Raw genomic sequence first — 72,089 nt, forward strand, 5'->3', positions numbered from 1 at the left:
ATGAAATCATATTATTTAATTAGTATTGATCAAGAATTAATTTGGAATTAATTCTGTGATGAAAAGACACTAATTAAATATATGGGGATTGATTGTGTAAATCATTCATTCTTATATATGTGGGCTTATGATCCATAGTTCTTCATGTTGGGCTAAACCCATGGAGTAACCCATTGATACTCCATGGCGGTTTTAACCCATGGAGCATGAAGAATATGGAAAGACATGAGTTACATGGTGTAACCCTAATAGCCACAATATATAAAGACCCCATAGCTCAAGAAAATTGTGCCTAAAGATTCATATGTGAGGGCTAGCCGATTTTGAGCACAAGGACTTTTCTCTCAAGTTATTCCAAGTTGTCGTTGGTGTTGTGTGAACCATTTGAGGTGTGACACTTGGGGCACTAGGCTCTTAAGCTCCATGGTATCAAGCTACAACAAAGAGGTATGTTATCCTAACTAGTATCTTGTATTGTTTATGCTAAATTGCATGCTAGTTATAGGTTAATGCCTTGGAATCCATTTGCATGTATAATTAGTGAAAACATAGATCCAAGATATTTAGGGTTGTATGTGCACCATAGGATGTTGTAGTATACCAAAACTCATCGGTGGTATCAGAGCCAAGGCTTGTTTTCAATTATACTTGATGCAAATGGCTGAAAATCCATTAAGGGACTCAACGAGTCCATGTACAAACTCATCCAACTCGTCGAGTTTGTTCATGCACTCGGCGAGTTGGACCCCCTGACAGCATATATTCGATTTTTAAGGCTGGAATTTGACTAGAATCATTACCGCAAGCTGTTGTTGAACCTATAAACTTGTTTTTGATGTGGTAATATTCATTCTAATCCAATTCAATAGATAATTGTCAATAGATTCATGTTTTGTATTAGTTTAATGTTTAGGCTAATTACATGAAAATTGTTTGATTTGAATTATCTTGTTCTTATGAGTTCTTTAGGTTAATAGAAAAATTATGTGATAATTTGTTTTCAATCCAAGTTGATCTAAATGTTCTTCATAATATGTGTTTTTGTAACTTGTCCTCAAGTTATATGAAAAGTCACATTTATGGTTTTTTTTAAAACTTATAAAATTTCCATAAGTTATAAAAAATGAAGAGTCTCATTTTTAAATGTTTTAAAGTCTTCCGTAACTTGTCCTCAAGTTATGGAACTTGAAGAGTTTTTCCATTAAAACTACTTTAAACTCATAAGTTATGGAAACCAAAAGTTTTTGAATTGTTCAAAACTTGTCCTCAAGTTTTGGAATTTGTAAAGTCCCCCCCCCCATAAATACTTTAATCCAAGTAAACCCTTAGAATTTAAAAAGTTAAAATTCAACCCTTATACTATTATAATATTAATAGTTAATAGTTATATATATATATATATATGTATAAGAACAAAGTCAGTCTTACCGTTAGTAGGCCTCATTCATGAAGGCAGTCTATAAGGGGGAGGGGGGGTATAAGGTTACTGCCTATAAGATGGCAGTCTAATGGGTGTCCACCCTCACCCACCGCTTCCTTGACTAGTGGAGGTTCGTTAGCCGAATGGGTAGGAAAAGACTTTAATTCTCCCTTCATTAAAAGTATAATGATAAATACCAAGTAACTAAACACTTATAAATTCCCAATATTAGTTACTTCGGAAAATGTGAATTTGGTGCTAACCTATGAAATTGCACTTTGTACCTTTCCAAGTCGTTAGTGGAGTGTATGTGGTTAACCGGCACTCTAACCTTGACTAGTAAGTGTGGAAAAGGGTAACTTAATGTTTATCATAGATCGGTGGTGCGCGTGTGGTTAACCGGCACATCGATTAGGTGATACAGTTACGGGTACCAAGTTAATTTGCATGGTTATTCACACCTTGTTTGTGATCCTTGGCATCCCAGTCACAAACTTGAGAGGGCACAATCGACATTTAAACATGCCATTGAATAGTTCAATGAATCTCAAAAGATCTAGGAGTTTCAAACCAATTAAAACCTAATTCCTATTTCGTTTCTCATGGTGGAAATTGGTGAATCGTCATTCGCCTACCTTCAAATATTTTATAGCTTGGATTACGGCATCCCTCTTCCAAGTTATAAATTATTGTGTTGGGTCCTAGCCTTAATATTTTGTATTGGGTGTTATATTAAGGACTTAAATCAACTGACTTGAATCTCTCCCATTGTCTAGTTCAGACAACTATGATTCTTCCCAAATCTCTTGGATCAAGCTTTCCTAATGAAGATGATGTCCCGCGATTGGATCATGGAAATCATACTTCTCTTCCTCCACCTCCTCAAATTATTCTCCCTAACCCACAAGTTCTTGAAAAGTTCAAGGTCACTCAAGCCCTATTGGCAAGCAAAGTCTATGTGTGCTCACATCTTGGAGATGAAGTCACATATTGACAAGCCGGGAGAGTTGGGTGTCAAAGTCTTGAGGAAGTTGGTTGTTGACTAGGTTCTTCAATCACTTTCTAAGTTACATAGTGTGTTCCTTTAGGACTACTACATGTCAGACCATGGCATGACCCTTAATGATCTTACCTATTTGCTTGATGCTGCTGAATCAGCAATGATTTGGAGCACTGGTAAAGCAAATTTGATTGGAAGATCGACTTCCCAAACTTCCATGGACATTGACAATGGTAACATTGGAAATCCAGAAAAGCTTTCTCTTCCCAATGGAAAGGGATCGGCCATAGTCAACTCGGTTGACCAAATGGTAAAGAGAAAGGCCAAGTCTGAGATAGTCCCGTGTACCATTCCCAAAGAGTCCATATGTTTCTATTGCCAAAGGAAGGGGCATTGGTTGCGAAGCTGCCCTATTTACCTGAAGGTTCATAAGGATGGTAAAATCAAAAAGTTTGACTCTACTTCAGGTAAGGTCCGCTATCTTACTCTAATAAGTTCCTTTTTGAGATTCTTATTACATGATGTGACTAGGTCAGATTTTGATGTTTTGTAGAATCAAAGAAAGGAAGCTTAATGGAAGAGTATGCTGATTCTGACCGCGAAGATGGATTTCGATCGCATGGTTCGGTGATCAGAATTTTGAGCTGCTGCTTAAGAGTTGTGATAGATTGCTTAGGAATAGATAACAACATAGATTTCATATGCATTTGCATTGTAAGGATAAGTTTTTCTGCAAGTTTTAAAATAAAATATAAAGTTTTAATTTTGATTATTTTAAATATCCTTACAATGGCATTTGTGAAAAATTATTGTTTATATGATTCCATTGATAGCAGTATTGGAAAATGGATTTGATTCTTTCGTTTGTGGTAGTGTCATAATTTACCAAATAAGGAAAGATTCTCATCAGCCACGTTTCAGTTCGATAGAAACTTGGAATCATGCAACTTGTATTGTATGATGAATGATGATTTTCATCTTTGGAAAATTAAGACTAATTCCTTGATCACATGTATATGTGAGTCAAGTGAAGGACTAAGGGATCGAGTACACATTCTTGTGAACTGGTCAAGGGCCACCACAGAGAACGATAAGACTATTCGTCATGATTTACTAAAGTTTAGTGAATATGGTTATACTTACAAGTTTAAGTGTAATTATGAAACATTGGAAAAGTTTCAATGTAAGGCAGAACGAACAAGAAGAATCAAATTAGGCAGAAAGATAAAAGTTTCTCCAATCTGAAAAGATGGGAGAGTACTTGAGTATCTTGTTTTATGATTATCTTAGTGGCTATGAAACCATATCACAATTGATTCTCTAAGGAAATCTTAGTGCATTTGTTTGACTAAGAAGAGGAATCGTGAATTGTTGAAATGGTTAAAATCAAAAGGATGAATCATACTTCGTTCAAAAACAAGTCTTAGAGTTATACTCCAAGATTGTAACTTGAGTGACATAATCCTTAGAAGGTTTATAAAACTTGTTAAATGTAGAGTAAAATGTTTTCTTACTCTTGTACATTTGAAAATGGTAAGTTGTGATGTTTTGGATAAAACAAATACCAACTAAGACCAACTAAGACCAATTGAGTAAAGTGTTTATCTTGATAAGAACCCGCACTAACTCTTGAATATTTGTTTTGTCAAGGAATGGTTCTTGACAAGAGAATCTTATATGTCAAGAGGTCAGTGGGAGTTTTAAAGATCTTGAAAAGTTTCAAGAACTAATCAAGGGTATTGTTTATAACTAGCACACGACTTGAGGTTTATAGCCTATCGTGTTTACATATTCTTGTTTCTGTGCCCATTCCAGTTAAAGTTGACTATGCATGCGAGTTCTATGAGTTCTCAGTTGTTTGCATAACTACTTGGAAGCAATGGTAGGCCTTGTGCTGCCAAGTGGCAAGAAGTTAAGACTGCACAAGTTCAGTCCATATGAGTTTGGATTTGTCACTAACCTTGTCTTATGATTATGGTTTTGACAGATTCACATGGATAGGAACACATACACCATAAAATCTAAGTGTCATAAGGTTTCTCTCCGATTCATGAAAATGATGGTGAGGAAACGCTTTCACTAAGTAGATTTTAAGTAGATAGCAATTGTGATATTTGCATTCTCAAAGTCATTAGTGGAGCGTGTGTGGTTAACCGGCACACTAACATGGACTTGGGAGAAATGGCAAAGGTCTAAACAATTGAGACTATGATTACGACATCCTTTTTCATAGTTCTAAAAATTGTTTAGACACACATGTGAGCTATCTAAGGAAAGGTGTATGATTTTGATAAAGTCTTATCAAAGCATTTCGTATCAGAAATATGGACTTTGGTAAGAAAGTCAATAAAGTATTGATTTCTAGAAGTCCAGCTGATTTCTGGATGCATGTCAAAGCTAGTGGGAGCATAAGTGTTATGCTAATAATTATCATGTTAGTGGGAGCATGATTATTATGTTAAATGTTAATTGTAGAAAACAAAAGTCTCAATTCGTGACTTGAAAGTTGTTTTGCTATAATTAAGGGAGAGGAGATTATACTTCATTTCAATTCTAAAAGCTTAGATTGACATTGTAATCGTCTTTAGTCAAGGATATATAGATGAATTTTACGTTGGAATGGTTCAACATAAGGAAATTCTATGTATATTGCGTTCTCAAAATTCGATTATGATTACGGCATCCCTCTTCATAGTCGAATTATGAAAACATGGCAATTAACAAATATATATATATATATATATATATATATATATATATATATATATATATATATATTGTAGCAAAAGACTGGTCTAGGATCATGTCTTTATGTGAGACATCATGAATCGTGTCCCATATGCTTCGGATATAGGATCGATTACATGTGCTATAATATTTATCCTTTCTAAATTTTTCCTAATGCCTATGGCATTAAGAGGGAAAAAGTACTAGAACTGGATATGACTAAAATGATTAAGCAATTGTCGAGGACAATCTGAGGTTTACCAAAGATTGGTTGCTCATGGATAGTTGGAAGTATGGTGTAAATTTTTGGAAAGGACCATATTGACATATTCTGAAAGGAGGCAACTCTTATTCAGAAGTGATAGTCAGAATGGGAATATGGAAATGTTTCCATAGGTGGAAGTTGTTCATTAAATCTGTGTAAGATTACAAAACTTAATGCAAGAAGGATGTTCAAAGGAATGTACTTTGAATTTGAGACTTCGTTTCCATGGAATTGATCTCCATTGGAATACTGTGTAATGTCTGTTGACAAGTCTTTGTGACTTTGTGCACAGTTATTACGAGAGGATCAATTCATATAAGTTTAGAATCTAACAGAGTTCGGTAAATGACAGGAATTTGGAATTCTTACATTTACGATAAGGATTTGGATTGTGAAATGAGAATCATTGGAATTATGTTCAATTGATCTATTCCACAAAGTAAGGATCATAGACAAAGATAGTGTGCATACTTGGAGTATAACATAACTGTTGTTTGGACAAACATAGTGTGCCTGCTTGGAGCATGGCATGACTATTATTTTGATTCAAGTACTAAGTTGATTATTTGAAACATTATGCAATGAATAATGTGTAATCAATATGGTGATAAATAAAAGGTGTTTTATTTATATTCATAAGTTCTGAGACCATATTGGATTTGATTATTCTTGTGTTTCACTTTGCATGTTTTGACTTCCCGGATAACTAGGTTATTCAAACTATCCACAGTCGATCATACTTTGGAAGTAGGTATTGAGCCAAGACTGTCATGAAGGGTCTGTAGTTTGTCTGGGACAAAGTAGCTACAGTGTTCATGAGTGCTCCTGGAATGAGATTCGAGTATTGGATTCAACCCACGCTCATTTGAATAACTTCATGGATTTTATCACGAGTGAATCATGAGAAAATAATATCATATAAGTCTTCAAACCTAGAGATATGAGTTGTTGACTATGAGTTGGTTATACATTGATTATGCGAAAACGCATTGGTAACTCGATGTTATAAAACGTGCCTTTGTGTATGATTCAACAAGTAGTAGAACAAGCATATGAGTCGAAGTTTATCCATTCCTTTTACCCTTGGAGGGATAAAAGCGATATCTGTGGGCCCCTCGATGATTTGGTGATGACAAACGTAAGTGCTCGGCCGGGCCTAGACTGATTTGATTTGTTCAATTAGTCAGTCGTCATAAATTGGAAATCGGGAAACAACAGATGGACAGAGAGAATGATTATAATCCATGTCTCAGTCCATATGATATCTAGAATGGAGGAATATATGATCCCTTATCTAATGGACGCGTCATTGATTTGTTCAGAGTACGACAACGACTTTTAAGAGCTACGATTGCTAGTCGGGTTGCAGAGTCATACGCAATAATAGTTTTAGACTTATCCAAGTGGGAGACTGTTGGATTAGTGTCTAAGTCCATAACTATAATTGGTATGTACTTGACCCGATTTGGCATGGTCCATTTGGGTTGCATGGCATCAGAACGATTTGGATAGACTTTTGTGAGAAAAGGATATATATGATTTATTAATATATTATAAGTTCTAATATATTAATATGAAATCATATTATTTAATTAGTATTGATCAAGAATTAATTTGGAATTAATTATGTGATCAAAAGACACTAATTAAATATATGGGGATTGATTGTGTAAATCATTCATTCTTATATATGTGGGCTTATGATCCATAGTTCTTCATGTTGGGCTAAACCCATGGAGTAACCCATGGATACTCCATGGAGGTTTTAACCCATGGAGCATGAAGAATATGGAAATACAATAGTTACATGGTGTAACCCTAATAGCCACAATATATAAAGACCCCATTGCTCAAAAAAATTGTGCCTAAGGATTCATATGTGAGGGCTAGCCGATTTTGAGCACAAGGACTTTTATCTCAAGTTATTCCAAGTTGTTGTTGGTGTTGTGTGAACCATTTGAGGTGTCACACATGGGGCACTAGGCTCTTAAGCTCCATGGAATCAAGCTACAACAAAGAGGTATATTATCCTAACTAGTATCTTGTATTGTTTATGCTAAATTGCATGCTAGTTATAGGTTAATGCCTTGGAATCCATTTGCATGTATAATTAGTGAAAACATAGATCCAAGGTATTTAGGGTTGTATGTGCACCATAGGATGTTGTAGTATACAAAAACCCATCACTTTGTTGATCCCACAGTACGCTACGGATGAGGGTATGAGGCGGACGAGATATCATTCGATGCTGAGGGATGATATCCGAGAGTTTGTGAGCTTTATAGGGTGCAAAACCCTGAAGGAGATGGTGGAAAAGGTCCATGAGCGGGAAATGGAGTTGGACTTCTGCACCAAGCGGAAGCCTGAGCAAGCACAGACAGAAGTGGGTCAGGATAAAAAGCCTAAGACCTCAGATCCTTCCAGCAGGGGCCAGCAGGGCTGTGGCCGGTGTGCCAAGTGCGGTAAACTGCACAGTGGGGCTTGTCGAACGGCAGGCTCGGGATGCTATGTATGTGGCTAGTCGGGCCACGTGATCAAGGATTGCCCCAAGAAGGGCTTGATTTGTTTTCACTGCAACTAGACCGGCCATAAGCGGGCCGATTGTCTGAGGTTGCAGGGAGGGGGAGGAGCGGTGGCGGTGCCTGCGCCCGCCACACTGAGGATCACAGATGGCCGCTCTGCTAAGGCGGGTGCTCCAGCGGTGAAGAGCCGTGCATTTCATATGACTACCGAGGAGGCTCGGGCAGAGCGAGACGTCGTGGCTGGTATGTGTTTATCCTTCTCTAATCTATATTTATTTGTAGTGCATATGTGTACATTATCCTTATGTATAGGGACCTTTTTGGTCAATGGTATGTTAGGTGAAGTTTTGTTCGATTCGGGAGCTACACGATCGTTTGTGTCTCTCGAGCTTAGCAAAAAGTTTCGGGATGCGCCGGGAACATTGGATTCCCCGCTCGAGGTGGAGATTGCAGATGACCGTACCCTGAGTGCTGCGAGGGTGTATCGGGACTGTGTCCTGAATGTGCTCGGAGAGAGGTTTCGTATTGATCTAGTCCCGATACCCTTGTGAGGGCTGAAGGTGATTGTCGGGATGGATTGGTTGGGGTCCAATGGGGCCATGATTGATTGCGAGCGCCAGCTGGTGAGGGTTCGAACCCCAAGTGGGGGAGAACTGGTTATTCATTGAGAGAGGGTCTCGCAAGGGCCAACCCTCTGTTCAGCTGCGAGGGCTAGTAGATTGCTTCATTAGGGTTGTTCGGGATTCTTGGCTTATATCTCTGATACGAGGGTTGAGACCACTACAGATATGGGCAGTGTACCGGTTGTGCAGGAGTTTCGGGATGTCTTTCCCGAGGAATTACCTAGAGTGCCTCCAGAGAGGCAGGTGGAGTTTCGTATTGATTTGGTGCTGGGTGCCACCCCAATAGCCAAGGCACTTTACCGGTTAGCTCCTCCCGAGATGCATGAGCTATCTACGCAGCTTCAGGAGTTGCTAGACTGAGGGTTTATTCGTCTGAGCAGTTCCCCGTGGGGAGCACCGATCCTATTCGTGAAAAAGAAGGATGGATCTCACAGAATGTGCATTGATTACCGAGAGCTGAACAAATTAATGGTGAAGAAACGTTATCATTTACCGAGAATCATTCATTTGTTCAATCAGTTGCAGGGTGCGTCTTGGTTTTCCAAGATTGATCTTCGGTCGTGATACCATCTGATGAGGATTCGGGATGAGGATATACCAAAGACAACTTTCAGGACGTGGTATGGGCACTATGAGCTTGTGGTGATGCTAATTGGGCTCACCAATCCCCCAACAACATTTATGGATCTTATGACCAGAGTGTGTAGACCGATGCTGGATCGGTCGGTGATCGTTTTTATTAATGATATCCTGGTATATTATAAGACCAAGGAGCAGCATGAGCAGAATCTGAGGGAGGAACTGGAGACTCTGAGGGTGGAGAAACTTTATGCAAAGTTGTGACAACCCGAAAATTTTTATCTTGTAAGCCCAGCCAATCACCCAAAAGTCAGACTTAATTTCATTGCCTTCTAGCCTTGTTAAGGGTCATTCTAATGAGTTCTAAGACTAGTACACTTAAGGATTGAGTGTTAGGAAGTGTTAGCTCGAGATCAGAAGGCTGCACCCGAACCAGAGAACCCCACACTTGAGGTTCACGACCGCAAACCTAATTCACGGCCGTGAACTATCTTCTGGCCATGAGCTTTTCCCCTATATATATAAGATCACTTCACTTTTCTTCATTTCTTTCCCCCTTGGCCGCAAACTCTCTCAAAATCTCTCAAGTATCATCCACCAAGAACTCTTATATCTCCCTTAAAAGGTTAGTAACACATCTATACTTGTTTATGCTTAGAACCTCCTTTGATTTCACCCTAGATTCATCACCATCTTCATGAGTTTGAGGTGTTCACGGCCGTGAACCCTTCATAGGGCCGTGAACCCTTCAAGAACTCATCATGTTTGGGCCATGAACCCTTCATACGACCGTAAACCCTTTAAGAACTCATCATGTTTGGGATGTAAACTCCAATGGGCCTTAAACCCTTCATCATATTGGGCCGTAAACCCCAATGGGCCGTGAACCCATCATCCTTTTGGGCTGTGAACACTTTCCTTTGGCCGTAAACTCCATATGATCAATCATATGTGATTTATACACTTCATTTCAAGTGTTTCCTAGTCCCTAAGGTTGTTTCCTTGCATGTTAGTTGTGTTGAACATTAATTACATGCCTATATATGCCATTATATGTCATTTAGGACTCGTTTGTGTCTCGGGAATTCATTCGTGGAACTTCTCATCCTTACGTGAATCTTCATTTGAATCACCCACATAAGGTGAGTTCATACCCCTATAATTAATCTTTTAAATGTTTTAAATGTTTTTAAGGGAAAATACAAGTTGAACACAATGATCATTGTGTAAATGTTATTTGTGATAACCATCACGTTAAAGGATTTCTTATGCTTTTATAAGTGATCAAATCATTTCAAACACTCTTTTAAGTTATGTTACTTTATTGTTTATAAAACTCCATATTTAAAGTGAAAACGTAACTCAGTAGAATAATGAGTCTTTTCTACAATTCAGAGTCAGTTCAAAACAAACATACTAGTAAACTATAATAGGTGTAGTTTAGGGGTTCAGAACATACTATAAAGAGAAACAGGGAGGAACATACTATAAAGAGAAATAGGGAGGAACATACTATACATATACAAGAATACTATAACAACAATGTGAAACCACTACTTCACGGCTTAGCACTATACTTGTTAGGTCGCGTTTTGTAACGAGAGTCTCCTGGAGGGAGAGCATGAGTTTGTGTATAGATCTATACGGTATTGACACCCCACACCTTGATGCTAGCTACATTGGGACTTGCAAATCTACGGGTGACAAATGTCACATCAATTTCGGCTTCATTAGGTCGTCGTGTTAAACACGTGTCATATCAGTATGGTTACAACCAACTCACATTTTAACCTTAATTAACAAACTGGTTTTAAGGTAGTTAGTGCTTCAGTAGTCACGTTTTACAACATTACTAAATACTTTCATCATTACAAAGGACAAACAGGACAATCGAGTCTTAGTACATTCAGTTAGAAGAGGGCCTATGATGCTAACTTTATCATTCCTCGGTAGATACATCAGGGATATATATAAATCGGGTCCGACAGACAGTAGGATGTGTGCTTTCCGCTTCATTTCCTGTTCCTTGTTTGGTTTTGGGCTTAGAGCTGATGCACCCAGTCTACTATCTATTCGATCTTAGCTATATATATATATATATATATATATATATATATATATATGTATATATATATATATATATATATATATATATATATATATATATATATATATATATATATATATATATTCCGTATACACCTAGTAATCATATGGAGTACCAGGTATGGGTCAGGTCAAAGGATACAAATTCAATACACAGTTTTCTAGTACAAAAACATACTTTTCAGATAGAACACTAAGTAGGCTAAACTAAAAACTTATCAGTAAAAGGGTTTAATCCATTTTATTAAACCAGTATAACTTAAAGGCCCTTCGATGGTTAATTCTATAATACCTTAGTTTAAACATCAGGGTTATATATAAATAATATCCGATAGGCAGTTGGATGTGTGCTTTCCGCCTTACTTCCTGTTCCTTGTTTGGTTGTGGGCTTCGGGTAGATTCACACAATTTACTACCCGTTCGATATTAGATTATATACAACTGGTATAAACTAAGTGATTATAGAAGGAAATATTGTGGTTACTATTTTTACTAAAGGAAATATGGGTTTTTCTTAAAGAATGTTTTCATCAAATATAAAGGAACTATTACAGTTAACTCCGTGAGTACCAAATGAATACACTAGTGTTATATACAATGAAGATCTAACAAACAATGGGATGTGTGACTTTTGCGTCATTCCTTGTTCCTTGTTTGGTTGTGGAATTAGGGCAGATTCACACAATCGATTGTTTGTTTGATCTGGATTCTATATAACTTGTATCCATTTAGTACTCATAGAAGGGATTGTAGAGTCATTTTTACTTATCTTTCATCATATCAGAAGATATTGGATCTTCTGGAGGAACATGCGAACTTTTCTAAAATGATCTTACAACTTACTTTACATCACTAAAATACTTATGAACTCACCAGCTTAAATGTTGATCTACTCTTTCAAAATAACTTGTATTCTCAGGAAACTAGTAGACAGGTACGCGCGCTGAGATTCAAAAGATGAAGTATAGTAGCTTCATGTCTTGTTTTGTTATTTGCTTTTGGATTTAATCTTTTATGAATCACTACTTTGAAAACTCTTTAATATAAATGCAATGGTTGTGTGTTACTTTGATTACTATGATACATGTTTTGTGATACTAAACATGACATCCTCCGCCTCCAAACGTTTCCGCCATTCCGGTTTGGGGGTGTGACAGATTGGTATCAGAGCATTGTTTATAGTGAACTAAGTATATCAACCTATAAAAGATATACAACTATAAATGCAATGGGGCCGAAGTGCTCTGGATAATAATATATTTTAAAAATATAACAATACCTTATAAAAGTATACATACATGCTTATACATAAATACCTACTAGAACAAGTATCATAAGAACAGAACAGAAGTATTTAAAGGTTGAACACTGCGGTCAAACCTGGACAGTTATGTAATCATATATGGGATCAATATAGCCTGATCAACTATATTCATTTGAGATGTGACCGACATGTGTTTAGGAGTGATGTGGTGTTCCAATAGTCTTAAAACCTACCTAACTCTATTCAAGGGATTTATAGATCAGAGCATAAAGTTAGAATAGTATGGGAGTATTTTATGATATTATAAGACAACAACAAGTTTAAAACATACCAAGTACATTATATTAAAATACTATAGGAGTATTTTAGGCACTATATAAATAACTTATGTGATAATTTAAAGACCCTTATGGTAGGTCTATGATTCTGGAGTGTATACTTCCAAGGTTTTATATAATTGTGATTTTATAGACTTAGAATTTGTGATCTACGCTTCACTACCTGTTCCTTGTTTGGTTGTGGTTTTGGAGTAGGATCACTTATTCGAAGGTCTATTTAATCTTAAATTATATACAACTTGTATACATTGCACAATTATAGGAGGACCCAGTAAGGATAAACCCATAATGTTTCACTTAATCTCATAGATTCTTTAGAAACTTCCATTCTCGCATGACAAACCCAGATAGATGTAACCACTTCCTCATAGCGGTCAGCAGAAGAGTCAAGGAGGAATAAGAGCAGGTTCATGAGAAGTTTTCAGAGAAGGATAAGCCGATGAAACAAAACTTCTTATGCATCACAATAATAAATAATAACCTTGATTGCCTTAGTGAGCTAGTGGATACACTGCTCACATTATGTGGTAGGATTATTTCTTTTTCATGCAACTAGTATCAGTTATTCTATTTCCAGAGGTTCATTCGAGGATAGCCACTTTTGATTCATAAAGTTTATTTTTGTAGAGACTCTCTTTATGAATTGTTTTTCTAGAACCCTATGAAAGTCAGAACCAGATACATTCAGAACTAGGATAACTGAGTCTTTCAGCATTCGGCTCATACCCACTGCAATAGACTTATTTCCATCTCATCTTTGTATTCTTTTAGCAAGATGCCTCCTCGTAGATCAAACAGGCGCACTACTCCGATAACTCCAGTTCAAACTCCACTACCTCCTCCACAATTCCATCCTGCTGCTCTCCACGCAGCGATATCAGCCGCAGTAGGAGTTGGTTTAACTCACATCAGCGAAAGTGGTACCTACAGATCTAGTAGCGGTACTCACTTAACCAACCCCAGAGTTACCCACAGACACCCACGAGAGTGTTCGTATAAAGACTTCATGAACTGCAAACCCAAATCCTTTAATGGAAATGGGGGAGTAATTGCTCTGATGTGATGGTTCGAGAAAACAGATTCGGTCTTCGAAATCTGCCTGTGCCCAGAAGGGAGCAAAGTGAAGTTTGTTGCCTGCACTTTCTCCGACAGAGCCCTAACATGGTGGAATAGCCATGTTAAGTCACTGACCCTATCAGTGGCTAACTCAACAGGCTGGGAGAACCTAAAAGAGATGATGTTAGAAGAATACTGCCCAAGGGGCGAAGTCCAAAAGCTGGAACAAGAACTATGGGAGCACACTATGGTCGGCTCAGACATAGTGGCCTACACTGACATGTTTAGCGACCTGGAAACACTATGCCCCGGGATGGTTACCCCGGAAAGTAAGAAGATAGAAGGGTACATCTGGGGTTTATCTACCCCGATTCAAGGTGATGTACTATCTTCTAACCCAACTACATTCGATAGTGCCAAATGCCTGGCCCAATGAATAATTGACCATGGAGTCCATCATGGCGTGGTAGTCCCTGTTCCCGAGCCATAAAAGGGAGGGGACTATAAAAGAAATTCGGGGAACAAGAGGAAGGAATTAACAACACAGGAAACCCCGCAGGAGCAACAAATAGGTACTATCTACGCCGCCACAACACCTGCTACTCCAGCACCTGCCAGTCGATATGCTGGAACTCTCCCGAAGTGTGATGGTTGTAAATACCACCACACCGGAGTATGTCGGGAAATGCAATGCCTGAATTGCCACAGGAAGGGGCACATCGCCCGGTTCTGCAGGGCACCGGCACAACCGATCTCCCAAGTCCCTGGAGTAGAAGAAAACCAAGCATGTTATGGCTGTAGTGAGACAGGGCAGTACAAGAGGGACTGCCCAATAGCGAAGAACTCAGGAGTGGAATGGATGAATTCTGATGATCACCGCAGGAGAAACTACCCCGGAGTCGCCAGCGACCAGCGGTACGTCTTCGAAATAAGAATTATTTTAAAATTTAATATATATTTATATAAGATTAAAACTTGGGGAAAACATTTAAAAGTAATTATAATAACTCACTCATCTGAACAAGTCACATCATTCACAAGAGAACTAAAGATCCGTTCAGGGAAGCTATGATGGCTTAGTATGTACATTAGGGTTGTGCATAGCTAAGATTTTGCAGACTGAGAGTGAGTGATTCCGCCTTAATTCATGTTCCTTTTTTGGTTGTGGATTTAGGGCAGAGCCACTCAGTCGACCGTTTTATTCATCTTAATTATACATAACTTGTATATGGAGGGCGATCATAGTGATACCGAGGAGGATCATAATATAGAGTATCGACACTAGTTATCAAAACACTTGCACTGTTAGTACTCGCTCATCGCAGTACGATTTGTGGCAGTGGTATTATCAAGGAGAAAACAGAAAGCACTAGAAAGTCTACATAGAATACATTGTCGAGCATACTAGAGATACACCGTCGTATAACAAACACTTCTTTCAAATCGGCCTAACTTTTGTTTCTGTAAAGAGTCTGTTGTCATCATTCGTCATGGATTGGCGTGGTCCTTACCATACTAAGTTCATATGTTTTCATCGCCTTGACTGTCAGATTCACGAAACCCTCGTCATTCGTAACGACAGCCGGACCCAGACCTCATAATTGTCTACCTCGTATTCTAAACCCCGAAGTACTCATGCGAGGAGTACCTTGCCTCCAAAACCTTGAAGACTGTATACTCCGCAGACCTTCCCGAATTACCACTCGTCCAATAGATCAAGTACAAGCACAGAGGCTAAGGACGAATACAGCCCACCTATCACTATTAAGTGTATACGCGAGGGTGGTATATAATTACGATTATGCAGATTTACACATCCGACCTATCTCCTGTTCCTTGTTTGGTTGTGGACCTGGGGCAGAGTCACACATCCGACCGTATTACTAATCATAGTTATATATGACTTGTATACACGAGGTGATGATAGATGGACCAGGTGCAAATCCTATCATGAGCATTAGGGCAAAGTTTCCCAGGTGTACGAGTGGTTATTCTTCCATTCAGAGGAGCACAACCCCAGGAGTGCAGCTAGGAAAGCTAATTTCGGGACGAAATTCCATCTAACGGGGGAATGATGTGACAACCCGAAATTTTTTTATCTTGTAAGCCCAGCCAATCACCCAAAAGTCAGACTTAATTTCATTGCCTTCTAGCCTTGTTAAGGGTCATTCGAATGAGTTCTAAGCTAGTACACTTAAGGATTGAGTGTTAGGAAGTGTTAGCTCGAGATCAGAAGGCTGCACCCGAACCAAAGAACCCCACACTTGAGGTTCACAGCCGCAAACCTAGTTCATGTCCGTGAACTCTCTTCTGGCCGTGATCTTTTCCGCTATATATATAAGATCACTTCACTTTTCTTCATTTCTTTCGCCCTTGGCCGTGATCTTTTCCCCTATATATATTAGTAACACATCTATACTTGTTTATGCTTAGAACCTCCTTTGATTTCACCCTAGATTCATCACCATCTTCATGAGTTTGAGGTGTTCACGGCCGTGAACCCTTCATAGGGCCGTGAACCCTTCAAGAACTCATCATGTTTGGGCCACGAACCCTTCATAAGGTCGTGAACCCTTCAAGAACTCATCATGTTTGGGCCGTAAACTCCAATGGGCCGTAAACCCTTCATTATATTGGGCCGTAAACCCCAATGGGCCGTGAACCCATCATCCTTTTGGGCCGTGAACACTTTCCTTTAGCCGTAAACTCCATTTGATCAATCACATGTGATTTATACACATCATTTCAAGTGTTTCCTAGTCCCTAAGGTTGTTTCCTTACATGTTAGTTGTGTTAAATACTAATTACATGCCTATATATATGCCATTATATGTCATTTAGGACTCGTTTGTGTCTCGGGAATTCATTCGTGGAACTTCTCATCCTTACGCGAATCTTCATTTGAATCACCCACATAAGGTGAGTTCATACCCCTATAATCAATCTATTAAATGTTTTAAATGTTTTTAAGGGGGGAATACAAGTTGAACACAATGATAATTGTGTAAATGTTATTTGTGATAACCATCACGTTAAAGGATTTCTTATGCTTTTATAAGTGATCAAATCATTTCAAACACTCTTTTATGTTATGTTACTTTATTGTTTATAAAACTCCGTATTTAAAGTGAAATCATAACTCAGTAGATAAATGAGTCTTTTCTACAATTCAGAGTCAGTTGAAAACAAACATACTAGTAAACTATAATAGGTATAGTTTAGGGGTTCAGAACATACTATAAAGAGAAACAGGGATGAACACACTATAAAGAGAAACAGGGAGGAACATACTATAAAGAGAAACAGGGAGGAACATACTATACATATACAATAATACTATAACAATAATGTGAAACCACTACTTCACGGCTTAGTAATATATTTGTTAGTTCGCGTTTTGTAACCAGAGTCTCCTGGAGGGAGAGCATGAGTTTGTGTATAGATCTATACGAGATTGACACCCCACACCTTGCTGCTAGCTATAGTGGGACTTGCAAGTCTACGGGTGACAAATGTCACATCAATTTCGGCGCCATTAGGTCGTCGTGTTAAACACGTGTCATATCAGTACGGTTACAACCAACTCACATTTTAACCTTAATTAACAAACTGGTTTTAAGGTAGTTAGTGCTTTAGTAGCCACTTTTTACAACATTACTGAATACTTTCATCATTACAAAGGACAAACAGGACAGTCGAGTCTTAGTACATTCAGTTAGAAGGGGGTCTATAATGCTAACTTTATGATTCCTCGTTAGATACATCAGGGATATATATAAATCAGGTCCGACAGACAGTATGATGTGGGCTTAGAGCAGATGCACGTAGTCTACTATCTATTCGATCTTAGCTATATATATATATATATATATATATATATATATATATATATATATATATATATATATATATATATATATATATATATATATATATATTCCATATACACCATGTAATCATAAGGAGTACCAAGTATGGGTCAGGTTATAGGATACAAATTCAATACACCGTTTTCTAGTACAAAAACATACTTTTCAGATAGAACACTTAGTAGGCTAAACTAGAAACTTATCAGTAAAAGGGTTTAATCCATTTTAATAAACCATTATAACTTAAAGAACCTTTGGTGGTTAATTCTATAATACCTTAGTTATACATCAGGGTTATATATAAATAATATCCGATATGCAAATGGATGTGTGCTTTCCGCCTTACTTCCTATTCCTTGTTTGGTTGTGGGCTTAGGGTAGATTCACACAATTTACTACCCGTTCGATATTAGATTATATACAGCTGGTATAAACTAAGTGATTATAGAAGGAAATATTGTGGTTACTATTTTTACTAAAGGAAATAAGGGTTTTTCTTAAAGAATGTTTTCATCAAATATAAAGGAACTATTACAGTTAACTCCGTGAGTACCAAATGAATACACCAGTGTTATATACAATGAAGATCTAACAAACAATGGGATGTGTGACTTCCGCGTCATTCCCTGTTCCTTGTTTGGTTGTGGAATTAGGGCAGATTCACACAATCGATTGTTTGTTTGATCTGGATTCTATATAACTTGTATCCATTTAGTACTCATAGAAGGGATTGTAGAGTCATTTTTACTTATCTTTCATCATATTAGAAGATATTGGATCTTCTGGAGGAACAGGCGAACTTTTCTAAAAAGAACTTACAACTTACTTTACATCACTAAAATACTTATGAACTCACCAGCTTAAATGCTGATCTAGTCTTTCAAAATAACTTGTATTCTTAGGAAACTAGTAGACAGGTACGCGCGCTGAGATTCAAAAGATGAAGTATAGTGGCTTCATGTCTTGTTTTGTTATTTGCTTTTGGATTCAATCTTTTGTGAATCACTACTTTGTAAACACTTTAATATAAATGCAATGGTTGTGTGTTACTTTGATTACTATGATACATGTATTGTGATACTAAACATGACGTCCTACGCTCCCGAACGTTTCCGCCGTTCCGGTCTGGGGGTGTGACAAATGTTCTCCAAGTGTGATTTCTGGATGCGAGAGGTACAGTTTTTGGGGTACATCATCAATCAGGAGGGCATTTCGGTTAATCCAGCCAAGGTGGAGGCAGTGATGCGGTGGGAAATACCGAAGAACGCATCCGAGATCCGTAGCTTCTTGGGTTTAGTGGGCTATTATCGGAGATTTATCCAGGTTTTCTCCAAGATTGTTGTGCGATTGACCCGCTTGACCAAGAAGAATGTGACATTTCGATGGGGAACGAATCAGCATTTGGCTTTTGAGAACTTGAGACGGAGGTTATGCGAGGCTCTGGTTCTAGTACTACCTGAGGGGTTAGATGATTTGGTGGTATACTGTGATGCGTCAATCTCAGTGTTAGGCGAGGTACTGATGCAGAGGGGGCATGTGGTAGCCTACCTCTCGAGGCAGTTGAAGCCTCATGAGGCGAATTACCCCACTCACGACCTGTAATTGGGGGCAATGGTGTTTTCCCTCAAGATTTGGAGACACTAATTGTATGGAGTACGGTGCACGATTTATACTGATAACAAGAGTTTGAAGTATTTGATGGATCAGCAAAACCTCAACATGCGGTAGAGGAGGTGGTTAGATTACTGAAAGACTAGATTGTGAGATCCTGTACCACCCAGGAAAGGCCAACATGGTGGCCGATGCTCTGAGCCGCAAGGCGACCTGTTCCCTGATCGAGAATGTATGTTTGAGGATGAAGGTGATTTCCCCATTGTTGGATATGATCAAGGAGGATCAGGTCGAGGGTGTGAAGAAAGAGAATTGGAAGATAGAGCGGATTCGGGGTCAGTATCCCTTGTTTCTTAAGGATAGCCGTCGTCTCCTGACGCAGTGTGGTCGGGTGTGGGTACCGGTGAATGGAGGGGTGAGGCAGAAGACAATGGAGGAGGCACACAAGTTCAAGATCTCTATACATCCGGGAGCTACGAAAATGTATAGAGATCTGAGACTGAGCTACTGGTGGCCCTGCAAGAAGCAGGAGATCGCTTGGTTCATGGAGCGGTGCTTGACCTGCAGGAAGGTCAAGGCCGAGCATCGGCAGCCTCATGGAAAGGTTCAGCCACTACCCATTCCCATGTGGAAGTGGGAGGATATCACTATGGACTTGATCACGAAGTTACCGAGGACATCGAGGGCTGTGGATACCATATGGGTGATTGTGGACAGATTGACGAAGGGTGCCCACTTTATTCTGATCTCTAAGAGTATATCCGCTGATAAGTTGGCAAATATTTATGTACGAGAGGTGGTGGCTAGACATGGGGTGCCAGTGTCGGTAGTCTCTGACAGAGATGTTCGATTTACATCTAGATTATGGAAGAAGTTCTACGAGGAACTGGGCACTCCAGTGCATTTTAGTACGACGTACCACCCCCAGACCAATGGCCAGAGTGAGAGGACGATCCAGACACTTAAGGATATGCTTCGAGCATGCGTGTTGGATATTGGAGGGAGTTGGGATACATATCTCCCGTTGGCAGAGTTTTCATACAAGAACAGTTACCATGCCTGTATCGACCGACCCCCGTTTGAGATGTTTTATGGTAGGAGATGTAGGACCCCGGTTTGTTGGGGCGAGGTTGGACACCGGGTAATGGGGAGCACTGAGGTAGTGCTCAAGACTACCGGGCTGATTTAGCAGGTTTGCGACCGGCTACGGGTCGCTAAGAGTCGTCAGAAAAGTTATGCTTACCGACGGTGATCGGATCTTGAGTTCCAGGTGGGGGACTTTGTACTACTAAAGGTGTCGCCATGGAAGGTAGTCATCAGGTTTTGGAAGTGGGGCAAGCTAGGGCCCCAATATATTGGACCGTTCAGGATTACGGCCAGCCTGGGCAAGGTGGCCTATCGCTTGGATCTGCCGGAAGAACTTAGCTAGATTCACAACACCTTCCATGTGTCACAGCTTCGGAAGTGTGTCACAGACGAGGCCGCAATCATCTCTCTGGACGACATTCAGGTGGATGAGAGCCTGAACTACATTGAAAGGCCTGTTGCGATTCTAGATAGGAAGACCAAGTTTCTTCGCAACAAGGAAGTGAAGCTGGTAAAGGTGCAATGGCAGCACCGAAGGGGCTCCAAATGGACATAGGAGCCGAAGGACGAGATGCGGGACCATTACCCATACTTATTTAGGCCAACAGACTTCGAGGACGAAGTCTAGTTCAAGTGGGGGAGATTTGTAACACCTGTTCCAGGTATTATTTAATTTACCTAAGTTTTAGGGTTTTGGGCATGGACTCGACGAGTTAGGGAGCTACAACTTGTCAAGTAGAGACTATTATGAGGACGCACGATTTAAACCCTACTCGGCGAATCGGAAAGCCCCGACTCGACGAGTAGGCGCTGTAGAGAGAAACCCTAATTTTCAGGGGTTTGCACCCGATTGAAAGGACTTATGGCTCATTTGTAGCCTCCCTTATCGTCCTTGCAGCCCATAAAGAAACCCTAGCCGCATTGTTGAGCATCCTTGAGTGTGTGTGAGTCTTAGAGAGTAAAACTTGTGCTTTTGATAAGGAAACTTGAAGGTTGAGAAGCTTGAAGAGAGGAGAAGTATGACATCCCCAATTTTATCGGCCAGAAAAGACCGATTTAGTTTATGCTTTTTAAAATAAAATCAGAGTAATCTTCCAAAAGGTGTTGCGGAATTTGTTCCCAAAACAAAATATGATAAATATTTATCAAAGCATTTCTTAAAGAAATGTATTTTCATTATATAACAAAACCTCGGGATGTCGTGTTCCGATACAGACCAAAAGCATAAACAATACATTATAAGCCTTACAACAGATATTTACATCTACTGGCCTATAATCCAAAAATCTCTCGTCTTATCCAACTATGCTTTGGTTCCACTACCTGTAATATAAAAAGCTGAGTGGGTCAGGCCTGGGAGCCTGGTGAGCATATAGGGTTGTCAACCCACAAATAATAATAAATTTATTAATTTCATCAATCAACAATAAATTTATTAATTTCATCAACCAAAAATAACCCTGATTACCCGTTCCCGTTATCCTCACTTTACGTCCCTAAATACCTATCATAAGGGACTTAGCCTAAGGATTTTCATCGGGGTGACAACACTACTTTAGGGATTCCTCAACAATTTATGTCAAATAAGGCAACCATGTGGGGGATGGAGTATACCATTGAACACTAAGTTCACAAACACCTACAGGTTGCGAACCTGCTAGCGTTCCACTGGACTGTCTAGAAAGGTCCGTGGTCGTCATCTATACTCCTCTAGATGAGTGAAACAATAACAATATCGAGGCCTCTCATCATTTTAACACACATCAACTATTTCATCTACCCATGTTTTACCCAACATATTTGTAGATAAAAATACATATACAGTTTAAAACTTGTATAAAACATCTATTCAACACCCATCTCAAATAAAAAACAATATAATTACACATAACATATATTATAGAAAATAGTTCATATCTATGTGTAAGATGAATGTGACTATACACTCACCTGATAAGACGGTGATTGGACAGCACTTCGTCCCTTAAAACAATCTTTTTCGATGAAATCGGGATGTTTTCTCAAAAACCGGGCTTCACGCGGGCAAAGTTTCGTCTCTAAAAACTCTTTTCTCGGGATCTTCGGGCTCTCCGAGGCTTGCTTACGATGCTAGGATGATATTATAGGCTTCGGGGGTTTTAGTGTAGCTTGGAAGAGAGAAAAAGGGTGAAAGATGAAAATTTTGTAACCATTTTTGGGGCAGCCTCACATCCTATTTATAGGAGGCCGAAGCTCCTTATTACACTGGGTGTAATTCTTCGGTATGCGGGGCGTACTGCTTCAGAAGGCTCTTTGTTGGGCGTACGCCTTCGTACGCTGGGCGTAGGAGTGGATCAACTTGGACGTGTCAAGGCTACGTGTCACACCCCAAAACCGGAACGACGGAATCGTTCAGGGGTGGAGGACGTCATGTTTAGTATCACGAGATATGTATATGGTAAGCAAGTAATGAACAACCATTTCATTTTGAAAGAAAGTGTTTACAATGTGTGTGTTCACAAAACATAGAATTCATACACAAATAACAAAACAAGACTTGAAGCTATAATGCTCCATCTTCTGAATTCCCAGCACGAGCACCTGTCTAATAGTCTCCTGAGAATACAAGTTATTTGAAAGAGTTGACCAGCAATTAAGCTGGTGAGTTCATAAGATTTTAGTGATGTAAGTGAGTTGTAGAAAGTTGTTGAAAAATGTAGTAAGTTGTAGTGAGTTCTGTTTAGAAAAGTTTGCCTGTTCCTCCAGAAAATCCTATATTTCCTGTTTTGAAGAAAGATAAGTAAAAATGACTCTACAGTCCTTTCTATAAGTATTAAATGGATACAAGTTATATAAAACCCAAAGTAAACAAACAATGGGTTGTGTGTATCTGCCTTAAGCCCACAACCAAACAAGGAACAGGGAATGAGGCGGAAGGCACACAGTCCATTGGTTGTTTGATCATCGTTGTATATAACTGTGGCGTATTCACTTGGTACTCACGGAGTTAACTGTAATAGTTCCTTTATATTTAATGAAAAGATTCTTTTAAGAAAACCCTTATTTCTTATAATAAAATGATGACCACAATGCTTACTTCTATAATAACTTAGTTATACTGGCTATATATGATCTAATATCGAACATATATTTAATTGGGTGAATCTGCCCCAAGCCCACAACCAAACAAGGAACAGGAAGTAAGGCGGAAAGCACACATCCAACTATATGTTGGGTATTAATGATATATAACCATGATGTATAAACTAAGGTATAATAGAGTTAATCACCTAAAGTCCTTTAAGTTTATACTGGTTTAATAAAATGGATTAAACCTTTTACTGGGAAGTTTCTAGTTTTGTATACCAAAAGTTCTGATTTGGAAAGTATGTTTTGTACTAGAAAACCGTGCATTGACTTTGTCTTCTTTGACTTGACCCATACCTGGTACCCTTATGATGACTTAATGTATACAGAGCATATATATATATATATATATATATATATATATATATATATATATATATATATATATATATATATATATATATATATCTAGAATCGAATAGATAATAGATTCGGTGAATCCGTTCCAAGCCCACAACCAAACAAGGAACAGGAAGTGAAGCGGAGAGCACACATCCTATTACCTGTCGGACCTTATTGGTATATATATATCATGTGATGTATACATTAAGGAATCATAAGACTAGCATTATGGGAACTAAACACGACCTCTACAAATTCTTGCAAGTCATGTAATTCACATTAAAGTATATGATCATGTATACCCAATATAACTATCACCTTTTGTTTAAAACAATGATTTGTGATTCATTGGTATAATTAGATCCTGTATGTGTTATCATGCTATAGCAACCTAACTTGTTTGTTTTGTACTGTATCTTGTACGTTATGTTTGTTTCTAGTAATTGTGTGTTCTCTCTGTATGGTATTGTTTGATTTTCTTCACTATCTGTTCTGTATGGTATTGTTTGTTTCTATGCTTCATTGTACTAAAAGTAATGATTAGCATTCTCCTAAACTATACCTATTATAGCTTACTAATGTTCTACTTGGACTGTTACTGGAAAGACTCGTTTATCTACTAAGTTATGTTTGCACTTTAAAAACAAAGTTTTGTATAACTAGAAAGTAACATAACTTTAAAAGAGTTTTGAAATGTTTTGACGACTTATAAATGACATAAGTAACATTTTGAAAGATGTTTATAACAAACATTTACACAATTATCGTTGTGTTCAACTTGTATTCCCCCCCTTAAAACAGTTAAAACAGTTAAAAGATTCATTACGAGGTATGAACTCACCTGATGTGGGTGATTCCGTGTATGCGTGTAAGGATGAGAAGTTCCACGAATGAAGTCCCGAGACACAATAGGTCCTAAATTACATATAAGCACACATATTGACATGAATATAGTGTTTATAAACAACTATATGAAAGGAAACACCTTCCGGGACTAGGACACACCATGATCAAGTGTTGGAATCACATGTGATTCATCAAAGAAAAGTGAAATGGCACTAACATGTGTTTACGGTTTAGGGACCAACTCCCTTGGAGTTTACGGTCGTAAACCCATGAGTTTACGGCCGTAAACTCATGGTACTTCTACCATTTTGTGTTTTGAAGACCTAAAAGTCATAATGAAGCATCCTTACTTCAAGTCTAAGCCTTAGGAAGTGATTGTGACAACATTTCACCCCTTTGTAGAGTTTACGGCCCATGGACCATTTCTCCATGAGTTTACGGCCGTAAACTCTAATGGTCCTTGATGTTTTCGATGTTTAAGGTCCTATACACTTCAAGGAAGGGTTCTGGGTCACTTGCCTTTCATCCTATAGGGTTTATGGCTCTAATGGCCACCAAAAAGGGGTTTACGGTCTTGGGAGTTTACGGCCGTAAACTCCCTTTGATCTTGTGTTCTTAATGTTTTCAAGCCTCTAAGCATGGATACTAACTAGATATGAAGTATAGGGAAGTGTACTTACGATCTAGAAGCTTGAAATGGTTGATATTGGCCAAGAACACTAGTGTGTGATCTTGGTGTTCTTGGTGAAACTTGAAGATCTAAGAAAACATGATTTTTATGGATGAATCATGAGGATGAAGCTAGTTAAGAAGGATTATCAACAAACTAGAGAAAGAACACTTACGGTTTTTGAAGATCAAGCATGAAGATCGGGATGATACTTGAGAGAAAACTCATGTGTTCTTGAAGGGAAAGTGAAAGAATGAAGAAAAGTGAAGGAAATGAACTTAGATGGAGGAGTTTACGGCCTACATGAGTTTACGACCGTAAACTCCATGTTTACGGTCGTAAACTCCATTTGATGGAGTTTAGGGCTTGATTCTTGTACTATGGCCTTTAGCAGATAAATTCCAACACTTATTCCTTAAGTGTACTAGGCTGAAACTCCTTAGAAAGACCTTTAACCGGGCTATAACTCAGTACTAATGAGTTCGACACTCATTTGAGTTGATTGACTGGGCTTTAAAATCAAAAAATTTTCTGGGTTGTCACACTACGACACGTGTCTCTCATGCGAAGGAGTAGGGCGATGTGGCTGACTTAGGATCGAATACGTGCAAAGTACGTTGGGTATAATCTTTATGTACGCTGGGCGTACTCCTTCGGACCAACGTCGAAGTTTGTGCCCAAAACTTCAAAAATTTGTAACTTTCGCATACGAACTCCATTTTTGACGTTCTTTATACCCACGTGTAGGTGAAATTATGCTCTACAACTTTCGTTTGGACTCCGTCGGCTAATTTTGAATTTATTTTTAAAGTTATATTTTTAGTAGGTCGGGACAGGAAAAGTCCGTTAAAAATTCATAACTTCTTCATCCGACGTCCGTTTTCGTCTGTCTTTTTACCGTTGAACTACTATCAACAAGATCTTCGATTCTCGTTTACGTTCTTTTGGCTAAAAATCACTCGATCTAAAATTCGAGTTTCGAGCTGCTTACTGCTAAGCCGAAACTTAGAAAAATCATAACTTCCTCATACGAAGTCAGATTTGGGCGTTCTTTTTATGCATGCTCTCGGTTTAACGAACACTACGACTTTTGTTTAGATTGCTAAGGCTAAAAATCACTTTATCATAAATTTACTTTTTACGTCACACAGCGTCGTGCTAGTTATGTCGCGAAACTTCGACATGTCATAAATTCTTCGTTATAACTCGGATTTTGGTATTCTTTATATCTCCGGAATCCTTGTTTCAACCACTACAACTTTCTTCATAGATATCGGGTTTATCTAACATTATTTTCGACGCTTGTTTTTATCATTAACTTATTAAATCGAAATAAGTAAGTATAAAACACATAATACTCAAATAATACATCTTATTATTTCAAAACAAATTACAAAGGTTGGCCTAGACTATTACATCATCATTAATGTCTAGCCTAGAAAAACGGGCGTTACAATTCTCTCCCCCCTTAGGATGATTCCGTCCCCGGAATCATACATCACCAAATAAATGCAGATAGCGATTCATCATGTTACTCTCCTTTTCCCAGGTGAGATTTGGCCCATTCGTATGTTTCCATCGCACAAGCACTAAATCGTCGCAACCTCTTAGTCTTACGGTCAACGATTGCCTCCAGTTCTTCAATCAACCTCTTGCTTTCATCCAACCTTAATTCAAAAATTGGAATTATGTTGGGAACTTCTCCCGTGAACTTCCTCAAATAACACACATGGAAAGTGTTATGAATACCATCTAGTTCTTCTGGTAGTTCTAGCTTGTAAGATTGGTTCCCAATCCTCTGAATAACTTTAAACGGTCCAATAAACCTTGGACACAACTTTCCTGAAACATCCCAAAAATCATGACCAAAAATTTCTTTTTGAACATTACTACGTCATAGTATCAAATCATTTCAAACATACTAAAAGGGTTATATAACAAATCAGAGTATCTTTTCAAAACACTTGTTCATTTTATCAGAGTAAACATCCCAGGCTAAACTTCTTTGGTGTGTGCCATTCGATCATCCCGAGCTCTTCCCTCCGCTACCGGAAGTACCTGAAACGAAAACTGGAAACCGTAAGTGCGAAGCTTAGTGAGTTCCCCAACCTACCACATACCACATACCTAACCACATACTGTAAGTACTGGGCCTCGCCCTCTACCTCGGGCCCCGCCCGACTTCGAATAAATCCGACAACAGGCCCCGCCTGCTGCAGGCCCCGCCTGGATTTGAGCCCCGCTCGGTGTACAAATCTGTTTCTCTTCGGCCCCGCCTGTCTCTGGGCCCCGCCCGCTAAACATATACAAACATATAACATATCGCATAACACATAAACTATAACTACTCTACAACATTCCTGTATTAAGGCCTAACCTATCTCAGGCCTCGCCCCTGTCCTGCTACTGATGAGTCATGGAACCTTGTCCACGCTCCTGCTGGTAGTGAGATATGGCCCCCCGCCCACACTCACCTCCCTACTAACTCGGGCCTCGCCCCTATTCTGCTACTAATGAGATACGGAACCCCATCCATACTCGGTTAGTGATGAGATACGGGACATCGCCCGACTCACCTCCCTACCAGGGACATACAAGTATCACAAAGACAACAAGTATAACTACACATACACTATTACCTCGGGTACCACCCGACATCAGACCGAAATCCAGAACATATAAACTGCATCGGGCTAACCCCGATAACGAATCTAAATCCGAACATATCCCAATAAGTGCCAAGGGCTAAGCCCCGAGTCTTCCTACTACACATAACCATAAGAATAAACATAATGGGCCGGCATTGTGGCCGTAGACCCATGCACACAGTGAGGAGACTCACCTCGCACTGCTGAGACTGGCTGAAACACCTCTAGCTGCTATCTGACAATTCCCCGAACTACTGCTCCCCTAGCTCCCCGAGCTACCAATACCAACACAACACTTAGACCAGAACACCCTTCAAAAGTCATACTAAGTCAACTCTGGACAAGGTCAAAGTCAACGGTCCATGGTCAAAGTCAACACTTCAGGTTGACTGGACTCGCCAAGTTGCTCCATCAACTCGTCGATTTCTAAAGCTCAAAATCCTTCAATTGCGAACCAACTCGTCGAGTCAGCTCCTGACTCGCCGAGTTCCCTGGCAGTTCCGAATCGTGATAAAATGAGTCAACTCGCCGAGTCATTCCTCTGACTCACCGAGTTCTAACGCGAATCAACTCAGGATATTCCGCTTCGACCCTAGAGTCCTTCCCTAGAATCGCTGAGTTCCTTGGTCTGTTGGGCTATCTTAATGGATTAAGCCCTTATACTTTAGATCTAACTCCAAAACTTTAAAGGTACTCTGGAAATGACCTCATGAGGGTAAAGTTTCGAACTTTACCCGCCTCTAATCCTTATTAATGGGTTTAGACAAAACCCTAGCTTATTAAGACATAACTCTTAGGTCCAACAACCCTTATTACTCCAAACCAATACAGGGAAACCAGATCTGGACCCTAAGCACCCAACAAACATGAAAAGCTTCAACCTTTCCTTTCATGCATGGGCTCTTGTGCTAAAAGGACCATCATAACATTCTTAGGGCTTGTATGGGACTTCAATGGCACAAAAGGTTGCAACTTTATGCCTTATTCACCCTCAAGGACATCAAATCTGAAAGGATCTTTGCTTTGAATGTCCAAGTCCCAAATGCTAACAATCTTGGACCAAAACCCCATAAAAATGACCATAAAGAGATCTATGAAACCATAAGGCAAGAAAGGAACTTGATTACCAGAAAATGATGAAGATGAAACAAACTTCCTGGATTTACAACCTTCTCCTTGAACTTTCAACCTCCTTCTTCTTCTTCTAGACTTCAAGAACACTCTAAATCCTTCGATCAGGGCTCACACACTCAAAGAGAACATTAGGGTTTCGTGGGTTAGGCTCTGGATAGTGGAGGCTACAAATGAGGCTGATGTAATGAGAATGAGATGTTTAAATAGGGTACCAAGTCCCGATTTTAGGGTTTCCCACCCCTGACCAGTCTCGCCGAGTTGGTCCCCCGACTCGCCGAGTCGGTCACTTAACCCCTGACACGGCAACTTGCTCCGACTCGTCGAGTTCTTCCTTGGACTCGACGAGTTGACCCATTACCTTAGGGTCTTCCTTCCCTTTCTTGGTCTGCTGGATTTGGGGTGTTACAACTCTCCCCCACTTAAACTAGAATTCGTCCTCGAAGTCCGCTACGGCCAACTATCCTGCAATCTGCTCACAACATCTCTGCACGGTGAATACATCTCCTACTGAGTCCGATCCTCGAGAGATCACTTCCATTGACCTTCTGCCTCATCATTCAGTCAAAACTAATCCTTGAAGATAAGAACCTCAAGAGCACTCTGCTCACCAACAATCCTGAGAACATGACTCTTTCCCAACTGATAATCCTTTCGGTACTCCTCGAGTACTTATGCTGGGCATCCTAGGGGTTCACCCCTTTCTCCTGCGCGTTCACTGGCCTTCCCAAGGCAAACTTCCCAAAAACAACAACCTTTCCTTCCTCTGTGAAGGACATACCCTTCGCTGAATCTACGTTTCCAGCCACTCCCAGTGTTGGTCACTTCACTGATACGTACTGAATGCTTTCTCTTCCTATATACTGATGCTGAAAACCCATCCCAGTGGATGGATCAGATAATCCTTCGAGTAATAGACTCATCCCTACAACGGTTAGACTCATACGAGAGTTGCGCAACAGAGTCAAATCACTCACTCTAAGATTATTTAATCCTGCTGTTAGTGGCCTAGCACCTCTCAACCAACTAACTACTTCCACTCATGGATCCTCTTATTGCTGTCCCTGTCCGAAGATTCTGCTGCCTCTGATCCGCTCTCTGGACGAACCGAGACCACCCCGGTCCCAACTAATATGCCCTCATCTTGACCACTGGACTCCTACCGGTTACTGAACCCAGACTCCATCTCTCAGTCGCTCTCAGTGACTTCCAAAGAAAACTTCGGCTAACTAAAACTGCTCTGTCTACCTTGCCACTCTGGCTCTCTAAATCCTTGGATCCTCGATCCCTTATCTTGACTCCAAGGTCTTTACCAGGTCCCACCTGCGCAGCTGAAATCTCACAGGCCTCACCCACGGGTCTTACCCAAACCATATCTTAGAGTGGTCTCTCCCTCTAGTCTCATCTGTACTGATACTAACATACGGGCCTCGCCAACGGGTCTCACCCAACTGTATCTTGGTGTGGCCTCTCCCTCAGGTCTCACCTATCTAGGGCTATGCAGGCCTGCCTCCATACTGAATCTCCACGAACTATGTCTACCTGATCCTGATCATACTAACTAGAAGTTACGGGCCTCGCCCACACTCTGCTAACTAGGAGACACGTGCCCTCGCCCACACTCCTCTATCTAGGAGATACGGGCCCTCGCCCACACTCCTCTAACTGGCTACTAACAGATGTTGTGGCTATCCCGCAGTCTTACCACACTCCTCATGCTGTCTCTACACTGACTATTAATTCAAAAGCATCCCATGCCGGACATTCACTCAATTTGCATCTTGACTCACTCGAGTCCTGCTGGCGATCCTCCAACCTGGTTTTCCAAACCAGCTATCGTCTAACATGATCACTACGGTCATCCCGTAGCCTCACTACACTTCCCGTACCGTCTACCTGCTGGTGAATGCTACGGCTGTCCCGTAGTCTTACATCCTGGCTAAAATCACGTCCTGCCGAGAAAAACTTCAACCTGGTTTCCCAAACTAATCATCTACTGATCGGTATTACACGAACTCAACAATGGGAAGTTTCCCAAACTCCCAACTCACGTGTTTCTAATTCTGAACAACCACTCGGACTATTACCCTTCTCAACAAAGTTGCAAAATTATTCCAACTCCTCACTTACTTCTGCTCCTGAATCCTTGGAGGCTTCTCCCCCACTTTGATTCAACTAGCTCCTTACAGCTTACTGCCTGGAAAGGATTCCCAGTTCTTCTTACCACTCCCCGATTGTTCCACTAAGAACTGATGCTTACTGTTGCTAGTGCTCCAAAGCTAACCAATATCGTGACGCTACCGTCCTTGAAAGCTGGCGAAATACTTCTAGAGTCCCAATTTACGCTTGCTACAGCGACCACATCCTGAGTAACCTGCTCTAAAAGGGTACAACTACGGATTACCACTCTAAAACCCATGGTATGCAGATGTCATATAACTCAATAATAAGCAGGAAACAAAATCCAAAGTACAATCACTAATATCGATGCAGTACCATAGCAAATACATCGCCAATAAAACTATTAAACATATAAAGGATACACACCTGCCACATCCGGGGCTGCTCGCATCTCCAATGTAGACAACTGAAAAGCCCTGCTCTTTGTCGTAGGCGCCCTTGCCCGGCCTCGACGACCGTCGGTGATTCTCAAAGTCACAGGGGAAGGAGCCCTCCCCTGTCCTACTGGAAGCAAACTCGGACATTGGGCCTTCTTGTAGCCCCGCTGACCGTAATGGAAAGCATACCATGTCTGATCCCTGGGAGATGGTAATAGTACAATCTCTGCTAAAATGACCGATCCGCTCGCACTTAATCACTACCATTGCTGCTCCTAGACGCACCCTCGTGCATCCTTCCGCGCTTGCCTTCGCAACTGCGGCACTGAAAGTCTCTCGATCTCGAATCCGACCTTTTGGGTCTCTTACCCGAACCTGGAGGGAACTGAACCTCATCCGGTTTCCTCGTCCTCTCTGACTCCAGGCCAATCTCTGGCTCCTGAGTTATCCCGTCTGTCCCATCAATCGTCTGAATAGTCGTTGTCTGACCTTGAAACCTAGCGGATATCCTGCCAATAACACGCTCGATAATGTCGGGAAACTCCTCGCGTACGGCTCGTGAAACCTCCATAGCGATCCAATCATGTAATGGTCTCTCCTGGAGACAAGGTCCGTAACCAACCTCCGATCCCTGACGACAAGAGCAAATAACGGAATCCTCCCTTCCGGGAGATTGCAAAGATCCGTACACATTGGGCCCCTGATGGGCCCTAAGCCGGCTACCCAAAGCTCCAAAATCCCCTCCTTGATTGTACCAAAGATCAAAGGAGTCTGGTCCAATATACTGCGCGTAACCTCAACCGACACAAACTCTCTTATCTGCTCCTCGAGCTGTCTGGCTCCTGAACCCGAGCCTGGACCCTCTCTGGCACCTGATCCATCCACTGATCTCTCACACAACATCACCATGCTGAAATCCTGCCATAACTACCATCAAAATACACATCTCTGATGAGGGATCACCCTCACACTACAAGTTTCTCGGTTTCATCTCAGCCCTTCCTGAATCGAGCACAGATCCTCTGCTTTCAGTAGTATGGGCCCCTACTACCTTCCATATATATATCCATACTTTCCTCAAGAATTTCCTCGACTACACCAAGTCCCTTTCACTACTACTAACACTGCTCCCAGCACTACTCTCATCCTAGGCTTGCCCTAGGGTAACCTCCAACTCACTATCTGCCATTAGCCGCATAAGAATTCCCTGTTATCTCCCCTTAACTAACTCGCGAATACCATTACATATTGCTTAGACTAGATAATTCTTCGAATGAGAGGTCCTACCCTACAACGGTTAGAATCAGACAAGAGCTGCGAAATAGGGCTAGACCTAACCTTCTGAAATTATTTAGTCCTTGCAATATGTAACTTAACATATTCGTTTATTAGTTAATTAGAGATAACTAAAACTCCTAATATCACAAAGCAAGAAGCATTCGGGCATTGGGAAAGCTAACCACATAATACAATCAAGTTGTTTTATCCTCTAATCAGGTTTCTGTACTAGCATGCAATTCATAAAGCTCATACACATATAACAGGCACATAAGGAATCCTCCTAGATCCTTAGTCCTAATCTAGCATGCAGTTCTAATACACATACCATAACATAACTTGTATGGGTAATTTGGGAGAACTTACTTGAGCTCGGCTGATTGCATGCACCACACCCTTTTCTCTTTTCAAATTTCTTTTCTCTTTTCAAATCCTTTTTCTTTTTGTCAAAGCTCTTTTATAAAAATGATTTTTCCTTTGAAAACTTTCATACCAAGTCCTCAGTTTGAGTTCAGACACACCCGAGAGTGTATCCGAATCCCTCAAACCAAGGCTTTGATACCAACTTGAAACATCCCAAAAATCATGACCAAAAATTTCTTTTTAAACATTACTATATCATAGTATCAAATCATTTCAAACATACTAAAAGGGTTATATAACAAATCAGAGTATCTTTTCAAAACACTTGTTCATTTTATCAGATTAAACATCTCAGGCTAAACTTCTTTGGTGTGTGCCATGCGATCATCCCGACCTCTTCCCTCCGCTACCGGAAGTACCTGAAACCGAAACTGGAAACCGTAAGCACGAAGCTTAGTGAGTTCCCTAACCTACCATATACCACATACCTAACCACATACTGCAAGTACTGGGCCTTGCCCTCAACCTCGGGCCCCGCCCAGCTTCTGATAAATCCGATAACAGACCCCGCCTGGTTTCGAGCCCTGCTCGGTGTACAGATCTGTTTCTCTTAGGCCCCGCCTGTCTCTGGGCCACGCCCACTAAACATATAGAAACATATAACATATCGCATATCATATAAACTATAACTACTCTACTACATTCTTGTATTAAGGCCTCGCCTATCTTGGGCCTCGCCCCTGTCCTGCTACTGATGAGTCATGGAACCCCGTCCACGCTCCTGCTGGTAGTGAGATACAGGCCCCCGCCCACACTCACCTCCCTACTAACTCGGGCCTCGCCCCTATTCTGCTACTAATGAGATACAGAACCCCATCCATACTCTGCAAGTGATAAGATGTGGGACCTCTCCCGACTCACCTCCCTACCATGCACATAAAAGTATCACAAAGACAACAAATATAACTACACATAAACTACTGCCTCGGGTACTACCCTGCATCGGACCGAAATCCGAAACATATAAACTGCATCGGGCTAATCCCGATAACGGATCTAAATCTGAACATATCCCAATAAGTGCCTAGGGCTAACCCCCGGGTCTTCCTACTACACATAACCAAAATCATAAACATAATGGGCCGAAATTGTGGCCGTAGACCCATGCACACATTGAGGAGACTCACATCGCACTGCTGAGACTGGCTGAAACACCTTTGGCTGCTATCTGACAATTCCTCGAATTGCTGCTCCCCTAGCTCCCCGAGCTACCAATACCAACACAACACTTAGACCAGAACACCCTTCAAAAGTCATACTAAGTCAACTCTGGACAAGTTCAAAGTCAATGGTCCATGGACAAAATCAACACTTCAGTTTGACTGGACTCGCCGAGTTGCTCCATCAACTCGTCGAGTTCTAAAGCTCAGAATCCTTCAATTGCGAACCATCTCGTCGACTCAGCCCCTGACTCGCCGAGTTCCCTAGCTGTTCTGACTCGTGATAAACCGAGTCAACTCGCCGAGTTCTAACACGAATCAACTTGGGATATTCCGCTTCGACCCGTCGAGTCCTTCCCTGGACTCGCCGAGTTCCTTGGTCTGTTGGGCTATCTTAATGGCTTAAGCCCCTATACTTCAGATCTAACTCCAAAACCTTAAAGGTACTCTGGAAATGACCTCATGAGGGTAAAATTTCCAACTTTACCCACCTCTAATCCTTCTTAATGGGTTTAGACAAAACCTTAGCTTATTAAGACATAACTCTTAGATCCAACAACCCTTATTACTCCAAACCAATATAGGGAAACCAGATCTGGACCCTAAGCACCCAGCAAACATGCAAAGCTTCAACCTTTCCTTTCATGTATGGGCTCTTGGGCTAAAAGCACCATCATAACATTCTTAGGGCTTGTATGGGACTTCAATGGCATAAAGGTTGCAACTTTATGCCTTCTTCACCCTCAAGGACATTAGATCTGAAAGGATCTTGGCTTTCAATATCCAAGTCCCAAAAGCTAACAATCTTGGACCAAAACCCCATAAAAATGACCATAAAGAGATCTATGAAACCATAAGGCAAGAAAGGAACTTGATTACCAGGAAATGATGAAGATGAAACAAACTTCCTGGATCTACAACCTTCTCCTTGAACCTTGAACCTCCTTCTTCTTCTTCTAGACTTCAAGAACACTCTAAATCCCTCAATAATGGCTCACACACTCAAAGAGAACATTAGGGGTTCGTGGGTTAGGCTCTGGACAGTGGTGGCTAGAATTAAGGCCGATGGAATGAGAATGAGATGTTTAAATAGGGTACCATGTAGCACCTGGTTCCTGGTATGTATTTTATTTAAGTAATGGTGCATTTTTGGCCTGGGACTCGGCGAGTTGAAGGACCAACTCGCCGAGTAGAAGCGGGATGAGACGCGGGATTTAAGTGATGGACTCGTCGAGTCGGGTCACGGACTCGACGAGTAGGCTCTGACTGGACAAAACCCTAATATGAGGGTTTGCACCCTATTTAAACAACCTTATACAGCCTCCATCGCCCCTTTATGCTCCCAGAAACCCTCCATAGCAAACCCTAAGTGTTTTGGTGCAAGATCTAAGGCTTTTGAGTGATTTTTGTGGGTTTTGACCTCAAGGAAGGAGGAAGAACATAGAAGGATCAAGAGGAGACTGAAGGATTCGAGTTTGGTTCATTATTTACAGTCTTTGAAAGGTATAAAGTCTGTACCTTGCTTGCTTGTTTGTTAGATCCCTTTTTGGGGAAGATTTAGGGCTTTTTAAGCCATATGAGGTAGCCAACCATGATTTCAAACATGGTTGGGGGTCAAGACTTTGGATCTAAGTCTTGGGAGGGGTGACAAGGCAGATTTGGGTTGCTTTTGCACTCAAGGAAGGCCCCATGCAACATAAGAGCCATTTTAGAGCCTTTTAGGCTCAAAAGTCCCATGCATGCACGTAAAGTTCGAAACTTTACATGCTAGATCGAGCTTAGGGGCTTGGATCTATCTTTTGGTCAAAGGTTGTACATCAGTAATCAAGGATTTAGAGTGTGGACGTTATCGACTCGGCGAGTCCGTTCTTGGGAGTTGACGAGTTCAAGGCATAAAGTCCCATGTCTGTTGAGGGTCAAAAGAACTCAGTTGGGTGTTAGACAGGTTGTAGAAGGTCCGAAGGAGTGACCCAATGTATTGGACTTAGCCTTAGACCTAGAGTTCATGGGACTCGACGAGTGCTAGAATAGACTCGGAGAGTCCAAGGCAATCTCGTTATGGTTGAAGATGAACTCGACGAGTTGTTCATACAACTCAGCGAGTCAAGGTCAGAACTTGTTCATCAGATGAAGGTGAACTCGACGTTTGTTCATTCGATGTTCATATCGAAGAGGAACTCGTCGAGTCGTCGCTAAACTCGACGAGTAGGGTCGTGGATTAGGACAGTTGAAGAGATAGGGACTCGACGAGTTGGCGGCCCAACTCGGCGAGTCGGGTCAACTGGAAGTTGACTTTGACTTTGACTTGGACTTGGTCAGGGGTAAAATGGTCATTTTACCCTAAGAATAGATATTAGACTCTGATTAAGTGTTTTGTGGGGATTATAGCCGGAGGATTTCCGGAGCAGCAGCAGACAAAGAATTTCCGCTCAGATTATCAGCAGCTACTCGTTCGAGGTGAGTTACCTTCCAGCAGCAGTGGGTCTACGGCCACAATGCCGGCCCACCAGTAGGAGTTTTATGATTGGATGATTGTCTTTGTGATATTCATCTAGGTTTGCTACTACCTGATATGTTATATGCTAGCACGATATGTATATGTGACAGTAGTAGAGTCCGGTTGTTAGGACTGGAGGGTAGGTCAGAGACCCCATATATGTCTGACAGTATGGGATGATATGATTATATGCTGGCATGATATGTTATATGTGATATTAGTAGTAGGGAGGGAATAGTCCTCAAGTTCGGTTGTTAGGGCCGAAGGGTAAGTTGGAAACCCCAGAAACGTCTGACAGTATGTTTACGTTATGATATATGTGATAGTAGCAGTAGCGGGTGGAATAGTCCCCGAGGTTCGGTTGATAGGACCGAAGGGTAGGTCAGCACCCCAGAATGGCTTGACATGGGTAGTTCAGCACCCCATAATGGCTTGACACGGGTAGGTTGGCACCCCAGAATGGCCGTACTGGGTAGGTCGGGCACCCCAGAATTGCCTGACAGTATGAATGCGATATGTTTGTATGGTATGTGGTATGATGGGGGAACTCACTAAGCTTTGTGCTTACAGTTTTAGTTTTTGGGTTTCAGGTACCTCTTCATCTAGGGGGAAGGAGCCGGCAGTGTAGCAGCGCATCACACACACACATGATTTCCGCATGGAATTTTCTCAGATTGTACTCTGATATGTTATTATTTTATGACTTGGGTTTTCAGACATGATACATTGTTTTATGAGATGATGTATTTTCACAGTATTTTCTTATGAATGTTTTTATGAGACAGTTAATTAAAATGAAATTTTTAGACTTGAAAATTGGGATGTTACAAGTTGGTATCAGAGCCCTGGTTTGAGGGATTCAGACACACCCTCGGGAGTGTCTGGACTCAAACTGAGGGATTTAAAAGATTTTTACAAAGAAAATGGTTTTCTAAAATCTGAGTCAAAGGGTTTTAAGAAAGAACAAGGTGTGTGATGTGTGCGACCAGCCGAGCTCAAGTAAGTTTTCCCCAAGATACCCATACTTGTTATAATAAGTTATATGATATATGATTCTGAGAACTGCATGCTAGATTAGGGCTAAGGATCTAGGAGGATGCCTTGTATGCCTGATGTATATGATTCTGAAAACTGCATGCTAGATTAGGGCTAAGGATCTAGGAGGATGCCTTGTATGCCTGTTGTACGAGCTGTATGCTAGGACTGTTTCGTCAGCAGTAGGATAGCCTGATTAGGTTATGCCTGATGCGGTTACTCGATGCACGAATGCTGCTTGCTTTGTGCTTAAGGGGTCCTGGCTAACTTTAACTAACTAGTGAGCGGTTATTTAACGATACTCGTAAGCTAGTTAGGGAAGGGAAGTAGGGACTCCTAGTGCAGCTGATGGCGGAGAATAGGTCAGAGAGTGCCCCAGGAAAGCCTGGGATGGGACTAGATGGAAAGGGATATTGGTTAAGGGACCTGGTGAAGTCGAGACAATCCTTGAGGAAAGTACGAATAGACATGGAAGGTAGTATGGGCTCGTACTACTGGAAGCAGAGGATCCGTACTCGAATCAAGGAAGGTTGAGACAGGACCGAGAAACTTGGAGAGTGTGTTAGACCTCTCGAGAGTATGTATGATCCTGACATTTATGCGTGTATTTTTCGAGCATGGTGACCACGCGACATGGAGCAGGAGGTTCCGGATCAGGATCAAGATCAGGTTCGGGTGTAGGATCCGAGCAGGTGGATGACGAGCTACTTGAGTTCATCGCGTCTGAGATCACGAGAGGCATTCTTGAATCGACCCTAGTCATTTTCGGGTCGATCAAGGAAGGGATTGTTGAGCTGATGGAGGATCGCCTCCGGACATTCAGGAGTGATATGGAGTCTAGCCAGACGAGTACGCGCACACTGTCCTTTAAGGACTTCCGTGGGAGTGGTGCCCCGGATTATCACGGGGTGAAAGACCCCATCGCTGCCAGGAGATGGATCGCAGACATTGAGTCTGCGCAGTTGACGAGCTTCTGCCCGGAAGGGTCGAAGGTCCGCTTTGCTGCGGGATGTTTGAGGGATAGAGCTAGAGACTGGTGGGAGTCGATTGGTGACTCATTGGGAGCCCCAGCCGTCGAGGCTATGACGTGGTCAGATTTCTTGACCAGATTCAGAGCTGAGTTTGCACCGGCTGTAGAGCTTCAGCAGCTGGCCAGAGAGTTTTTGGACATGTGGCAGACTACGGAGACTATGGCGGAGATCACCGCCAAGTTCCGGGAGAGAGAATTGTTGGTACCCCAGTATACGGGGGATGAGGAGATGCGGAAGACCCGCTACCATGATATGTTGAGGGCTGATATTCGGGAGCATGTCAGCTACTCTGCCTGCCCGACCCTGGAGTCCATGATTGCCAGGGCGCGAGAGAGGGAGCTCGATTTGGAGCATGTGAGGAAGAGAAAAGCTGAGTCTGAGCAGGTTACAGGGGTTTCAGGGAAGAAACCCAAGGGATCCGACGTTAGGTCGAAGGGCCAGCCGGGCCAAAGCCGCTGCAGAAAGTGCGGCAGGCCGCATGAGGGATCATGTAGAGCAGGATCGTCAGGCTGCTACAAGTGCGGCAAGACGGGGCACTTTGGCAGGGATTGTACTGTCCCCGCCCCCACAGTACAGATGAAAGACCTGATTTGCTTCCATTGCAATCAGAGGGGCCACAAAAAGGCCAATTGTCTGAGGTTGACAGCAGCACCAGCAGTGGCGCCGGTTTCAGCGACAACGTGGGTTGCAGATGGCCGGAAGGCCAAGACAGAGGCTCCAGTGGTGCGGAGCCTGGAATGTCAGTTGATAGCTGAGGAGGCACGCGCTGCACCCGATGTGGTGACGGGTATGACTTCTTGTTTATGCTTTTATGATATGCTATTGTGATATTGATATGTTATGTATGTTCTCTGTTTAGGATCGTTCCATGTGAACGGTATCCCAGTTCAGGTATTGTTTGATTCGGGTGCTACCCGATCGTTTGTCTCTCTTGCGCTTAGCAAGAAGTTTCCTGAGTCGTCGGGCACGTTGAATTGCCCTTTAGAGGTCGAGATTGCGGACGACCAGTCAGTGTGAGCATCAGAGGTCTACCGAGATTGCGTCCTGCGACTGTTTGAGGAGCGTTATCTGGTAGATCTGGTTCCCATACCTTTGCGGGGGAACAAGTTTATTATCGGTATGGATTGGCTAAGCCCCAATGGGGCAGTGATTGACTGTGCGCAACAGTTGGTGCGGATCAGGACCCCAAGTGGGGGAGAGCTGGTGATTCAGGGCGAGAGGCCACAGCAAGGACCAGCTCTATGTTCAGCAGCGAGAGCTAGGCGTTACCTTCAGCAGGGTTGCGCAGGATTTGTTGCCTATGGTACAAGAGTTTGCATACGTATTCCCCGAGGAGTTGCCTGGGATACCTCCGGAGAGGCAGGTAGAGTTCAGGATTGAACTAGTCCCTAGTGCGGCTCCGATAGCCAAGGCACCGTATCGGTTGGCTCCTCCTGAGATGCAGGAGTTGTCTACACAGCTGCAGGAGCTGTTAGACAAGGGGTTCATTAGACCGAGCAGTTCACCCTGGGGAGCCCTGATTCTGTTTGTGAAGAAGAAAGACGGGTCGCATCGGATGTGTATAGATTATAGGGAGCTGAATAAGGTAACGGTGAAGAACCGTTACCCACTCCCGAGGATTGATGACCTCTTTGACCAGCTACAGGGAGCATCTTGGTTATCCAAGATTGATTTACATTCAGGGTATCATCAGATGAGGGTCAGAGAGGGGGATGTGCAGAAGACTGCGTTTCGGACGCGCTATGGCCACTATGAGTTTGTGGTGATGCCTTTTGGGCTCACCAATGCTCCTGCCGCGTTCATGGACCTCATGAACCGCGTGTGTAGACCGATGTTAGACCGGTCTGTGATAGTGTTTATTGATGATATCTTGGTTTTCTCCAAGACGCGAGAGCAGCATGAGGAGCATCTGCGAGAGGTTTTGGAGACTTTGAGAAGGGAGAGCTTGTATGCTAAGTTCTCCAAGTGTGAGTTCTGGTTGTGCGAGGTGTAGTTTCTCGGGTAACTTGTCAACCAGGACGGGATATCGGTGGACCCGGCCAAGGTTGAGGCCGTGATGAGGTGGGAAGTCCCGAGGTCTCCATCTGAGATTCGGAGTTTTCTGGGATTGGCAGGCTACTATCGGAGATTCATTCAGGACTTCTCCAAGATAGCCGTGCCCCTGACCAGACTGACGAGGAAAGCCGTGGTGTTTCGCTAGGGGCCTGAGCAGCAGGTCGCATTCGAGACACTGAGACAGAGATTGTGCGAGGTGCCAATCTTAGCCCTGCCAGAGGGCATGGAGGATTTTGTGGTATATTGTGATGCGTCCATCTCAGGTTTGGGCGCGGTACTGATGCAGAGAGGGCATGTTATTGCATACGCTTCGAGGCAGCTGAAGCCTCACGAGGCGAATTACCCGACGCATGATTTGGAGCTGGGGGCTGTTGTTTTTGCCCTGAAGATTTGGCGTCATTACCTCTATGGTGTTCGTTGTACCATTTACACGGACCACAAGAGTTTGAGGTACCTCATGGATCAGCCGAACCTGGACATGAGGCAGCGTCGGTGGCTGGATGTGTTGAAGGATTAAGATTGCGAGATCCTCTACCACCCGGGGAAGGCCAATCTCGTGGCCGATGCGCTTAGCCGCAAGACAGCACCAATCAGGGACATATGTCTGAGGATGACAGTGGTGACTCCACTGTTGGAGCGGATCCGGGAGGCTCAGCAGGAGGCTATGAAGGAGGAACATCGGAAGAGCGAGCGTATAGTGGGCCAGGTTTCCTCCTTCGACTATGATAGTCGAGGGTTATTGAGTCTTCACCGTAGGGTGTGGGTCCCTTATCATGGAGGCGTGCGCCAGATCCTGATGGAGGAGGCACACAAATCCAGATGTTCTATTCATCCCGCAGCGACGAAGATGTATAGAGATATTCGTCCTGATTATTGGTGGCCCTGCATGAACCGGGACATAGCATGGTATGTGGAGCGTTTCTTGACCTGCAGGAAGGTCAAGGCCGAGCACCAGAGGCCACACGGCAAGATGTAGCCGTTAGATATTCCCTTGTGGAAATGGGAAGATATTACCATGGATTTCATTACCAAGCTTCCCAAGACTGCACGGGGAGTGGATTCGATTTGGGTAATCGTGGATCGGTTGACCAAGAGTGCCCATTTCATACTGATCCAGGAGAGCATTTCAGCCGAAAAGTTGGCCGACATCTATATCCGAGAGGTGGTAGCTCGGCACGGAGTGCCAGTTTCAGTATTTTCCGACAGGGATGTGCGTTTCACTTCCAGGTTTTGGAAGAAGTTTCATGACGAGCTGGGTACTCGTCTGCATTTTAGTACCTCCTTTCACCCGCAGACGGATGGTCAGAGCGAGCGGACCATCCAGACGCTAGAGGATATGCTGCGGGCATGTGTTTTAGACTTCGGAGGTAGCTGGGATACCTACCTTCCGTTGGCGGAGTTCTCGTATAATAATAGCTATCGTGCGAGTATCGACCGTCCTCCCTTCGAGATGTTATACGGGAGGAAGTCCAGAACCCCGATATGTTGGGGTGAGGTTGGCCAGAGGGTCATGGGGAGCACCGAAGTGGTGCTCAAGACGACAAAGAGGATTCAACAGGTTCGGAGCAGACTTCAGACTGCTCAGAGTCGGTAGAAAAGTTATGCCGACAAGCGCTGATCGGACCTGGAGTTTCAGGTCGGGGATATGGTTCTTCTGAAGGTGTCGCCATGGAAGGGCGTCATCCGATTTAGGAAACGGGGCAAGTTGGGTCCCAGGTATATTGGACCCTTCAGGGTTATAGCCCGGGTGGGCAAGGTGGCATATAGGTTGGATCTGCCAGCCGAACTCAGTCAGATTCATAACACTTTTCACGTCTCCCAGTTACAGAAATGTTTGGTGGACGACTCGGCAGTGGTACCATTAGAGGATATTCAGGTCGATGACAGCCTGAATTACATTGAGCGACCTGTAGCGATTCTCGACCGGAAGTCGAAGGATCTGATGAACAAGAGGGTGGAGCTCGTGAAGGTGCAATGGCAGCACCGGAAGGGCTCGGAATGGACCTGAGAGCCGGTGGATGAGATGATGGAGCATTACCCAGAGCTATTCCAGGATCGAGCAGCAGACTTTGAGGACGAAGTCTAAAATAAGTGGGGGAGATTTGTAGCACCTGGTTCCTGGTATGTATTTTATTTACGTAATGTTGCATTTTTAGCCTGGGACTCGGCGAGTTGAAGGCCCAACTCGTCGAGTAGAAGCGGGATGAGACGCGGGATTTAAGTGATGGACTCGTCTAGTCGGGTCTCGGACTCGACGAGTAGGCTCTGACTGGACAAAACCCTAATCTGAGGGTTTGCACCCTATTTAAACAACCTTATACAACCTCTATCGCCCCTTTATCCTCCCAGAAACCCTCCATAGCAAACCCTAAGTGTTTTGGTGCCAGATCTAAGGCTTTTGAGTGATTTTTGTGGGTTTTGACCTCAAAGAAGGAGGAACAACATAGAAGTACCAAGAGGAGACTGAAGGATTCGAGTTTGGTTCATCATTTGCAGTCTTTGAAAGGTATAAAGTCTGTACCTTGCTTGCTTGTTTGTTAGATCCCTTTTTGGGGAAGATTTAGGGCTTTTTAAGCCATATGAGGTAGCCAACCATGATTGCAAACATGGTTGGGGGTCAAGACTTCGGATCTAAGTCTTGGGAGGGGTCACAAGGCACATTTGGGTTGCTTTGCACTCAAGGAAGGCCCCATGCAACATAAGAGCCATTTTAGAGCCTTGTAGGCTCAAAAGTCCCATGCATGCACGTAAAGTTCGAAACTTTACGTGCTAGATCGAGCTTAGGGGCTTGGATCTATCTTTTGGTCAAAGGTTGTACATCAGTAATCGAGGATTTAGAGTGTGGATGTTATCGACTATGTGAGTCCGTTCTTGGGACTCGACGCGTTCAAGGCATAAAGTCCCATGTCTGTTGAGGGTCAAAAGAACTCAGTTGGGTGTTAGACAAGTTGTAGAAGGTCCGAAGGAGTGACCTAATGTATTGGACTTAGCCTTAGACCTGGAGTTCATGGGACTCGACGAGTGCTAGAACAGACTCGGCGAGTCCAAGGCAATCTCCTTATGGTTGAAGATGAACTCGACGAGTTGTTCATACAACTCGGCGAGTCAAGGTCAGAACTTGTTCATCAGATGAAGGTGAACTCGACTAGTTGTTCATATAACTCGGCGAGTCGGATGAAGGTTCATTCGATGTTCATATCGAAGAGGAACTCTTCGAGTCGTCGCTAAACTCGACGAGTAGGGTCGTGGATGAGGAAAGTTGAAGAGATAGGGACTCGACGAGTTGGCGGCCCAACTCGGCGATTCGGGTCAACTGGAAGTTGACTTTGAATTTGACTTGGACTTGGCCAGGGGTAAAATGGTCATTTTACCCTAAGAATAGATATCAGACTCTGATTAAGTGTTTTGTGGGGATTATAGCCGGAGGATTTCCAGAGCAGCAGCAGACAGAGAATTTCCGCACAGATTATCAGCAGCTACTCGTTCGAGGTGAGTTACCTTCCAGTAGCGGTGTGTCTACGGCCACAATGTCGGCCCACCAGTAGGAGTTGTATGATTGGATGATTGTCTTTGTGATATTCATCTAGGTTTGCTACTACCTGATATGTTATATGCTAGCACGATATGTATATGTGACAGTAGTAGAGTCCGGTTGTTAGGACCGGAGGGTAGGTTAGACACCCTAGATATGTCTGACAGTATGTGATCATATGATTATATGCTGGCATGATATGTTATATGTGATAGTAGTAGTAGGGAGGGAATAGTCCTCAAGTTCGGTTGTTAGGGCCGAAGGATAAGTCGGGCACCCCAAAAACGTCTGACAGTATGTTTACGTTATGATATATGTGATAGTAGCAGTAGGGGGTGGAATAGTCCCCGAGGTTCGGTTGATAGGACCAAATGGTAGGTCAGCACCCCATAATGGCTTGACATGGGTAGGTCAGCACCGCAGAATGGCTTGACACGGGTAGGTCGGCACCCCAGAATCGTCGTACTGGGTAGGTCGGGCACCCCAGAATTGCCCGACAGTATGAATGCGATATGTCTGTATGGTATGTGGTATGATGGGGGAACTCACTAAGCTTTGTGCTTACAGTTTTAGTTTTTGGGTTTCAGGTACCTCTTCGTCTAAGGGGAAGGAGCCGGCAGTGTAGCAGCGCATCACACACACACACACATGATTTCCGCATGGAAATTTCTGGGATTGTACTCTGATATGTTATTATTTTATGACTTGGGTTTTCAGACATGATACATTGTTTTATGAGATGATGTGTTTTCACAGTATTTTCTTATGAATGTTTTTATGAGACAGTTAATTAAAAAGAAATTTTTGGACTTGAAAATTGGGATGTTACATACCAAGTCCCGATTTTAGGGTTTCCCACCCCAGACCAGACTCGCCGAGTTGGTCCCCCGACTCGCCGAGTCGGTCACTTAACCCCTGACACGACAACTTGCTCCGACTCATCGAGTTCTTCCTTGGACTCGATGAGTTGACCCATTACCTTAGGGTCTTCCTTCCCTTTTGTTGGTCTGCTGGATTTGGGGTGTTACATTTCCTCTTTTACCAAATCTGATAAGTCCCTTCCACAGCGAGACTTTAAGTAAAACCGAATCTCCAACTTCAAATGTTATCAGTTGTCTTTTCTTGTCAGCATGGCTCTTTTGACGATCCTAAGCTGCTAACATCCTTTCTCTAATCACTTTCAGCTTCTCAGCAGTCTGATGGACTATCTCGGGTCCCATAAACTGCTTTTCCCCAGCTTCAAGCAAACATGACGGCGTTCGACACTTTTGTCCATACAAAGCATGATAAGGTTCCATCTTGATGCTCGAGTGGAAACTATTATTGTAGGAAAATTCTACCAGAGGTAAATGTTCATCCCAGTTACCTTGGAATTCTAGGGTACATGCTCGTAGCATATCCTCCAATCTTTGAATCGTTCGTTCGCTCTGACGATCGGTTTGTGGATGGTAAGTTGTACTTAAACACAGTTTCGTACCCAATTCCTCTTGTAGACTTCTCCAAAACCTCGACGTGAAACGACTATCACGATCTGATACAATCGTTAAAGGAACACCGTGAAGTCTCACTATCTCCTTCATGTAGGTATTTGCAAGTTTATACATAGACCATTTTTCATTGGCTGCTATGAAGTGTGCACTTTTAGTAAAACGATCAACGACCACCCAAATCATGTTGTGGCCGCTCTTCGTTCTGGGCAGTTTAGTCACGAAATCCATGGTGATGTCTTCTCATTTACCCATGGGTACATGTAAAGGTTCTAAACTCCCATACGGTTTCTAATGTTGTGCCTTAACCCTCGCACATGTCACACACTCGTCCACATACTTAGCAACATCGAGCTTCATCGTCGGCCACCAGTAGTAGGGTTTCAAATCCCTATACATTTTCGTACTGCCGGGATGAATCGAGTACATGATCTTGTGAGCTTCTTCCATCAGAAGATCTCTTATTCCTCCTGTCTTAGGTACCCAAATCCTATCTTGGAATACCTTCAGTCCTTAACCGTTCGTATCGAACACTAACATTTTTCCCAAACATTCTTCCTTTCGGTCATTTTTCTCTAAGCTTCTTCCTGAGCTTTCATGATACTTTCTACAATCGTTGAGACAACTTCGATTCTTAATGCTCTTGGCCTTTTCTTTTCAAGGCTCACTTTTCTGCTTTAAGCATCAGCTACACATTTGCTTTACCAGGGTGGTAAAGGATTTCACAGTCGTAATCCTTAAGCAACTCTAGCCAGCGTCGTTGTCTCATATTCAATTCCTTCTAATTAAAGAGATACTGAAGACTCTTATGATTAGTGAAAAGTTTACATTTTGTGCCATAAAGATAATGCCTCCATATCTTTAGCGCAAATACTACCGCTGCCAACTCCAAATCATGAGTGGTGTAGTTCTTTTCATGTTCTTTCAGTTGTCTCGATGCATATGCTACCACCTTATCCCTTTTGTTCAGAACACAACCTAACCCAACTCCAGATGCATTGCTATAAACTGCAAAGTCTTCGACTCCATCAGGTAAAGAAAGAATCGATGCTTCACACAATTTCTTCTTTAACTTCTCAAAAGCTTCCTTATACTTCTCATTCCAAGTATAAGTAGCTCCTTTGTGGGTTAAAGTTGTCAATGGATCAGCTATCGAAGAAAAGCCTTGGATAAATCTTCGGTAATATTCGGCTAATCCAAGAAAGCTTCGAATCTTCGTGGGACTCTTTGGTTGTGCCCACTTTATTATAGCTTCAATCTTAGTTGGGTCAACCATAATCCCTTGTTGGTTAACCACATGACCCAAAAATTGGACTTCTTGAATCGAAAAATCACATTTGGAGAACTTTGCATACAACTTCTCCTTTTTTAGAACTTCCAACACTTCTCGCAGATGCTTGTCATGCTGCTGCTTGCTTTTTGAATAAATCAAAATACCATCTATGAACACTATCACGGATTTATCGAGGAATGGTTTACAAACCTTGTTCATCAAATCCATGAATGTTGCTGGAGCATTGGTTAGTCCAAACAACATAACCAAAAACTCATAGTTTCCATATCTTGTTCTGAATGCAGTCTTCTCAATATCCTGCTCTCTCACCTTTAGCTGATGATATCCTGACCAAAGATCAATCTTCGAGAAATAGCTCGAAGCTTGCAGCTGATCGAATAAGTCATCAATCCTTGGCAACGGGTACTTTTTCTTTATTGTTTCCTTGTTCAACTCTCTATAATCTATGCACATTCTCATGCTCCCATCTTTCTTCTTTACGAATAACACTGGAGCTCCACATGGCGATGAACTAGGTCTAATGAAACCGTTGTCCAATAACACCTGAAGTTGCGTCACGAGCTCCTTCATCTCCATCGGTGCTAATCGATATGGTGCTTTTGCTATTGGTGTTGTTTCTGGTAACATGTCTATTCTAAACTCCAATTGTCTATCAGGGGGCAATCCAGGAAGATTTTCAGGAAAAACTTCCGGATAGTCACACACCACTGGTATACTTTGCATATCCTTTTTCTCTTTCTTAGCATCGATCACGAATGCCAAGTATGAGGTGCATCCTTTAGACAAACATTTTCTGGCTTTCATTAAGGAAATGATTCCAGAACTCACTCTGCGCTTGTCTTCATATACCATAAATGACTCTTTTCCAGGCGGGTTTACTCTCACTATCTAATTCTTGCACAATATCTCGGCATCATTGGCGCTAATCCAATCCATCCCTAGAACGATGTCGAAACCATTCAACTCAATGGGTAACAGCTCCTTGTGGAATTCATTTCTGTTTAAGTCGATGACAATATTTCGAATACAATCGCTAACAGGTATGAATTTACCACTAGCAACTTCTACAATTAGGGCATCATCAAGTTTTTCTATAAGCAATGCTAGTCTTTCACCAAATTTATGTGATATAAAGGAGTAATTCGCTCCGGAATCAAACAATAAATTGGCAGGCAATCCATTTACAAGAAAGGTACCTGAAGTGACATCCATTGCATCCTTTGCGGCTTCCAATGTCATCTGGAAAGCTCTAGCTTTTGGCTTTGGTGGGAGATTAGGCCTTGCTGCATCCTTATTCTTCGGGCAATCCTTCAAAATGTTCCCTTATTCGTGGCATCCATAGCACACCCTTTTGTTGGTTATGCACTCGCTGGCGTAGTACCCTGCCTTTCCACATTTAAAACAAGTAACCTCCTCGCCACATTTTCCAACATGTTTCTTCTTACACTTGTAACACCACTTCGCTTCGGCTCCTCTTCCGAATTTCCTCGAACCAAACTTCGAGAACTTGCTCTTCTTGTTGGACCTCGAAGATCCATCAAACTTTCTTTTCTCACCAACCTCTGCCCTCTCTTGACCCCTTTCCTTCAACTGGGTTTCCACATTTTTAGTTGCTCGGACTGTTGTCTTCAGAGTAGCTGCCATCTTGACTGTTGGACCAATGTCGGTTGGCAGTCCGTTTGCGAACCTCTTAATTTTTGAGAGTTCAGTTGGCACTAAGTATGGAAATAACTTCATCTTTTTGGTAAACGAAGTAGCATAGTCGTCAATGCTCATTTTCCCTTTCTTCAAGTTCTGAAATTCATTGTTTAGATCTATCAGATCTATCTATGAGCAGTACTGCATTTTTAACTGCTTCAAGAACATTTCCCAAGACATTTTCAGGGCTTCTCCATGTGGCATCGTGTCTGCCAATAACTTCCACCAGCTTAAAACTTCGGTCTTCAGTTGTCTGACCGCAAAAATAGTTTTCTGCTTGTCGCTACAGTTGCAGCTTTCAAATACCATCTCCATTTCGGAGATCCAGTCCATAATCTCAATTGGTTTTGGGCTTCCTGCAACACTTGGCGGTTTGGCGCCCAAGAAATTCTTATACATACGCCCATCTCTATTGGTTTTCCCCTCCGGGTCATTCCTTTCTGCCACTGGGGGTTCCGCTTGACCGACAATCCTACTATCGTCCCCTTCTTCTAACTGGCTGTCATTCAGTTCAGGTTATTCGTCAGGCATTGAGGGTTCAACCCTATTATTCAGCAACAATTGTCTCATCTCTTCCCTTTGTTCGACCATCATAGCCAGAATCATGGCTTGTACTCCAACCATTGTAATTGCTTCTGGTGCAACTTCTACTATAGGCACCTGTTCCATCACTTGGGGTTGAGGTTGCTGATTTCTATTTGCATTTCCAGCTCCACTTCGAGTTCTTGCCATTTTGATCTATGCACAAAATTACGTGAATTTGGATCTTTATTCACGATAGATTTTTAAATTCTCCTTATCACTCTGAAACGTTTACATGCTAGTTCTAATATCGTAGTCATACGCTTAGAATCCTAAACACATAAGGTTTGCAGATCAGGTAGGCAATAGACCATAGATCCGAACAATTAATGGCATATATGGTAAACATATAGCATTTAGCACATAAAAGCATTTTAGGCATCTTTCCTAAAATATACTAGTGCTCGTGTCAAAAATATGGTAGACACTCATAGCACAATCATCACTTAGCATTCTAAGTTTAAGTCTAGAAATCCTACAAATTCCTAGTTCGCTTAAACTAATGCTCTGATACTAACTGTGACATCCCTAATTTTCTCGGCCAGAAAAGACCGATTTAGTTTATGCTTTTTAAAATAAAATCAGAGTAATCTTCCAAAAGGTGTTGCGGAATTTGTTCCCAAAAAAATATGATAAAAATTTATCAAAGCATTTCTTAAAGAAATGTATTTTCATTATATAACAAAACCTCGGGATGTCATGTTCCGATACAGACCAAAAGCATAAACAGTACATTATAAACCTTACAACAGATATTTACATATACTGGCCTATAATCCAAAAATCTCTCGTCATTATCCAACTATGCTTTGGTTCCACTACCGGTAATATAAAAAGCTGAGTGGGTCAGGCTTGGGAGCCTGGTGAGCATATAGGGTTTTCAACCCACAAATAATAATAAATTTATTAATTTCATCAACCAACAATAAATTTATTAATTTCATCAACCAAAAATAACCTTGCTTACCCGTTCCCTTTATCCTCACTTTACGTCCCTAAATACCTATCATAAGGGACCTAGCCTAAGGATTTTCATCGGGGTGACAACACTACTTTAGGGATTCCTCAACAATTTATGTTAGATAAGGCAACCATGTGGGGGATGGAGTATACCATTGAACACTAAGTTCACAAACACCTACAGGTTGCGAGCCTGCTAGCGTTCCACTGGACTGTCTAGAAAGGTCCGTGGTCGTCATCTATACTCCTCTAGATGACTGAAACAATAACAATATTGAGGCCTCTCATCATTTTAACATACATCAACTATTTCATCTACCCAAGTTTTACCCAACATATTTGTAGATAAAAATACATATACAGTTTAAAACTTGTGTAAAACATCTATTCAACACCATCTCAAATAAACAAACAATATAATTACACATAACACGTATTTTGTAGAAAATATTTCATATCTATGTGTAAGATGAAAGTGACTATACACTCACCTGATAAGACGGTGATTGGATAGCACTTCGTTCCTTAAAACAATCTTTTTTGATGAAACCGGGATGTTTTCTCAAAAACCAGGCTTCACGCGAGCAGAGTTTCGTCTCGAAAAACTCTTTTCTCGGGATCTTCGGGCTCTCCGGCTTGCTTACGATGCTAGGAGGATAGTATAGGCTTGGGGGGTTTTAGTATAGCTTGGAAGAGAGAAAAAGGGTGAAAGATGAAAATTTTGTAACCATTTTTGGGGCAGCCTCGCATCCTATTTATAGGAGGCCGAAGCTCGTTATTACGCAGGGCGTAATTCTTCGGTACGCGGGGTGTACTGCCTCGGAAGGCTCTTCGTTGGGCGTACGCCTTCGTACGTTGGGTGTAGGAGTGGATCAGCTCGGACGCGTCAAGGATACGACACGTGTCTCTCATTCGAAGGAGTAGGGCGACGTGGCTGACTCAGGATCGAATACGTGCAAAGTACGCTGGGTGTAATCTTTATGTACGCTGGGCGTACTCCTTCGGACCAGCCTCGAAGTTTGTGCCGAAAACTTCAAAAATTCGTAACTTTCACATACGAACTCCGTTTTTGACGTTCTTTATATCCACACGTAGGTGAAATTATGGTCTACAACTTTCGTTTGGACTCCGTCGGCTAATTTTGATTTTTATTTTTAAAGTTATATTTTTAACAGGCCGGGATAGGAAAAGTCCGTTAAAAATTCATAACTTCTTCATCCGACGTCCGTTTTCGTCTGTCTTTTTACCGTTGAATTACTATCAACAAGATCTTCGATTCTCGTTTAGGTTGTTTCGGCTAAAAATCACTCGATCTAAAATTCGAGTTTCGGGCTGCACACTGCTAAGCCGAAACTTAGAAAAATCATAACTTCCTCATACGAAGTCAGATTTGGGCGTTCTTTTTATGCACGCTCTCGGTTTAACGAACACTAAGACTTTCGTTTAGATTGCTAAGGCTAAAAATCACTTTATCGTAATTTTACTTTTTACGTCACATAGCGTCGTGCTGGTTCTGTCGCGAAACTTCGACAGGTCATAACTTATTCGTTATAACTCGGATTTCGGTATTCTTTATATCTCCGGAATACTTGTTTCAAACGCTACAATTTTCTTCATAGATATCTGGTTTATCTAACATTTATGTTCGATGCTTATTTTTATCCTTAACTTATTAAATCATAATAATTAAGTATAAAACAATAATACTCAAATAATACATCTTACTATTTCAAAACAATTTTCAAAGGTTGGCCTAGACTATTACATCATCATTAATGTCTAGCCTAGAAACACGGGCGTTACAAGAAGGCTTGGGATCCATCATCTACTGGTTGTGAGCACCTATTTAGAGGTATAAATTCGTTACCTTGATCTTTAGTTGCTTAGATCCCTTTTATTGGAAGTAAATGGCCATTTAGATGCAAAATGGTGTCATACTCGGATCTGGACTTCTCACAAGGACATGGTTCCAGATCGCGACCTCTCTAGGTCCCCAATGACATAAAGTTGCTCACTTTATCCAAATTAGGCGTTTTCCATGCACAAAAACTTTGTAGGATGCTTAGTTTTGATGTTTTATCATTGTAATGCCTTACATGCACATAAAGTTTGCAACTTTACACGGTAAATACACTAGGGAAGGGTGGATCTGGAGTTTGGGACCGTAGATCTCACTGAAAAGGGCTGAACACAAAAGGGACTGAAGGAACTCGTCGAGTCCCTTAGTTGACTCGACGAGTCGGGTAGGTTTTACCCATTTTCGAGCATCTGAATGAGTGCAGTGAAGGATTAGAGTTTGGTCAGATCGAACTTTAGGCTTTCTGGAAATTGGATGAACTCGACGAGTCACTTAGGTGACTCGACGAGTTGGTGAATTATTCAACTAACTCGACGAGTTGCTGGATACACTCGACGAGTTAAGGTCACCATGGACTGTTGACCTTGACTGCTGACCTTGACTTTGACCAGGGTTGACCAGGGTTGACATTGAGGATAATTATGATATTTCGGGATCGTGAAAAGTTAATCACATGATGATTATAGGAAGTTGAGTTGGAGCAGTGTGGGGGATATTTCTGCTCTTAGTTTGTCAGTTCAGCATTTGAGAGGTGAGTCTCCTCACCATACCAATGGGTCTAAGGCATCAAGGACGGCCCATTTTATGATATGTGATTGCTAGTTGTATATGTAGTATGCTTGTATGGAAGACTATGGGAGAGCCCATGGCACTTAGATGTAAGACCATGTGGAGGGCCCATGGTTTTCCTACTAAAGACCATGGGAGAGCCCATGGCAACCGGATGTAAGACCATATGCAGAGCCCATGCCTTTCCTGCTAAAGACCATGGGAGAGCCCATGACACTTAGATGTAAGACCATGTGGGGAGCCCATGGCATCCTGGAGTAAGACCCTGGGGCGAGCCCATGGCATCTCTATTTGTTGTATGCATGACTTATGTGATATATGTAGCTTCTATAGCTAATACGATATGTGATATGTGGATTGTGTGTGGGGTATGCTCTGGGGAACTCACTAAGCATTAGCTTACAGTTTGTGGATTTGTTTTAGGTACATCTGAGCCCAAGGGCAATGGTAAGGCTTGATGGTGCGACGTGCACTCTCTCTCAGTCTTTATCATGGGACACTATGATGTTTTAAAATAAAAATTTTTGTTGTTATAAATTGAAAACAATTGTATTTGGGATTACATGATTGGTGGAATGTGTTTTGGTTAATTAAAAATGAAAAATTTCTTCTAAAACTATGGGTTGTTACATCTGGTTTTCATTTTTACTGAACCGCTACATGCTGGATACCCGTCGGAACCGCAATATATATACATACATACACACACACACACACACACACACATATATATATATATATATACATATATATATATATATATATATATATATATATATATATATATATATATATATATATATATATATATATATCACAATCACATACGTTATACAGTATCCTCCTGAATAACATCATTTAAAATTCTAGAATTTTAAATAATTTATTTTGAACCTTTAAATGTTCGTATATATTTTTTACTTTGAAATTTAAACTATCCATTTTTTAAAATGAATTTATAGATAGTAGACATAAGTTACTATTAGTTTCAAGTTAAATTCTAACTCATAGAAATATTTGTTTGGCTATGGACTTCAATTCTTTGAATGCTAACTCATAGATATAGTTTTAAATATTTTAAAAATTCAACAAATTTAACGAACCGGGTACCCACTAGTAGACCTGCTATCCGCCGGTTCTGGTTTCGGTTCCAAAATTTTAGGAACTGCCGGTTCCAGATAAGTAAGGCGGATACCTGCGTACGTTCATCCCTATCTTCGTGTGTATGTGCATGTTTCTATTTATAGAAATGATTTTTGTATTTTCAAAGCATAATTTTTAGTCAACTTTTTGGAAGAAATCAATTTTATGGTTATTGTGTTTATCATGTATTTTAAAGTGTTTTCATTATGTTCCCTAATGAGGTATATACTAGTTAGTTCATATAATCTTCATCTAGTTCGGCGCAACTGAATCACTACTACGCTTATCTGGCATCCCGAACCTATCCTCATGCAAATATGATGCCGAGCCGAAGAAGCGAGAAACCAAACCATCAGAAAGTAAGAACGATCATGAATACCCGTTGGCAAGGTCCAGGTCGATAAAACATCGATAGATCCAACATATAGGCTGTAAATATCCGTTGGAAATCGTAACAGTGCACTCGTTCTATCGAAAGTGATTGCCGACCTTTTAGGTACAACATTTTGTACCTTCTCTGAAAAGGATGAATTAATGACAACTAGACGAGATTTTCCCAGTAAACGAAGTATAAAGATCGACAACAAGTACGACACATGTATGCATAATCACACATATTTCACATATTATCGAGAATTCATCTAATCGATGACTAATTTAATCATCTACTATCTCAGTGCTCTTCATTTGAGAAAACAATATTATCGGAGAGCTGTTGTTCGATCTCTTTGGCTTACCTAGTGTCCAAGTGAGTGATCTCCGTGTCCAACTTTGATTGCGACCCTGGAAATGAATCGGTTGTAGGATTTGTTTGCAACAGTGTGTACTGCAGCTACTGGATACACATAAATCATGTATTATAGCCTTCAAGTCTTCCAATAAATGTTTTTATGGAAACAAACACACACCTACAAATTGATGATGAACACACATACACACACACTACAAAATTAATTTGGAAGGTGTATGTGTGTGTGTGTGTGTGCGTGTGTATTCACTCTATTAATAAGTGGAGAAGATCCTGAAATCGAGTATTTCCTGTCCTAACAAAACCCAAAAACCGATTAGCAGGTTTGTGTTCACTGTGGTCATCTATGAAATGCGATATAAAGATTGACAACAAGGATGAAAAATGTATGCACAATAAGTCATATTTCACATATTATCAAGAATTCATCTAATTGATGACTAATTTAATCATCTACAATCTCAATGCTCTTCATTTGAGCAAAAACATCTTACCAGAGAGTTGTTGTTTGATCTCTTTAACTTACCTAGTCTCCTTATGGTTGATCTCCATCTCCAACTTTGATTACAACCTTGGAGATGAACTGGTTTCAAGATTTGGTAGCACCAGTGTGTATTACCGCTACTGGATAAATATAAATCATGTATGTCAATCTTCAAGTCTTCCAAGAAATGTATTTATGGAAACACACACACACACACAGTTGTAAATTGATGATGAACACACACATACATATATATATATATACACACACACACATACACCTGAATTAATTTGGAAGGTGTACGTGTTCACTTCGTTTATCCATGGAGAAGATCCTAAAATCGACACTCTCCCGCCTTAACAAAACCCAAAAATCGTATAGTAGGTTTTTGTTAACCGTGTTCCTCTATGAATTAGATATATTAAATTGATTTATGTGTGTTTTTAGAAACTCGTTTAATAAATTGAAGATCTTCGTGTGTATGTGCGTGTTTGTGTTTCCAGAAATGATTTTTGTGTCTTCAAAACATGATTTTTAGTCGATTTTCAGAAGAAATCAGTTCTATGGCCATCGGGTTCATCATGTATGTTAAAGTTGATGGGTTTTCAGCATTCTAACACTCCTATGGTGTACATGCAATCCTAGAAACCTTGGATCTATGTTTGACTAAGATACATGCAAATAATTATTTTTCCAAGGTTCTTATCCTAACTAGCATGGCATGGGGTATTTGAATCAAATAAAACTAGTAGAATTACTTACCTTGTAGTAGTAGTTGATTGCTTGGAGTTTGAGAGCCTAGCACCAATAATGTGGATGCCTCAAATGGAAGTCACAAATCACCACAAACTTGGAAACTTGAGAGAATAGTCAAAAACTTCTTGAAATCGGCCCTCTTAGTTTACACACATCAACTAGTGCAATTTCAAGAACCAAAGCCTCCTTTATATAGTGTGGTGGATTAGGGTTACATCCATGTAAACCTTAATACCCATGTCTTTTCATTTCCATGAGATCCATGGGTTAAAGCTCCATGGAGTATCCATGGACTTTCCATGCAAGCCTAGCCCATTCCAAATAAGCATTAGCCCACACTATATAAATACAAGAGCCCATATTTAATTAGTCATACTTTTGATCTCTAAATTAATTCTAAATTAATTATAGATCAACACTAATTAAATAATATGATTTTATATTAATATATTAGAACTTATAATATATTAATAAATCATAACTTATACTATTCTCAAAAGATTATCCGTAAATTGTTCGGGTGAAGTGTAACCCAAATGGACCATGCCGGGTCGGGTCAAGTACATACCAAATATAGTTATGGACTTAGACACTATCTCCAACAGTCTCCCACTTGGATAAGTCTAATAACTATAGTTGCAAGTATGACTTCAAGAACTGATCAGCAATCGTAGCTCTTAAAACTCTGTTGAACTATGAAGCGCCATTTTAGATAAGTGATCATATAATCCTCTGTTCTAGGTATCAGCTGGACAAATACATGGAACATGGTCTTGCTTATTGTCCAGCATTTGTTTCCCGATTTCTGATTTGTTGGACATAGAACTTAACTGAACACATCAATTTAGTTCTGACCGGGCCCGGTACATAGCTCAAAACAAAATCATTGAGGGGCCCAAATATCGCTTCTAATCCTAGAAGGAACAGATAAACTTCGACTCATATGTTTGCTCTACTACTTGTTGAACTACACACAAAGGCACGGTTTATAACATCGAGTTACCAATGCGTTTTCGTGCAATCAATGCATAACCAACTCATAGGCAACAAATCATATCTCTAGGTTTGAAGACTTATATGATATTACCGTCTCACGATGACTCGAGATAAATTCCATGAAGTGATACAAGTGAGCGTGGGTTGAATCCAATACTCAGAACTTATGAGCACTCATGAGTGTTGTAGCCCCGCTTTGTCTAACATCTTAGACCTCTACAAGCCAACCCATGACAGTCTTGATTCATATCTACTTCCAACATATGACCGACTGTGGAGAGTTTGAATAATATGATATAAACCATAACATAATTATTCTGGAATTCAAAACATGCAAAAAGAAATAATAGTAAACGATTGACAAGAGATAGCAACACTTTACTCATAAATAACAGCTTTTACTTATCATCAAATGTCAATTACATTTTAGAAATTTCAAGATTATCTAACTACTAAAACTAATATCATCCTTCAGCCCTATGCACCGAGCATGCTGGAGATGCTTAGCCCGAGTCAGTCCCTTCGTGAGGGGATCTGCTGGGTTCTCATCCGATGATACCCTCTTTGCCACGAGGATTCCTTGTTCTATTCGATGTCTGATGAAGTGATATTTTCTGTCAATGTGTCTGGATCTCCCATGATCTCTTGGTTCCTTGGCTAAGGCAACCACACTATTGCTGTCACAGAAAATCTCCATTGGCTCCTTTATAGCTAGTACAACTCCAAGGTCTCCGATGAAGTTCTTTAGCCATATAGCCTCCTTTGCTGCCTCGCTTGCTGCTATATACTCTGATTCACAAGTGGAATCAGCCAATGTCTCCTGCTTGGAACTTTTCCAAGTAATTGCCCCTCCGTTTAGAGTAAAGACCCAGCCCGACTGAGAGCAGAAATTATCCCTGTCAGTCTGAAAGCTAGCATCACTGTACCCTACAACTCTCAAGTCCTCACTGCCACCGAGGGTAAGGACCCAGTCCTTAGTCCTCCGTAGGTACTTGAGGATATTCTTTAACGCAGTCTAGTGTGCCTTGCCAGGGTTCCCCTGATACCTGCTAACCATGCTCAAAGCAAAGGCTACATCAGGTCGAGTACACGTCATAGCATACATGATCGATCCTACAGCTGAAGCATAAGGTATTCGACTCATTTCTGCTATCTCAGCCTCAGTACTAGGGCTTTGTGTCTTACTCAATCTGGCGTTACTCTGGATGGGTAACTCTCCTTTCTTGGATTTATGCATGTTGAACCTTTTCAACACTTTGTCCACATAGGTGCTTTGACTAAGTCCAATTAGTCTTTTACTCTTGTTTCTCAAAATCCTTATCCCTAGGATATAGGCAGCTTCTCCAAGGTCCTTCATAGCGAAACACTTCCCAAGCCAGGACTTTACTTCCTGCAGGGTTGGGATGTCATTTCATATGAGTAGTATGTCATCCACATACAGTACCAAAAAGCTGACTATACTCCCACTAGCCTTGATATAGACACAAGATTCATCTTCACTCCCTGAAAAGCCAAATTCTTTGACTTTCTCATCAAAGCAAATATTCCATCTGCGAGGTGCCTGTTTTAATCCATAAATGGATTTCTCGAGCTTACACTCTACTGGGGTACTCTGTACTGACAAAACCCTCTGGCTGAACCATGTAAACATCTTCAGCCAACTTTCCATTAAGGAAAGCGGTTTTGACATCCATTTTCCATATTTCATAATCATGAAATGCAGCAATGGCTAACAGAACCCTAATAGACTTAATCTTGGCCACTGGTGAAAAGGTCTCATCATAATCAACTCCCGGAGTTTGAGAATAACCCTTTGCAACCAGTCGTGCCTTATAAGTGTGTACATTACCATCCATGTCGGTCTTCTTCTTGAAGATCCATTTGCACCCAACTATCTTACGATCAGGTACATTGTCAACCAAGTTCCAAACTTGATTGTCATACATGGACTGTATCTCGCTATCCATAGCCTCTTTCCATTTAGCAGCCTCAGGGCCTGCCATGGCTTCTGTGTAGCTGTTAGGATCATCCAGATTTACCAGTGTGTTATCACTGATAAGTGTCTCACCTTCTGCAGTAATATGAAAACCATAATAATGCTCAGGTGCATTCCTAACTCTGGTGTAACGCCTCAGAGGTATAGATTCTTCAGTCGGCTCAGCAGGAGTTTCCTCCTCAGGTTGAGGGCTAGGGTTTGAGGTTCCATCACCACTTGACTCTTGAATTTCCTCAAGGTCAATTTGCCTCCCACTGTCTCCTTGGCTCATGAATTCTCTCTCTCGAAAGAATCCTCTTCTTGCTACAAAGACCACATTATCACTGGGTCTGTAGAAGATGTAACCAAAGGATTTCTGTGGGTAGCCGATAAAAATACACCTTTCGCTTCGGGGTTCGAGCTTATCGTGAGTCTCGCGTCTCACGAAAGCCTCGCAACCCCAAATCTTGATGTGGTCTAGATTGGGAACTTTTCCAGTCCACACCTCGTGGGTTGTTTTGGCAACCTTCTTTGTAGGGACTAGATTAAGGATATGGGTGTTAGTCTCTAAGGTATACCCCTAAAATGAGATTGGTAGCGAAGCTCGACTCATCATGGAACGAACCATGTCCAACAAGGTCCGATTGCGCCTCTCAGCTACACCATTCAACTGTGGTGTCCTAGGAGGTGTCAATTGTGAGACAATCCCACATTCCTTAAGATAGTCAAGGAACTCAGTACTAAGATACTCACCACCACGATCGGATCGAAGCATCTTAATGTTCTTGCCCAACTGATTCTCCACTTCTTGCTTAAACTCTTTGAATTTCTCAAAGGTTTCTGACTTATGCTTGATTAGGTAGACATATCCATATCTACAAAAAACATCAGTAAAAGTCACATAGAACCGATTAACATCTCTTGTGGCGGTTCTGAAGGGTCCACACACATCCGTGTGTATGAGGTCCAATAAACCTTCACCCCTAACACAAGTGCCAGTAAAAGGTGACTTTGTCATTTTACCAAGCAAACAAGATTCACAACTATCATCTGACTTTAGGTCAAATGACTCCAAGACTCCATCCTTTTGGAGTTGGCCTATGCGTTTCTTGCTTACATGTCCAAGAAGACAATGCCATAAGTATGCTTTATCTAAGCTAGTGGAAGAGTTAATACACACTACATTATTTCCTAGATTATCTACAACAGATACAGTTTCATACACGCCATCACAAGGTAATGCTTTAAAATAAAGAACATTATTAAAGAAAGCATCAATACTACCATTATTATTATCAAAATAAAAGGTAAAACCTTGTTTATACAATGCATGAAATGAAATAAGATTTCTTGCAATTTCTGGCGAATAATAACATTTATTCAAATCTAATGTAAACCCACTATTTAGCACTAAGGAATAAACTCCTATCTTGGTGATAGGTGAAGCTTACCTGTTTCCCATGATCAACTTTATCTTTCCCTGCTCCACATTCTCACTTCTTTTTAGTCCCTGCAAATCACAACATATGTGAATACCACAACCTGTATCAAGGACCCAAGACTTAGAATGAGGTGAGTTATTAGACAATATAGTGTATATACCTGCATGGTTGGGTTTTACTTTCCCATCCTTCAAATCTTGCTGGTACTTTGGGCAGTTTCGCTTCCAGTGCGACTTTTCATGGCAATAGAAGCATTCAATCTCATTAGGGTTAGCAGAAGGAGTGACAAAACCTTTCTTGGTTTTGCTTGAAGAGGAGCCTTCAAGGGTCTTACCCTTGGTACCCTTAGAAGGGTTCTTTCTCTTCTTCCCTTTGCCATGCCCGATTGCCAAGACATTGGCCACAGTTGGAGTAGGAGTAGGAGTAGTAACAACCGACTTACCCTTTAGACCACTTTCGGCGGTCTTCAAGAGTCCTTGAAGTTTGCTGAGGGTGACTTCTTCCTTGTTCATGTGATATGTCATGCGGAATTGATCATAACACGATGGCAAGGAGTGCAAAATGATGTCTATTGCTAACTCCTCAGGGAAGTTCACATTCAGCTTCAGTAAACGGTCCACATACCTTTGCATTTTCTGCATGTGGCCCGTGATGGGTTCACCATCCTTCATTCGGGTTGTTATCATGGAGGAGATTATTTCATATCGCTCTTGACGAGCACTTTGATGGTAGCGGTCCATCAAGTCCTGGTGCATCTCAAAAGGATAATAGTCCTCATAGGACTTTTGGAGCTCAACTGTCATGGTGGCCATCATGATGCATGCCACTTTTGTAGCATCTCTTTCATGTACCTCATATTCAACAAGCTCTTCAGGAGTAGCAGTTGGCTCGGGTACCTTCAGCTCCTTGTCGAGAACATATTCTTTGTTCTCATACCGAGTGACCATCCTGATGTTTATGATCCAATCTGTAAAGTTGGACCCATCAAAGATGACTCTCCCATAAAGATTCATGAGAGAGAAGGAGCTAGTAGGGTTTGAGCCAGAGGCATTGTTATTGGAAGACATCTGAAAAGAAGAGGGAATAGATTAGATTAGATATAGAGATAGTCCTTAACAAAACACCCATATGTAATATTAAGGCTAGGACCCAACACAATATTTTATAACTTAGAAGAGGGATGCCGTAATCTAAGCTATAAGATATTTGAAGGTAGGTGAATGACGATTCACCAATTTCCACCATGAAAAACAAAATATTTAATTAGGTTTTAATTGGTTTAGAAACTCCTAGATTCTTTGAGATTCATTGAACTTTCTTCAATGACATGTTTCAATCTCGAGTGTGCCCTTCAAGTTTTGTGACTGGGATGCTGAGGATCACAAAACAAGGTGTGAAGTAACCATGCAAATTACTTGGTACCCTTAATGTATTACCCCTCAATCGATGTGCCGGTTAACCACACACGCTCCATCGATACTATGATAAACATTAAGTCACCCTTTACCTACCTTGTTAAGTTCAAGTTAGTGTGCCGATTAACCACACACGCTCCACTAACGACTTAAACAAAGTGTAAAGTGTAATTTCATGGATTAGCACCTTATTCACATTTTCCTAAAATAACTAAGATTGGGAATTCAATAAAGTTTAGTTACTTCAGTATTATCATTATACTTTTAATGAGAATTTATAAGTCCTTGTCCTACCCGTTCGGCTAACGACCCTCCACCGATCAAGGAAGCGGTGGGTGAGAGTGGACACCCATTAAGTTGCCATTTTATAGGCAACAACCTTATACCCCCCTTATAGACCGGCTTCGTGAATGAGGCGTACTAGCGGTAAGACGACTTGATCTTATACATATATAAATATTATTAAACTTATAATATTATAAAGTATAAGGGTTGAATTTTAACTTTTTAAAATTCTAGGGGTTGGAACTAAAGTTTTTAATATGACTTTACATGTTCCAAAACTTGAGGGCAAGTTTTGTAAACTTTCAAAACTTTTCATTTCTCATAACTTATGAGTTAATGGTTATTAAAAATGAAGACTCTTCATTTTTTGTAACCTATGTGTTCTTTTAATGGTTATTTATAAATGTGACTTTTGGTTATCCATAACTTAAGAACTAGTTATGGACTCCATTAAAACACATAAAGATCAAGAATTAATCTAATCAATTATTAGCACATAATTTCTATGATCTTCTAAACTCATATGTTTATGAATGTTCATATCAAAAATTTCAAGAATCGTAAGTACATATACAAAACTTGAAATTTTGATACGAGCTTTTGAACAAAACTTCGATTTTCAAGTTTTTTTTGCATCAAGTATCAAATAAACAAGCTTGGCTCTGATACCACTGATGGGTTTTCAGCATTCTAACACTCCTATGGTGTACATGCAACCCTAGAAACCTTGGATCTATGTTTGACTAAGATACATGCAAATAATTATTTTTCCAAGGTTCTTATCCTAACTAGCATGGCATGGGGTACTTGAATCAAATAAAACTAGTATAATTACTTACCTTGTAGTAGTAGTTGATTGCTTGGAGTTTGAGAGCCTAGCACCAATAATGTGGATGCCTCAAATGGAAGTCACAAATCACCACAAACTTGGAAACCTGAGAGAATAGTCACAAACTTCTTGAAATCGGCCCTCTTAGTTTACACACATCAACTAGTGCAATTTCAAGAACCAAAGCCTCCTTTATATAGTGTGGTGGATTAGGGTTACATCCATGTAAACCCTAATACCCATGTCGTTTCATTTCCATGAGATCCATGGGTTAAAGCTCCATGGAGTATCCATGGACTTTCCATGCAAGCCTAGCCCATTCCAAATAAGCATTAGCCCACACTATATAAATACAAGAGCCCATATTTAATTAGTCAACTTTTGATCTCTAAATTAATTCTAAATTAATTATATATCAACACTAATTAAATAATATGATTTTATATTAATATATTAGAACTTATAATATATTAATAAATCATAACTTATACTATTCTCAAAAGATTATCCGTAAATTGTTCGGGTGAAGTGCAACCCAAATGGACCATGACGGGTCGGGTCAAGTACATACCAAATATAGTTATGGACTTAGACACTATCTCCAACAAAAGTGTGTTCAACATGTTCCCCAATGATGTATGTACTAGTTCAGTCATATAACCTCCATCTAGTTCGGCCTAGCCGAACCACTAATACGCTTATCAGGTGGCTTGAACTTACCCCCGCACTAATACGATGACGAGTCGAACAAGTGAGAAGCCGAACCATCGGAAATTAAGAATGGTCAGGAATACCAGTTGGCAAACCCTTTTATACTTTTGGCAAAGGAAGCATTAATGAAGACTAGACGGGACCTACTCAGTTCTTGTAAGAAATACGTTTCCCGATAAACGAAGTATAATGATCGACAAAGAGAACAACACATGTATCCATAATTAGATATATTTCACATATTATCGAGATTTTATATAATAACGACTAATTTAATCATCATAACCTTCTCCCGAAACTTAAACCCGGTGAACGTCTGATGGTTTATGGTGCATTTAAGGTTTGGAACGATGACTCTTACTTGGGTATTGAAGGTCGTATCACCTAGTGAAAGATCTTTATGCCCAAGAGTCATTATAGAATGATACTTACTAATAAGACATGTTCCTATAGGCTCACACCTTATAGAAAGTTATTATTAATTGATTATTTATTAACTAATTTGATTATTAATAAATATAATCAATACTTGTATTTAACTGGAAAAATATTATTTTATAAAAATAATATTTTACCAACATATTGAGAATTATTATTTGTAGGAAATAATAATAAACAGAACAAAAACTAGTGAAATATCATATGATGTCAATATTAATACTGTGTATAACATTTTGGGCACTTAGAGTAAGTCTTCTAGTTGGAATCTAATTTTTAGTTATTAGTTTAAGTGTAACACACTCCATCACCTGAAATTTCTTGGAGAAAGCCATAGGTATGGAAGGCAAGCAATAGCTTGCTTGTTGTCTTGTGTTATCTACTCCATACTCGTCAAAATAAATACCATACTCCTTTACTTATTTGTCTTGAATTTTCACATTTGTGGGTCTATAAATGAGGATTTCCTAGTGAAATAGATAGATCTTTTCGATGCATATCTTTTATAAGAGGTTGCCAGTTTTGGAATTTGGAAGCCCACTCTCCCTCTCTTGTTCTTACATTTGGTGCTTACGTTAAGAGCCTTTTATGTTGCTTCTCTTTGTGGTTTATTAGGTATAAATCTTAAAGCTTAAAACCAACATATTTACAAGTGAATACTAGCGTCTTTGGTGGGTTCCCCCAAAATACTTTATACCAAACAAGAATGGGCCCAACCCAACATACATGCTTCGGGTCCAGCCCACACATTCGGGCCCGACCCATATCATTAGGCCCAACCCATATAGTCAGGCCCAAACCATATAATTAGGCCCAAACCATACAAAACATACATACACTTGCAATAATTACACAGCTAGTCCAGCATCCTACAGTATAGTGAGAAGACTCACCTTGTAATGCAGCTCAACAGTCAGCAAGCTCTCAACCTCTCTTCATAGGTACTAAACACCACCTAAATAACCACACAAGGAAAAGCGTAGTTTTCCCCTCCTAGAACTAACAATTTGACTAAAAGTCCACAAGTCAAAAGTCAACCCTAGAAGTCAACGATCAAAGTCAAAGTCAAGATCAGTTGACCTCCATGTCATGGCCATCCTTTGGCCACGTCGTGGCGCACGGGTTAAAACCCAATCAGCATCTAAATCAAACAAGTCCTGGTGGCCTTAACTGATCTCCACGTCATGGCCACATATTGGCTACACCATGGCAGAAAAAGGACGAAACAGTCGATCCACCCATAGTCACCACGCCTTTACGACTGAACGCCACGCCATGGGAACTAGGTTCCGAACAACTTAATGAATTTAGTTGTTTCCTTTGACCCCAAGAGCTTCAAAGCTCAGATCTAGTTCATACAATGGTCTAGATGGATAAAGTTTCCAACTTTACCCATTATGACCACTCAAGAGATCAAGATCTCTACCCTTGGTTCCAAAAAGGCAAAACATGACTTGAACTCAACAATCAAGCACTTATTCCTTGAAGTCCCCAGTCCATCTTCTCCGAAAGAGCCTCTAACACCAAAACTAACATAAAAGTTGGTGATTTATAGACATTCATGTCCAATGCATGTCTTAACTTGATATTAGGTCAAAAAATAAGGGTTTTATGACCAAGACTTCATGCATTACTCCAAAACTCAGTCTTACTTTAGATCCAAGGCATCAAACACCCCATATGACCGAGAGATTCATAAAGTTGCAAAATTTATAAGATTTCACTACCCAACCCATCAAAACATGAAGAATATGGGACAAATCTAGAGATCGCAACCTAACATTATAAAGATTAAGTCTTGGACACTTACAAAGGTCCATATGATATGCTAAAGATGAAGATGATGCTTGAAAGGGGAACCAACACAACAAAAGGGCGTCCTTCTCCTTCAAAGGCCAAACACACCACAAGTTCTTTAAAAATGAGATCAAGGCAGTTAGAATAGATTAGGGTTTGAAAAGAGAGTGTTGGAGGCTGAGGGTGAGCAAACCCTAACTCACACAATCCTTAAATAGGGCTTAAAACCCGAAAATTAGGATTTTTGTCCTCAAATGGCTGCCACGCCCTGGCGACCTAATTAAAGCTTGCAAACATTCTTGATATGCCACGTCATAGTGGTGCCTCTACCATATCATGGCAACCCAAACTTTATTAATTTAAATTAAATTTAATACCTCAAAAGTCTAGACGTGACAACTCTCCCCCACTTAAATCAGACTTTGTCCTCAAATTATGTTACAATAAATAACTTGGGGTAATTCTATCTCATCTCCTCCTCGGTTTCCCACGTCCATTCGGAACCCTTCGGGTGTTGCCATTGCATTTTCACCAATCCAACTACCTTATTGCATATCGTCTTCTTCTTCCTGTCATGAATAACAAATGGTCTCTCCAAATAGTTTAGACCATCGTACACCTGAATATCATCCAACAGAACTACTGTGGAATCATCATCTAGACACTTCCGTAGCTGAGAGACACGTAACATGCTGTGGATCTGGAAAACCACAGCTGATAGATCTAACCGGTATACACCCTTTCCCACCCGGGCGATGATGCTAAAGGGACCAATAAACCTGGGGCCCAACTTGCCCCGTTTCCTGAACCGAATGACATATTTCCGAGGTGACACCTTCAAGAGTATGGAATTCCAGACCTAAAACTCAAGGTCCGACCGGTGTTTGTAGGCATAGTTGTTCTGACTGATTTGCACGGTCTGAGGCCTACTGCGTACCTGCTGCACCAAATCAGTAGTCTTGACTACCACTTGGGTACTCCCCATGAGGCGCTGCCTAACCTCGCCCCAACAAATCATGGTTCGACATTCCCTCCCGTAAAGCATCTCAAAAGGAGGTTGGTAGATACTGGCATGACAACTGTTGTTATAGGAAAACTCGTCCAAGGGCAGACACGTATCCTAACTCCCATCAAAATCCAACATACATGCTCGACGCATATTGTCAATCATTTGAATTTTCCACTTGCTCTCAGATAGTTTGGGGATGATAAGTTGTACTAAAATGCAACTAAGTACCTGTCACACCCCCGACTGAGTCGTCAGAACATGTCGGGCTGTACGACTAAGTTCATGGATCACAGGTAAACTGAATATATATCACAAGTACAAAAAAAAAAAATAGAACTTTTGTCCCATTTTGATGTCTGAATACAAGATTCTTAGAGATAATAATAGTACATGAATTGCCTTAACAAATAGGCAGATAACACAACCGTTAGTAAACTAGGTCTCCTATAATCCAACTCCATCTTGAATGTATGTTTAGTGATTTCCTGATAATACCAGTAGTTTTGAGGGTCAACACTAGGTTGGTGAGAGTTAAAGGTTTTCTACAAACAACAATAATACTTTTAAAATGTCTAAAGTGTATTTTCTTTATAAGTATAAAAATAGTTAAAACTGTGTTTGTAAAGAGTCTTTCAAAACGAAAATGTATCTTTGTATAAGTAAATTCATACTTAAAACTGTGTTTGTAAAGAATCCTTGAATATACTTGAAAATCTAAGCTGTATTGCATAAGTAAATGCATACTTAAAATAGTTTTGAAAGCAACCAAGCCCATGGTCTGTAGTGAGAGAAAGTGAGATTCTAGTTAATGTTCATAGTGAGTACTATAACCGAGCTATGTGACTGAATGTACCCCCTACAATGTTTCATTTGACGTTATAGTAACAATACTAGACACTTATCACCTACTTCGATTGATCGATCCAGGTTGTAGCTAGCAACCGCGAGTGGGGATGTCAACCCCGTATAGATCTATACATATGTATCTTGGTCCAACAATTAACAGTTATAGTAATGTGGGTATGCTAAGTGTTTAAGTACCTAATGAATATAGTATCACTAAAATCCCTTAAATAAGGTATGTGAATAGCTCTCAGCCCTAACTTATGTGTAAATAAGTTACTAGGCATAATGAGTTTGCCATTATAAAAGTTGAATAGTTGGTAAATATGCAAAGTGTAAGGTACTCACTTTTATAAGGTGGTACGTTTCAAAGATGTGACCAATAGTACATGTACAAGTTTTAAGTTATAATGTTTATAACTTATATGTATTTAAACATTTTAGTAAACATACATGCAAAGTGTAAGTTGAAATACTACATAGTTGGTGAATCTTTATGACACATTTGTAGTGTGGACTAGTTATTTCACGATAAAATAACTATAATATGTATGTGAAAAGTTTATACTAGTTTATTTGTAACAGTATGTTACATTATCAAATAACATTTTTATAAACTAGACTTGTTGCATTTTCACATAAAATTATAACTTATTTGCATAAACGAAGTATATAGGCACATGTATCCCCCCTGTGAAAATAATTAAAATTATTAAAAGGAGGCCGTAAGCACTTACCATTGAAGCGTGAATTTGATTTGTATGGAATCGGTTTTATTTTGAGAAACTTATCGTGAGAAACCGCAAAGCCATGATTTTATAAACTTTGAAATACTTTTGGGCCTGTATTTTAACGAAGTTACACTGTAGGGGTTGTTTTGTAATTTAACTAACCAAAGTATGACTGCTTTAGTTAAAATTGTTGAGAGAAAAACTTTGAGACACACTTGAACAAACGTTAGAACAAGTATATTGCGGAATAGTTAATCTCGAAGGATCTAAAAGCTCAACAGTAATATTAATAAGTTAGAGTTAGATAGTTAGAGAGTTAGTTGCAGAAATGTAAAGAAATGGAAATGACAACAATTGTTATCAAGAATACACATAAGTTGATTCATAACGAGGAATGCATTCAAGCCAAGTTAATAAGTGAGATCAAACTTAGTTATTAAGTCACAAGAGACTTGCTCCGAAGAGAGATTGTAATCAGTTATATTCTAGTAAGATTTGAGAGTAAGAAGTGATGCGTAGATAGAGAGATAGAAAACATAGCTTCAGATATGTGTATTCAGATTTATATATAATAAGTGAGAATGAGCTCTATTTATAGAGACTCAAGAAGTTACATTTGAATCACTCTCTAAGAGTAGCCATGCAAGGCATACTGGACAATAGAGAGTATTACAGAAAGACAAATAAACTAAGTAAAGTAAGAATGGCTGCGGTTGACTAGATGACTTCGGATGCGGTTGCTGAAGAGGGAGCTTGACTGCGGTAGCTTGTTGGCTGCGGTAGCTGAAGTTCAAGAGGGTCACTTTTCATGATTCATCAATTTCCCCCTAAGTGACCTCTTTAACTTTTGTTTAGCTATCAAGTTTAAGAAACTTGATCAGGATCCACCAAAACTTCCTGACGTTTTCCAACCAAATGATCCTCCTTAAAATCTCGAACTTTACTTCAGCAGTTATGTGCTTTGATCTCTCAACTGCGGTTCGACAGATTTCAAGTTGCTTCCTGGTGAGGCGATTCATGGCAGTCATAGGAATAAAGTATTTGACTTTATCGGTCTTCCTTTTGAAAATGACTCCGAGTTCAGGGAAGTTGGTTGCACCTAAGGATCTTTCTTGATAGCCTTCGGTAGGCATTGGTACAGGATCGAGTGGTGGTAGATTGATCTTCTTGGCAATGGTGGAGTAGATGTCTGCATCGATTTTAGCAAAATTACAGACAGTCTCCTTCAAAAACGTACTAGCTCTTTCAAGCACTATCTTCATCTTCGGGTGCTTATCCAACTTGTTCTGGAACACCTTCGCTATGAGAAAGACTTCTTCAGGATTCATGCAGGGGAAGTCAGCTTGGGTTCGGACATAGTCGTGTTCCCTTCTAGTGAGAGTGTATTGGATGAAGTCTGCCTTCATGAACTTCCGAAGCTTGTAGTTTTTGACTGCGGATGGTCTATCGTTAGACCATATTTTCTCAATGAGAGAGGCATGCTTTGCATAAAAATGGTTAAGTCTCTCGAATTCCATTGGCAGTCTTTTGTGATCTGGAAAGCTGCGGTAGAACTGCTCAAACACTGTGAAGTATTTAGCGTTTGGGGAGATTGGAACATCCCAGTAGCCATCCGAAGGGGGTTCAACATATGTGAGATATGGTTTGTAGTCGTCATCCAACAGTCTGCGGTGAGGATTGATCTAAGAGTTTATCAAGGATTCATCCATGACAGTGTCAAAATCGCATTCTCTCCATATAAGCTCAGCAAGTTTAGCTGCTTTCCAGTCTTTTTTCCTTTGGGTGGTGGCAGGGGAGTCATTAGAGCTTGGAGAGGACATGTGATCCACCAGATTTTTGAAGTGAGGGGGAGTCTCTGGTTTCTCAGGAGTGATCTCCTTTTGTAGTGGAGTATGATGAGATGGTTGCGGTGAGGGTTGCGGTGTAGGAAGTCTTTCTGTAATGATGGGGGGAGTCTGATGAGATGGTGGTGGTGAGGGTTGCGGTGTAGGAATTTTTTCTGTAGTGATGGGGGGAGTTTGATGTTGTGAGATGGAGTGATTGGAGTGATGGAATTCTTCTTCACTACTTCCCCCTCTTGAGGAATGCAACGCAGGAGCTTCCTCAAGCAATTTTCTGAGTCCATCAACTTTGGCAAAAAATTCCTAAAACTGGGCTTTAAGGGCATCTGCCAGTTGTTGATTGTTGGGGATGGTGGAGTAGAATAGCAGCCTGTGAATTTCCTTGGTGAGTTGAAGGATTTCTAGGCCATGGAAGTTGGTTGACAGAGATCGTTGCAGGCGGTTGATAGTAGCTTGAAGGACTGAGATAGTGGACTCATATGCAGTGTGAGTATCAGCTATCAGCTTTTGAGATTGGGAGGATTGGTCCGCAATGGATGCTTGTACATCTTTCTTGATTGCGGTCACCTCAGAGATGAGGCGTTCCGCAGCAGCCATGCCTTCCTTCTGATCTGCTTGATGATTGTTATCCAGGGACCGAATTCCCATTTCGACCTTGAGAGAAATTCTTTCAGCAGCCAATCTCTCACGAGTTTCCAAGCGCTCTATTCTTTCGATCAATGACTGGGGTCCGGGTGTGTCTTCTGGTTGCGGTTGAGTTGGCTTGACCGCAGCAAGAATTTGATCGACCTTTGCTTGCAGGCTCAAAAATTCTTTCCTTGTTACAACATTCTTCTTCTTTTTCTTCTTCTCTTTGGGCTTGGAAGTTGAATGGTGAGAGCCACTGGATTCTTCTTCTTCATCAAACATCATAAGATCATCATCAGAGGGAGAGGGTTGATTTACCTCCTGAAGATCAACAACATCAAAACCGAAGGTGGGAGCAGAGCTGACTTCTATTGCGGTTCCTTCGTCTTGTGAGTCTTGAACAGGTGGATTTGGAGGGACTTTGGAAGCACCAACACCGTCATGAGTGGACTGGGCCTTGCGGATTGTCTCAGCCATCTTAGACATCCAATCTTGGACCTTCAGTATGGTGGTTACGGTATTGGCATTGTTAATCGCGTCTGCCCAATACTTA

The sequence above is a fragment of the Lactuca virosa genome, chromosome 2, assembly GCF_052849685.1.
Source record: "Lactuca virosa cultivar CGN04683 chromosome 2, Lactuca_virosa_CGN04683_v6, whole genome shotgun sequence".
NCBI classification, from domain to species: Eukaryota; Viridiplantae; Streptophyta; class Magnoliopsida; order Asterales; family Asteraceae; genus Lactuca; species Lactuca virosa.